The sequence below is a fragment of the Mandrillus leucophaeus genome, unplaced genomic scaffold (genome assembly GCF_000951045.1).
Source record: "Mandrillus leucophaeus isolate KB7577 unplaced genomic scaffold, Mleu.le_1.0 Scaffold248, whole genome shotgun sequence".
NCBI classification, from domain to species: domain Eukaryota; kingdom Metazoa; phylum Chordata; class Mammalia; order Primates; family Cercopithecidae; genus Mandrillus; species Mandrillus leucophaeus.
Genome location: NW_012102565.1, coordinates 2,405,804 through 2,476,190, shown reverse-complemented (window position 1 = coordinate 2,476,190; position 70,387 = coordinate 2,405,804). Strand labels below are relative to the sequence as shown.

Sequence of the window (70,387 nt, the reverse complement as noted above, 5' to 3'; positions counted from 1 at the left end):
AAGGAAGGAAGGAAGGAAGGAAGGAAGGAAGGAAGGAAGGAAGGAAGGAAGGAAGGAAGGAAGGTTGGTTCGTTCTGGAAGATCACCAGGGAGGGAACCGGCACCTGGGGACCCCTCATTTCTGCACCCCTTCCGAGCATAAGCCACACACCCAGACAGAAGCTGAGGATCGGCCATGAAGAAGGCAGAGACCCACCCTCAAAGATGTAGAGGGGGAAAAATAGTAAACAAATACTTTAACAAATGCACTGCAGCTTGTGATTAATGCATGAAAGAAAGAAAAGAGCATCAGGAAGGGGACTATGGAATGATGCTTCAGATGGGATGGCCCACATAGTGACCAAAACTGGTGAGAGGAAGAGTTAGAGACAGATAAGAAAAGCCAGAGAGCTATATATGAGGTCCAAGCCTTGGCTAAAGGCCCCTCGGACTCCCTGGAGCCACCTGCACAACCGTGTGCTTCTTTGGGAGTCATCATCGACTCTAAGGGGCCTTTGACCACCCAAAGGATGAGGACCATTCTGGGCTCAGTTATATCTTCATGGCACTACTCCTTCCTCCTATGACCCCTTCTCCATCCCTGGGGACCCACCATAAATGTCCTCGCCTCTGCACAGCCTGACTTCAGTGGCCCCCTGTGCATTCCTGATGCTTAATGTCACTTTGGGTTATACTCATGCTGAAGAGCTAAAATAAATGCTTATCTACATGTGTGTGTGTGTGTGTGTGTGTCTGTGTGTGTGTGTCACCTGGTTTAGTGAACAGGGGACAAGCACATAGATGTCCCTCGGTCCAGCACCACACAGGCACCAATAGGTGCCCCATGCCCATTTGATAAAGAACTATGAATCCAATTTCACAGGGCACTGGAATCAGAGCTCGAGAGCAGGGAGGGGAGGGGGAGCTAGTGTTTCATAAATGTTTACTGTACTGGGCATACCTCATGCCAAGCCACACAAGCCAAGTTGCCAGTAGGTCTCATCACCACCAGCTGGAGGTGAAGCCCCTTCTTCACCCAAATCAAAGCCTTTACCCTTCCTGCCATACCATACAGGCATTTTATATAGGCTAGAACCAAAAATGTCTGTATGTGCAGGGGCAACTGGGAGCATATTTTGGGAGGCAGGGATGAACAGTGGTTTGGGGTAAGTGTGGAAAGCTTTCAGTGCTAGACATGGAATTTGTATTAAATCAACTGAGCAAAAAAAAAGGTGTTAAATCAGGGACCAGGAGACCACCTGCTTCACTGCAAATTCTCTGTGCTGCGAAGAAAAGGAAACCACTATCAGTGATTCAGAAAAGGTGAGAGACACATAATCATAGCAGTCCCATTGTGTCACTCCAGGGGGTGCCTATGAATAGGGCCATACACGGCCTCTGCCAGTAATTTGATGGCACTTCATAATCCATCTGTCTTTTCGTTGTGGGAACTGTAAGAACAAGTGTTGACTATTGAACTCAACAACTCAACTCTGACAATTGTGTTAGCCCGTGAAGGGGAGGTCATGAAAGCTGGGAAGTATCAACAGCAGAGCAGCTCTGGAGCAGACTGTTTGTTTTTGTGCCTTAGGTTTCTATGTCCTAGCATGCTGCATAAAGTCCCTGGCCTCAGTTTCTTCACCATAAGATGGGGATGATGGATGTCTGGTACAAGAAAGCACTGCATGAACAGGAGCTATTGTCATCCTGAGCTGCACGGTGGCTCGTTACTGCCAAGGGCAGAGGCTGGAGAGCCTCTGGGGTGGTACAGTCACACGGGCACTTCCATCATCTGCTCTTCCCAATCCTCCCTTCATGCAATGTGCTGCTTACTCACCAGCAGCTGAAAATTGGGCAATCGATGCTCTGAAAAACAATACAAGAGTCAAGGGCAAAGTCAAACTTTCAAAGGGAAGAAATGCTGCAATCCAGGGACACCTCAGAAAGGAAGTTGTTTTTCACATGGGGGAAAAAAAACAAGGTGATGTTTTGCTTATGTTCCATGATCAACACAGGGGATGATGTAAATCTGTGCAAAGGCCCAACGTGCTGCCCTTATCTCCCAAGCTGATGAAGGGCACCGCTTGGCAAACTCATGGGAAAGTTTGAAAAAATAGCTCACGCCCACACTCCCCACTAATCAAAGTGGAAAAGTCACCTAGCTCTTGTCACGTCAACAAAACCCAGTTTCTAAACACAGGAGTAGGACAAATGTGTCCAGGCAAGAGCCTAAGGGGCCCTGTCAGAAGACCAGGGTCTGAATCTCAGTGTTGGTAGTGGAAGCCGAGGCCATCCTGAAGCATTTGCATTCAGGGTGCTGTGGGTTGGGTGAAAAAGGGCAGGTGCTCTTCATCTTCATTCTGTTGTGCTTCCCCCACATCAAGGCTGCTCAGGCCACAGACCCCTCCTAACCACTTACCTCTGTGTAAAGTGGGGTGGTTTAGACCAGGGTCACTCACTAATTGGCATTTCTACCTAGATGAGTAGAAAGGCCCATCCCCAGGCCCTACACCAACCCCAGACTCCGGCCTCTGGGGGCACATGCCATACTCTGTTACTTGGCAAGCCCCCTAGGAGAATCTGTTGTATGCTCAACTCTGAGGCCATGAGTTCACAAAGCACTTCTGGGCCCGCACTTACACAAGAAAAGTCCATAAGAAGTGAGAGATTAGGGTAATGGATACATTTGAGGGAAGAAGTGAAGAGGCAGAGCTATCATTGCTGTAGCTGGGTGGTGAGGGCCTGGCTGGTGGAGGGAAATGAGGAGGAGCCACCAGGACACCAGAGTTCCCTGTTGCTCACTCCCAGGAGACACATGCGTCTCATTCCCCCAAGAATCTTTGCCACCCATATACAAACTAAGATGATTTGGTAGATGACACTTACCTGGACCATGCATGGGCTTCAGGAAAGTCACGACTCTACTACGTTAGGCACGGTGTTGTTTGATTAACCCTGAATTCACTAGATTGTGGGAAGTGTCCATCATTTTGATGAGGTGAAAATCCCATACCAGGTTGGCCCCGTGAACTCACCCCATGAACCCCATGGGGATTCTCTCAGCAAGAAACCTCAGTGTGCTTGTGAGGCCATCAGTCCAACGCAAACACCAGGGCTGCCACTCACACAATCCACAATAGGTCACCCCACAGGGGCAGCATGCCTGGCTAATTTTTGTACTTTTAGTAGAGATGGGGTTTCACCTTGTTGGCCAGGCTGGTCTCAAACTCCTGACCTCAAGTGATCTGCCTGCCTCGGCCTCCCAAAATGTTGGGATTACAGGTATGAGCCACTGCGCCCAGTAGATACAGTAATTTTAAACCAATACTGTGTTAGGTTATTTTGTACTTAGTTGATTATTATGAAGTTTATAGTTAATATGGTTTGGCTCTGTGTCTCCACCCAAATCTCATGTAAAGTTGTAATTCCCACTGTTGGAGGACAGGCCTGGTGGGATGTAATTGGATCATGAGGGCAGTTTCTAATTGTTTAACACCATCCCCCTAATGCTGCTTGTTTGAAAGTGTGTAGTTCCTCCTCCCCACCACTCTGCCAGGTGAAGATGGTGCTTGCTCCCCCTTTGCCTTCTGCCATGACTGTAAGTTTCCTGAGGTCTCCCCAGAAGCAGCAGCCTGTTCAACCCACAGAACCATGAAGAGATTAAACCTCTTTTCTTTAAAAATTACCCAGTTTCACGTATTTCTTTATAGCAGCATAAGAATGAACTAATACAGAAAATTGGTGCCAGGAGTGAGGCATTGCTATAAAGATATCTGAAAATGTGGAAAAGCAATCCAAAAATTACGTTGGAACTGGGAAAGGGGCAGAGATTGAAACAGTTTGGAGGGCTCAGAAGAAAACAGAAGATGAGGGAAAGTTTAGAACTTCCTAAAGACTTTTTGGATGGTCATGACCAAAATGCTAATACTGATATGGACAATTAAGTCCAGGCTGAGGAGTTCTCAGATGGAGATGAGGAACTTATTGGGAATTGGAGTAAAGGTCAATCTTGCTATGTTTTAGCAGAGACTAGCAACATTTTGCCCCAGCTCCAGGGATCTGTTAAACTTTGAACTTGAGAGAGATGATTTAAGGTATCTGCTGGAAGAAATTTCTAAGCAGCAAAGCATTCAAGACATAACCTGGCTGCTTCTAACAGCATCAGCTCATATGCATGTGCAAAGAAATTATCTGAAGCTGGAAATTATTTTTAAGAGGGAAGCAGAGTGAAAAAGTTTGGAAAATTTGCAGCCTAGCCATGTGGTTGAAAAGAAAAACCCATTGTCTAGGGAGGAATTCAAAGCTGCAGAAATTTGCATAAGTAAAGATGAATCAAATGTTAATAGCCAAGACAATGGGGAAAATGCCTCCAGGGCATTTCAGAGACCTAAGAGGGCAGCCACTCCCAACACAGGCCCAGAGGCCTAGGTGGGGCAAATGGCTTTGTGGGCCAGGCCCAGGGCCCTGCTGCTCTGTACAGCCTTGGGACATGGTGCCCAGTATTATAGCTGCTCTAGCTCCAGCCATGGTGAAAAGTGGCCAAGGTACAGCTCAGGCCATTGCTTCAGAGGGTGTAAGCCCCAAGCTTTAGGGGCTTCCATGTGGTGATGGGCCTATGTGTGCACAGAGGGCAAGAGTTGAGTCTTGGGAGCCTCTGCCTAGATTTCAGAGGATGTATGGAAATGTCTGGATGTCCAGGCAGAAGTCTGCTACTGGGGAAGAGCCCTCATGGAGAATCTTTATTAGGGCAGTGTGGAAGTGAAATGTGGGACTGAAGACCCCACACAGAGGGCCCACTGGAGCACTGCCCAGTGGAGCTGTGTGAAGAGGGCCATCACTCTCCAGACTCAAGAATGGTAGATCCACTGACAGTTTGCACTGTGCACCTGGAAAAACTGCAGGCACTCAATGCCAGCCTCTGAAAGAAGATGATGGGGTTCAGCCCTGCAGTCCCACAGGGGAAGAGATGCCCAAGGCCTTGGGAGCACACCCCTTGCATCAGTGTCACCTGGATGTGAAGTCAAAGGAGATTATTTTGGAGCTTTAAGATTTAATGATTGCCCTACTGGGTTTCAGACTTGCATGGGCCCTAAAGTCCCAATTTCTCCCTTTTGAAATGGGAGCATTTATCCAATGCCTGTACCCCCATTGTATCTTGGAAGTAATTAACTTATTTTAGTTTTACAGGCTCAAGGTGAAAGGGACTTGTCTTGTCTCAGATGAGATTTTGGACTTGGACTTTTGAGTTAATGTTGTAATGAGTTAAGACTTTGGGGGACTATTGAGAAGGAATGATTGTATTTTGCAATGTGAGAAGGGCATGAGATTTCATAGGGAGCAGGAGCAGAATGATACAGTTTGGCTCTGTGTCCCTACCCAAATCTCATGTTAAATTGCAATTCCCAATGTTGAAGGAGGGTCCCAATGGGAGGTGACTGGATCATGGGAGTGGTTTCTAATGGTTTAGCACCATCCCCCTAATGCTGCTTGTTTGAAAGTGTATAGCACCTCCCCTTCCTCTCTCTCTCTCTCTCTCTCCCTCTCTCTCTCCTGCTCCACCATGTGAAGACAGTGCTTGCTTCCTCTTTGCCTTCTGCCATGATTGTAAGTTTCCTGAGATGACCCCAGAAGCAGAATCCTGTACAGCTTTCAGAAATATGAGCTGATGAAACCTCTTTTCTTTATAAATTACCCAGTTTCAGGTATTTCTTTATAGCAGTGTGAGAACAGACTAATACAATAGTTTTTCCCCACCCTGTGGTGCTTTACAAAGAGTACTGACCACTTATTTACATCCTGGGGTCAAAAGCAACCTAGAGCACGCTGATTGTGTAGAAAACAACATGTTATCTGTTGTGGTGGAGCTTCCACAAAAACATATTCAATGGAAATGGGCGCAGAGAAGGGAAATGCTGGTGGAAAATCATAACTGTAACAATGTGGGTAGAAGATGTAGTGACAGAAGGTGCTAAAAGTTGTTGAGTTTACCACATGCCATGCACTGTCTTGAGGATTTTCTACACCTTATCACAAGACCCAGCAAGGGGCTCTCATTGTCCAGGGTTGTGTGTCCCCTCCAAGGCCCATGTCAGCAAGATGACAAGAGCTGGGCTCTGAACCTAGTCCTGCCACCACTGCCACAAGCCACTGTATGTAACCCTAATGGGGTTTCAACATGGCTGACTAACAGCCATACCCAAACTGGCAGCTTGGACTTGGATCGCATATGAATTCAGAACTCGCATGTCTTGTGCAGTGAGGGGTTTGGGATTCTGTGCTGCAGAGCTTTCCTGGGATCCAATGAAGAGAATGTGTTGGGCTCTAGGCTCGGACCTGGGAGCTTGCAGGCACATGCATGGCTTCTCCCCTGGTGGCTATCCAATCATGGCCATGACAGGAGCTGACAGCTGCCACCCAGTGCCAGGTTAACACCACTCTGTGGAAACACACTTTGGTTTCTCAATTATATTATTCCCATACGCAAACAAAATATCCTTACACCATGCCAAAACCAGGATACCTATGTGCCAGGAGATCACAGAGACCTGAGATTCAGGAGGTCAGGGCGACCCTTAAATCAGGAGGTCAGGGCAACCCTAGAGTCAGGAGGCAACTCTGGGGACCTGGAGGTCAGAAAACCCTGGGGTTGGCCTGATGGGCAGAAGGGGCCCTGGGGGTGGCCTGGCTAGTTTTGTGCTGCATTTTGGGAGATGAGATGGGGTCCGGGCAAGGTCCTTAGCAGCAGTGTGATCTCAGGCAAGTTGCCTGATAGCTCTGTGCCCCAGTTTTCCCATTGGCAAATGGAACAGCACCTGCCGCAGCAAATTTTTCTGTATCAGTCCTTGTGATAGAAAATAATTACACTATGGGAGGTCAGGGTTCCTCACCGGGGAAGAGGGTTGTCATGGTAGTTATCTGAGATCCTGTTTTCTTCCTTGGACTCAGCCCTGTGCTCAGGAGGGCCCTCTGGGAAAGTCATTGTGATTTTTTTGTCCTCTACAAGATTCAACATGGCCTCACCCTGATGGCTCTCTGATGCTATCTGCCCCTCTCTCCTGCCCTCTGACCCCTTCTAACCAGGACACACTCTGCTGTCCTCTGACTCCCCAGCATACTCTCCCAATTGTAAGGTCTGATCCTTAATTCCATCAGCAAAGTCTCTTTTCCCATGCGACAGAACAGATTCACAGGTTCAGGGGAATGGGGCATGGTCATCTCTGCAGGCCACTGTTCTGGGGCCAAGTGATACTTCTGACAAATACTTTCCAGGTGCATCTGTTTCATCCTTGCCTGGGACTGGTAAGGTCTTACGACAGGGAAGTTAGACTCCTACACTTTCAAAAGTAATTCAGGACTCCAGTCTAAGAACAAACCACTCTGTCCTCAGTCACTCCCAGGTGGCACAGTGCAGGGAACAGAGACCTGAGCAGGAGCCGGGACCAAGCAGCCCCTGCTGCTTCACTCCAGTACTCTGGACAAGCCTCTCCCTCCTGCTGCCCTCAGGTTCCCCATCTGGAAAATGAATTGACTGTGCTAAGGGAGCTTTCCTTTCAAAAACTCTTATTCATTAGGTGTTGTTTTTAGAAAAATGTGAAGCAATTAAGTGATGTTAAAGTTTATCCATCATCCTGCCATCTGGATATCACCAATGCTACCATTTCTGTGTGTCTCTTTTTGTATATGTGTGTACATATGTGCCTGTGTCGATTTTGTTCTTTTTTTTTTTTTTCTTTTTTCTTTTTGACTGAAGCCTCCTCCTCCCAGGTTCAAGCAATTCTCGTATCTCAGCCTCCTGAGTAGCTGGGACTACAAGTGCACACCACCATGCCTGGCTAATTTTTGTATTTTTAGTAGAGATGGGGTTTCACCATTTTAGCCAGGCTAGTCTCGAACTCCTGACCTTAGGTGATCCACTCGTCTTGGCCTCATTCTAATTTATTTCATCAGTGTGCTTTTCCTGGCTACGCACACTGCATCTACTTGAGCTCTTAAAGGTAACACTCCATGGCTACCAGTAACAGGAAATAGGGTACGACTCAGTTTGATTATCTCCTCACATACTCATACAAGTGGAATTGCTGGTTCAAGGCCATCCATACTTTTAAGTGTATCATACGTTAACACTAACTTGCACTCCAGAAAGGCTGTACCCCAAGAGCCCCACCCCCAGGGTAGAAGACTTTCAAGCCATCCTCAGCACTTGAACCTGGGGCCAGTCACCCGGCTGTGTTGCTCTGTGCCAACCAGGACAAGCTGGGATGGGTCTCGTCGGGGTCTGCTCTCTGACAAACCCTCTCTAGCGCTCTCTGAAGCCTCAGGAAGAACCCATGATTCAGGGATCTCAACATCTGTTGCCACTTACTGTTCTGAAAGCAAATAGTAAGAGGGTGAGGGTGAGCATCCACTGCAGGCCTCAGCTCTGCATGCTGCACACAGGCCTGGGTGCTGAGAGCCCCTTAGCTCTGCAGCCGTGCCTCCTCATTCAGGTTCCTATGTGCAGATGTTTCAGAGCTGGGAAAGCCCTCACATAGTATTTCATTTTACAGAGAAAGGAGAGAGCCAGAGACAGCATTCGTTCACCAAAATCACACGGCAACTTAGTGGCAAAATTTAGAAAAACAATCCAGAGTAGCAAGGGTTAGAAAGCACTTATTTTGGAGTCAGACGGTCCTGGGTTCTTGTCTTGGTTCTGCTAAATACCACTAGGTGAGCTCCAGCAATTTGCCCCACAACTATGGGCTTATTAAAACAGGCTTACTGGCCGTACATGGTGGCTCACACCTGTAACCCTGGCACTTCAGGAGGCCAGGGCGGGTGGATCACGCAGAGTTCGAGACCAGCTTGGGCAACATGGCAAAGCCTGTGTCCACAAAAAAGTACCAAAATTAGCCAGGCATGGTGGCACACACCTGTAGTCCCAGCTACTTGGGAGGCAGAAGCAGAAGGATCCTTTGACCCCGGGAGGCGGAGGTTGCAGTGAGCCGAGATCACATTGTATTCCAGCCTGGGTTACAGAGCAAGGCAAGACTCTGTCTGAAGAAAAAAAAAAAAAAAAAGGTAAGTAAATGAATAATAAAATAAAATAGGCCTACTAAACATTTTGCTTTGGGGTTGTTAAAAAACTGAGATTATGTCTAAGAACAAACTACCACAGATCATTCTAGTCATTACTAAGCTTCTGAATTGCTCTTTTTAGTTTTATCCTCCAAAAAACGTAAGGCATGGTTAGAGATTACTATTAGTATAGGTCAGCTTTAGTATAGATTGGCAAAGATTAATTTACCATTACTCTGTGGCACATGTTGCCTTTCATTCGTGCAGTGGTTCCTAAGTGGACCTGCAACAGAGCAGCACCTGAGAGTCGTTAGGTGATACCAATCACGGGTCCCTGCGCAGGCCTGCCCAATCTGGAACTGGGGCTGGCCCATCGCTCCGTGCTCTATCTAACACGCCCTCCCCTCCCGAAGGTTCTGAGCAGCTCAAGTTTCAGAAGCACTGAATGAAGGACTGGTAAGCAGTCTTCTGCAGAGAAACATAAATGGCTGTGGGTCCTCTCAGCTTTTCTTGATATGGAAATGTGTTTCTTTTTTTTCAGTTGCCTTGTGGATTGAGTTGGGGTGGTGATCGCCATTCCTTTAGGTTGTTGTGATGCTGCACATCAAACAGTATTTGGCACAGGTGGCTTATTGCTGGGGGCTGGGCGGGGGGGCCACAAGTGCCCAGCCAGCCTTCACTTCCCGCAGGCTCAGGTGCACACAACAGAAACCAACAAGGGGAAGGCCTAGAGGGCAAGGAAAACCTGCCCCACACCTGCGCAAAGGCGTGGCCATCAGGCTAACTCGGGCTCAAGTGGGCTGCTGCACACCTGCCTGGGCCTAAGTGGGGACACAGCAGGTATTTCTCGGCGCTGAGGGCCACAGGGTGAGCGCTACAACTGCCCACTTGGAAGCTAGCCCCAGAGGCAAAGCAGGATGGAGCCTGGGGTGCAGGTAGGTGGGGAGGCGTGCAGCCTGGGAATGAGATCTAGTTGAATACAGTAAGAGGTGGTAGGTGAGTAGGAAGGGAAGGCACACAAGGCTGCCTGAGCAAGAGGTTGGGTGAGGACTGGCTTTAGGCCTGGCCCTGTCCTGAGCTGGCACAAAGCTGTGGCCTGGTCCTGGCTGCCTGTGGGTTGGGCAGACCAGGCACTAACACCCTGGGGGCCTCGGGAGCCTTGCCCAGAGTCTTCTCTTGATGCCCATGTCATGGCCTGCAGGAGAGATCTTCTGCCAGAGCCTCTGGGCCTCCACATCTCCCCAGCCTGGGCTCTGAGGCCCCAGGTGTGTCCCAGGCCCTCCAGGTTCCCCAGAGCCCATGCACAATCTCAGTGACATCAGGTGGGGTCAGGCATTGTCCTGAGACACTGGGCATTGGTCCTCCTCCATCTCCTGCGTTGGCCTGTCTCATGAGGCCTTTGGAACCTCAGCATTAAGAACCACCTTAGCCACAGCCCTTAGGGAAAGCCAGGCCACCAAGGGGACCAGCAGCCCCAGGGCACAGTGACAGGACACCTCATGCTCTAGATGCAAAAGGAAATGCCGTCCTGCAGAAGTAGATCACAATCCGACCTGAAGTTAAAACCTGTCCTTAGCACCCTGCGTTGCAAACAGCTCTGGAGCCTACAGCTCCACCTGCTGGATGGAGAAGTAACTCCTCTCCCAACCCAGCCGCCCTAGGCACCCCATTCTTAGTCTCCCTGTGTCTGGGCTTCTTCGTCAGAGAAGTAGGGATTCTTTTTCTATTTTTTATTTATAAATAGAAAATGCACGTGTATGGTTTCAAAAGTGATCAAAGTATAAGATCATAAAGTTTCAAAAGCATAAAATGCACATTGACCGCTGCTGTCCTCCAGCCCTTTCCCCACCATAAGGAAATGTTGTTTCTAGCTGCTTCCAATATCCTTCTATAGAGTAACTCTCTAGAAGGGGACTTGGTGTCCAAATAGAATACTAACTTACAAATTCGAGTGCTACCAAATGGCCCTCCATAGAAGATGTTCCAGTTTCCCAATTGCCTTCCATAGAAGATGTTCCAGTTTCCTCTCTGTGTTGTCTAAAGTTTTCATACTTCTAAATTTTTGAAGTCCAATAGATAAAAACAAATGGGAATTTGGTTTCATTTTGATCTGCATTTTTATTACTGAGAATGAGGTTCAGAATGTGTATACTGAAGGACCAGTTTCTATGAGCTGTTAAGAAACTTTGTGGATTTATCCATCAGGTTGTTGGATGTTTTTCTAAATAGGAAGATTCACTGCTTGTTTATCTTTTATAGAAATTGTGGTTCGTCTTTTATCTTTGCATTGGTGTATCTTTTTTCTTTCCTTTTTTTTGCAGAAGTTTTTATAAGTTTATATGTAGTCCAGTTCTTTTCTTTTATGGCCTCTATGTTGTGAGTCATAGCAAAGCCTTACATAAGTTTATAGATAATGCACTGCTAGTTCCTTCCAATACTGTTATGGCTTTCTTGTCTACATGTAAGTCTTTAATCCACTAAGAACCCGAATTTGTTTCAGATTTTTTAATTTTTTTGGTTTTTTTTTTCCTGGTAATTTGTGAATTTTTAAAATCTTAGATTCCTTGTCATTTATTTTAGTGTAAGCCATGAGTTAGAGGGACTTGGCTTTGCTGTTATTGTTTTTTTCCTAAGTGGCCAACCAGCCAGAAAGAGCATGTGATGAAAGAGAACAAAAACACATTCTTATCATTTGAGATGTACCTTTTGCCAAATGACATCACATGCATGTCTGGGTCATCTGTTCTGGGCATGTATTTATAAAACAATACTAAATGGTTTTCTCTGTAAGCTTTCAATATATTACAATATTTTATCAGAAAACATCAAATTATCAACATTTAATTACTGATTTTTAGATCACTTATATAAATAAGTTAGTTAAAAGTAGTTTCTGTTACTAAAAATGTACTTGTATTACCTTGCAGTTTCTGTTTGATAAAAGTCCCAGTCTGTCTTCTCACCCCCATTTCTTAACTTTACTCTGAGATCTCGATCTCTTTTTTGAAGTTGAAGAATTTAAAGTCTTTCCAAATGCTGATTATCCTCCAAGTAACAAGATAATCTTCTATGGAATTTTGATTTTTTTTTTTTTCTTCCCTGTGATCTAGCATGGGCTTAAAAAGGTGAATTAGTCTCAGTTACTACTTTCTGTTTTTCTGTATTTTTTTCCTAGGATTTCACTCTATGAATGTTGATGCTGTATTGTCTGTTGTAATCATAAAAGCTATGCATTTTGTTTTTATTACACTATGCTTCCAGTTTTGGTCTTGTTTAGTGTATTTTGCCATAAATTCAACCTTTCCCAATATAAATATTGATGTCCACATTTTTTCATTTGTACTTCTATGGCATTATCTTTGCCCATAATTCTACTTTGAAGCTTTCTGCAGTACTTTGTCTCAGATATGTCTCACTGTATGCAATGTGTAGTTGGATTTTGCGTTCTAATCCAATCTCAGTGTTTTAATAGGTGAATTTATTGTTTGCTTTTATTAACATGGCAAATGTATTTGGCTTTTAGTTCTTTTAGCTTACCAAAGGAGTCATATCGATGGTAAATAAATACGTGAAAAGATGTTCAACTTCATTACTCATTACAGAAATGCAAATCAAAACCACTATGCAAGATGCTGCTCGTGCAAATGAGATGCCACTACTAGCCTGTCAGAAAACATTTTTAAAAATTAAAACTTGGCAGTGCCAAATGTGGGTAAGAACGTGGAGTAACTGCCGGCTGCAGTGGCTCACGCCTATAATCCTAGCACTTTGGGAGGCTGAGGCTGGTGGATCACCTGAGGTCAGGTGTTCAAGACAAGCCTGGCCAACATGGCAAAACTCTATTTCTAAAAACACAAAAATTAGCTGGGTGTGGTGGTGCATGCCTGTAATCTCAGCTATTCGGGAAGCTGGGGCAGGAGAATCGCTTGAACCCAAGAGGAGGAGGTTGCAGTGAGCCAAGATTATGACCACTGCACTCCAACCTGGGTGAGAGAGTGAGACTCTGTCTCAAAATAATAATAATAATAATAAAATGTGGAGCAACTAAACTGTAAAGCAGCAGTTTTTCAACTTGCCTGTACCATTCTTCCAACCCACCAGCAATGTAAGGGGTGCTGGTTGGTGGGATGGAAGCATGATGCAGGCACGCTGGAAAGCAGCTTGGCAGTTTCTGATGCTGACTCATGCTCTGGAGTAAATCCTATCCTTCAGGTTATTCGGAGTTCACACAAATCCATTTTTAAGGGTTTTGCTGAAGGAAACAATGTACAAAATAAACATACCCCCAAGAGCGACACAGTAGAAGCTCTGTAAATGGTCATGATCAACTCATCATCCCAAAAGGAGGAGGCACTCCCTCCCTCCTTTCCAGCCAAGCCTGAGGGGTTTGGGATGTGAAACCAGACCTCCACAGAACAGTTGTTCCTGGGGAAGCCTTGGTTTCACCAACTCCAGTTCACACCTCATTGTTGCTGCTTCTGTTTCAGGCCAATAAACCTTCTGGGTTTGAGTATTTCCTCTGGTGACTTGACTACAATCATACTTACCTCATAAGAATGCTATAAGAAATCAATGAGAACAGATTTTAAATGTTCCAGCACACTGTACTGAATAGATAGTTCCAAGAAGAACCTTCCCTAGACCACATTTTTTTTCTAACCTCTTCTGCCCTGGCCTCATTCTAAGGCCTTGGTGGGAAGTTAAACACATAGCTCTTTCTATACTGTCTCATTATGCCACAACCAAATATTCTATTGTGCATGTTTTGTTCACAAGAGTCAGTGGGAAATCATCAAGGATGTGGAAAACTATGTAACAACGTGTATTATGATTCCATTTATGCAGATGCCTAAGTTTTCTCCTTTATATGTGGAATGCATGTATCATATTTGCTTACACGGAAATATGCTGGAAGGAGAGGTAACACGTTGCTAAAGGAAGCTACCTAGAGGGAGAAGGACTGGAGAAAGGTTAAGACTGGACTTTCAACTGGACTTTCTAGTATAAGTTGTTTGTTTCTATATTGTTTGACTTTAACAAGATGATTCACGTAGAAAATGAGAGCTGTGTTTAAGTGCTGCAGCCCCTTCCCCTGAAAGCTGAGGGGAGGGTGGTTGAGGAAGGGTCCCCCCAAGAGTGGATGCAAAAACCATGTCAGAGTGCTGGCTTTGAAGTATACAGAACTCATCTCCTGGGACGACGTCAGACTCTTTCCATTCTTTGTCCAGCCATCTGTGCTCTGAAGAGTGAGGGGAGCCCCGAGGCCTCACATTGGGGGTGAGGCGGGGGAAGTCACAGGCCAGGGACTCTGGCTTCTTCTTAAATGCAATTTTCACTATCTCTTCTATGTCAGCCAGTCCCTAAGATGGCCATCGGTGACCATCACAATTTGGTAGTCATACCTTTGTGGGGTTCTCCCACATTGAAGAAAACTGACTAGTGCAAGCAATAGGTTTTGCAGAAATGAAGGAGTGTGACTTCTGAAGTTAGATTATACAAACACATTGCAGCCTCCATGCTGTGTTCTTTTGGCCCAGTCTCCCTGGAGGAGACTAGTTCTGTATCTGGAGGACACTCAACTAGCCCCTGGAGAGGCCAGGCAGAAATAAACTGAGGCCTCCCACCAATAGCTAGCACCAAATTGCAGGGCATGTGGGTAGTGAGCCACCTTGGCATAGACCCTCTGTCCCCAGTCAAGCCTTCAGATGCATGAAGCCAATACCTCAATGACAGCCTCATGGGAGACCCCAAGCCAGAATTGCCCAGAGAGGCTGCTCCCAAATTCCTGACCCATAGAAATTACAATTACAGATGTCTGGTGTTTCTTTTTGTTTGTTTTTGGTTTTTTTGTTTCTGTTTTTTTGTTTTTTTTTTTGAGATGGAGTCTCTGTCGCCCAGGCTGGAGTGCAGTGGCGCAATCTCGGCTCACTGCAAGCTCTGCCTTCCAGGTTCACAGCAGTCTCCTGCCTCAGCCTCCTGAGTAGCTGGGACTAGAGGCGCCCACCACCACGCCCGGCTACATTTTTGCATTTTTTTTTAGTAGAGACTGGTTTCACCGTGTTAGTGAGGATGGTCTCGATCTCCTGACCTCATGATCTGCCTGCTTCAGCCTCCCAAAGTGCTGGAATTACAGGTGTGAGCCACGGCACCCAGATGTCTGTTTTAAGTCACTAAGTTTTGGTGTATTTGTTACCCAGTAAATAACTAATAGACTTTCCCACCACTTTGGATGAATATTCCTAATCCATCTCAGGTTTAAAGCAAGTGCTCATCTATCTCTTTGTTCTAAGAGGAACTTAGCTCTCTATTACTTCACCATCATTAAAATGCTTTCTAGCTGTGCCTCCCCCAAAATTAACTACCACATAATCCTCTCTATGCACAAATGCGTACAATAATTTAGCAAAGTGGTGATGTCCTTGAACTTATGACACAGGTGTCAGCCTGGGAAGAAGCCACAAGCCAGTCCTGAGCAGGCAGACTCCTAGGTGCAGTCCTCAGGCTTTCACCTTAGACTGGAGTGGACCTGTTTTCAGGAATGCTGATGTGCTTTTCTGAGTCTCTCCCAGGTACATTCTGCATTCTTGTGATTGCTGGCTCTGTCCAGGCAATGGACATGCACTTGCTAATCATACACTATTGGCAGGCATGCACCAGGAAATGTCAAAATCATTCCATTTTTAACATTCTCTTCTTTTAGAAAAGTTCCAGTTTTTTCTACACCCTGAATGACAGTGGCTTCCTTAATAGATTTAGGATGTCATAGCCTGCAGCAGACATTGTAACTGGGCACTGTTACTCCTACTACCAAAAAATAAATGCAGGAAATTGTTCCATTCAAGTGGGATTAAACATAAAATGAAAAACCTGGTATTGCTTTGGCAGTTACCTCAATTGGTAGTAAATCAGCCAGATGTGCAGAGATGCCAGTTAGGAGCGTGCATGTGTGTCTGAGACACCGAGAGATCATTACAAAGCAATTGGACAACTCAATCTGCTGTCAGGTCACTTTGACATGGACAGACTTCAAGGGGCACTGCAGAGGCACATACCTTATGGTGAACACAAATGTGCTTGCCGGGTATAGTTCATCAGTATCTGAGAAAAGGGTGTGAGTGCAGGAGCATGATCCACTTAAGGCATTCTTTTGGAAGAAAACATTGACTATGATGGAATTGCTACAGTCCCTCCTGGGGCTCGGGGTTGGGATGTTACCTCCAGGGCATATACCACCTACTGCGAGCCACCTGCCCAATGAGCTTCACCTGTTCATAAAAATACTACAATATCTGTCAGCAGTTTTACCTTTTTATGTTGTGAGTTGACAAGTCAGGATGATTTCATTGACAACGACTTACAGATTTTTCCTGTTGGAAAAAAATTTTTACCAGAATGTTATCTATGCTTCAATCCTGTTCTTGAAAAATACATCTCTGACGCTTACTGTTTTGACAATAATAACATCCATGAAAAGGCAAGCACAGAGGGGTGTGGTCTAGCCCTGTGCAGGGTTCCATCTCAGGGCCTGCAGTTCTGCCCCTGTGTTCTGCACACTCCCTTATCTGGGTGACAACTCGGGTCTGCCTCATGGGGCTGTCATACTCAAGTGAGAATGTGCCTGGGGTCAGAGTTTAATGCCTGTCTCAAGGCTCCCCACGACCTTCTAGGACTCAAAACTCTGTTTTTACTTTGCAGGATCCAGGATTGAGCTCCTCCGAGGATGACAGCCTCTTTCTAGCGACCAGCAGCCCCACCTTGAGAAAGCCCCTGAAACACAGCACCCCTGAGGAGGGAGCTCTGGGTGGGACCACAAGACCATTGGGAGGTGCCTCCTATCTCAGTGGGTCCCCAGTGCCTGCACACTTCTCTCAGGACCTTGCATCCCACCCGGCAGGGGTCAGCCCTCCAGCCACTGTCAGGAAAAGGAGGCTTTCTACTATCCGGGCCTCCAAGGAGTCCAGCTTGGATCTCTCAGCTCCTGGGGAAGAGACGCCCACATCAGCCTCGTTAGCCCAGCAGCAGAAGCAGCAAAAGCAGCAGAAGCAGCAGAAGCAGAAGCAGAAGCAGAACCAGAAGCAGCTGCAGCAGCAGCAGCAGCAGCAGCAAGAGTCCCTCCGGGCAAAGAGCTGGCATCAAAACCCTGGATTGCCTGGGATCCTGAATACAACTGGGAGGAAGAGACGAGACCCGAAGAAGCGGGCAGCTGCGGTATGCATTATCCCTGTCCCTGTCCCCATCCCTTACCCCCAGGAGTTCTGGGTCCCTGTGAAAGATTAGGAGAGGGGGCACTGCTTGGGCCATGGAGCGCTCAACACCCTCCTTCTCCCAATTAATGCTCCCATGATGTGGCACCAGGGGCCAACACACTCATACTCTGCACATGAGGTCACCTGGGACAGGACCAAGGTCGTCCAGCCTTTCTGACACCTGCTGCTGCCCTGTCCCAAGATAGCTTTTGGCTCTGAGGGCCCCCGCGACTGATGCTGCCTGTGGTGAACGTGAGCTTCCTGGCCTCGTGGTCTGGCATCCACATCCAGGCTGCCACTGGCTGACTGCTTTGTCATTGCTCTTTAGCTCACAGGAGTCTGGGTGGTGACTCTTTCAGCTTTGGGGGCTTTGCAGACATATCGGGGTGACAGGGAAGGCCTGATATGTCATTTTGTTACAGAGTAGCAGAAAACAGCCTATTCTAGTGAAACTCTGCCCTCTGAGCGTCTTCCTATGCTTTGAAGAGGGAGCTGTTAACATTCCTGGAGCACTTCTGCATTTCTAAGGCCCTGGCTAGGGTGGCTCTGGTGTCTTCCCGGGGGCCACTGTGACAGGGATGTCCCACCTTCACCATAGCCAGGTTTGTAGGCCCTTGCCACAGCTGGAGAACTAGCAGGGCACACACTGTCCGAGACCCACTTTTGTCTCTCAGAGGCCATCCTCTTCCTTTGCTGATTGGAGATGCTGTGAAGCTCAAATGACCCAATGAGAAGATGATTGCAAGGGCTCTGATCCCCAGGGTAGCAGGCAGTTGGGAGGTGCGCTGGCCCTCTCCTGGCAGAATTCTGCCTCCTCGCCCAGTTGCTGGTTTAGCCTCTGACCTTGTTCTAGTAGCTTCCTGAGAAGGGGCACTTTTCCAGCCAGCAGGCTGGGAGCCCTTTCTCAGAACCGGAAGGCCCTGTGTGCCCCTGTCCCCGACTCCCACCTGCCCAAGCCTCTCCAGGTCCCTTTTGTGGTTCTTGGTGGTGCTGAGTTTCATTTTGGAGTGAGTAGTCTTGCCTCAGGTGCTGGACACTCCCTGGGCCCGTCTGATTCTGTGAGACCTTCCCATACTTTTCCTTCCTAACCTCGGGCTCCGTATTCTTTCTCTGTCTGTGATCCTCTGCAGTTGGATGTTGGACATCCTGATTAATTCTCCGAGTTTCTTTTCTATTTGCTATTTAGCCCTTTCTTCTACTTTTTAGGAGAGTTGCTCAGTTCTATCTTCCAAAGGTACTGCGTGGTGATGTTATTTTCTGGGGTATCTTCCTCGCCGCACTCCCCCATGTTCTTTACCCTGGCTTGCTTGCTGTCTTCTCTCATCTTCTGAGGGTGCTGATTTTGCAGTGGATTTTTCCAGCCTCTCTTCCATGCCCTGCTGTCCTGTGGCTGTGCCTGGCTGCTGCCTCCCATTTGAAGAGGCCATCACGGGGCTGAGTGGGAGTTGATGGAAAGTCCCGACTTCTGAGTGGGAACTGTCCACCAAGGGCCACCCGGGGGTTAACTGCTTCTTCACTGCACCGTATCTGCCACCTCTTGCTAGTCAGCATCCTCATGCTGCCAGGGGAGGTGGGACTGGCTGGGGTATTCTGGGAGCTGAAGGTAAGAAGGGGTCTGAAGGTCTTACCATGGGTAGAGCTTGTGGGGAACAACAACCCACGTGGAACCCATGTTGTGGATGCTCCCGATGGAGCATCCCAGCTGCCCCCAGCTGAGCCTGGATCCCCACGAGGCCCCTCTGTGTGATCAGAGGCTATTGCTTCTTCCTCAGTCGCTGTGACAAACTGAGTTTCTGGGAGTCCAGACAGGCAGTGCCTGCACCACACAGCCCTCTGAGAGCCTCAGCTCTCAGCAGCCTCCCTGGAGGTCACCCTCTGTGGACGGACATGAGCGCTGGGCACTAGGAAGGCAGCCCCCACCTCGGGAGGGGGGGGCACTGGGAATTCACTGGTCCTCCTACCAGATGATCACCTGATCTTGCAGACCCCAGCCTGGCCCTCTCTGCCGGCCAGCAGTAGTGTTTGGAGCCTTGGCCACTCCATCTCTGCTCCAGGACGCCCCCTGGTGGCTTCTACTGGCTCAGGCTCAGGCCTTCAGCTCTTACAGCTGGCCCTCTGGAGGCTCCTCTCATTCCTTATTCTCAGTCCCGTGGGTTTGCTTCTGTCTTACACTTTGGGGGCATTAGAAAGATGCTGACCACTGACCCATGGTGGGCCTGCCATTGTTGACCAGTGGACCCCAGTCACACTCCATGTGATCTGGCTCAGTCATCCGAAATCCCCAAGTTCCAGCCTCTACTCCATCCTGGCATTGTGTTTAGTGTCAGGAGTTTACCCATCCTCGTCTTCCCTGTGCTGAATTGGGGAGGCCTCCTTTGTTCCCTGTGCAGCTGCCCTGAGCACCCTCCTAGAAGAGGGGGCTCCAGAGAGCACAGTTACAAAATCCCATCTAGACTGACCTATGCACCTGCTCCCATGCAGGCTTGTCTACTCCATGCTCGCAGCCTGTCTGCCCCATCCCTGGCACTTTTTGTCCCTGTCCCCTCCTTTGTCAGACACCTCATCGGCACCTTACCCCATTCATCTATACACTCGTCTGTCTTCACACCAAGCGTGGGCCCTCTGGGTGGCACAGTGCCCCATATGAAGTATGTTTGAAGCACATAAGCAGAATTATATAGGGTTGGCTGGGCCAGCTGCAGACCTTGAGCAGGCATTTATTTTCTAAAGCACATTTTGCAGCAGAAGAGCTTGTCTCCAGTAAAGATGGATGCTGCTATGGGGTGATGCCTTTCCTTTAAACAGATGGAGCGAGTGCGACAGTGGGAGATCTACGTGCTTCAGAACATCGAGGAAGCCACCCAGCACGAGCTCACCATCGAAGACGACTGAGTGCTTGGTGCCAGGACAGGAAGGCAGGGTGCTCCAGAGCTGCCTGCCTCGGGCTGACTTAATCATCCACATGGTGCCCTCCTTGGGCTGGCCCCCAATGTTGTTGCCCTTCTCCGTAGGGTGAGAAGAAGGGGTTTGAGAAGATCCTGTTACTTAGATTATAAATGTGTTTCTGGGAGGCACGGACATTGAGGTGGGTCAGCAGAGGCGGCAGGTTAAAGAAGACAGAGCTCTGCACGGTGTATAACTTGAGCCCTGGGTTTTCTACTGCCCAGTTCTAGCCTTGGGGACAACTCTCTGCTTGTCTGAGCCTCAGCTTCCTTACCTGAAACATGAGGAAACCCCATCCCAGACTGATGAAAAGAGTGTGGAACTGATGTCTAGGCGACGGCAGCCGTAGCCACTCAGCCCTCTCAGGAAAGAGTTGGGCCAATGCCCTGTGAGCATATTTGGGATAGCAGGATTGAAGGCCTGAGGCAGGAACTGGAAAGAAAATCTCTGCACTGGATGGTGGGTTTCCAGCCCTATGGTCACGGTGGTCTCATTGGAGCACCAATGGTGAGGGACATATGTTTCCTTCCCTTATGTGGAGAGGGACCAGGTTTTGAGAGGAGGGGAGTGCCCATAGTCCCACCCATAGAGGGTACCTACCTCTTTCCTCAATAGGCTGTAGGAGAAACCAGACTATGGGATCCCAGGATGTTTGCAGATAAAGACAAGCTCAGGGGAACTCAGAGGCTAGTCCACCCACACTGCATGGATGGGAAGGCTTCAGGAGTCACCACACCTGGTATCAGGGGCAGGGTAGGTATTCTAGTGAGCCTGAAATGCCACTCTAGGAAAGCCCCGAAACCGTAATTCTCACCTGGAAGGCATTCTGGAAATCTGAGGATGCTGGCTGTGCTTGTTTTGGTGGGTGGGGCTAGAGGAACTTAACCTCTAGCAGTTGCATGGGCCAACCCCCTACACTCTCCCTCTCCAATGCTTGCTCCCTGCTAAACATCAGGGTCCCACCCAAGTGATCAGTAATATGAAGGTAATACATATTGTAAGGAAGAAGAAAGAGATGTCCAGGCAGCTTCAGTTTAACACAAAGCCAGTATCAAATCTCCCAAGTACAGACATCTTAGCAAGACCTGTTTGTGTGGACATGTTATGGTTACTAAATACAGAGCTAGTGTTTATTCATATAAATGTTTGCATCCTCCACTCTAAAATGTTTGCTTTTTTCTTCCTAAAAAGAATGTATACATTTCCAGCCTAGTCCAACACTGCCTCCCTTCAAATGTGTGGCAGGTGGGCTGGCATCTAGAGTCAAAGTGAGAAGGGCAACCCTTAGATGAAATCTCAGACTGGCTTAAAAGATGGGACATAATAGATTCTAAGGGCATGTGAGGTCTAGGATGTTCAGTTTTAAGAGACAGGTAAAAAGTTTAGATCTGCAATGTGGGTAGAAAATATTCCTGATCAATAATTGGGTTCTCCCTGGAAACACCCACATTTCTTTGGAGGTTTCCAACAGAGAATGAGATTCTTCACAGGAGGGATTAGATATAGCAGCTGCAGTTAGATAGTAACTTCACATTTCATTGGACGTTCTATATGAGTGATAAAAATTTATTTACTGTGTAATGTGTTTAAACATTTCTAAGTTTTATGAACTAGTTTACTTTTTTTTAATAACTATTATAGACTATTGGGTTATAAAATTATTCATTTAAAAAATGTTTATTTTATAAATTAAAGAGTACAAAGAAGCAGAAAAAAACTGCCTATAATTGCACACCATAGAGATACATGCATCAGAGTAATTCTTTACAGTCTTTACTATTAAAAATAAACTGTTTTCATGAGAACTATTCCCGTGGTCTGTGTTTGATGCAAAGTGATTCAGGCATGTAGTCATGTGAATTCTATCTCGTTTTTCAAAGAATGAAATTCAAATTCAAAATGAGACCCTGGAGGAAGAAAAATAATGTGACTCTGGGGAAGTGTGTCCTTGAAAGATGGGGAATTACCAGCACTCAGAAGAATGTTTTCACATATAAGACGATTTCCTACACATCCTGCATCTTCTACGTATTAGCAAAATGTACTTACTATGTTTTTACATATTTGGAGTATATGCAGTTATCCATAGGCACTCTAAAGTGTTCAAAATGCAATCTCTTGGATATTTCACAAATAAGATGGTGCACAGTGCATGTTCCATCCATGGGAAGATACCTACAGGAAGCAGTTAAAGCCAGAACAAGTCTTGCTGCCCCAGCGCCTAGACATGCCTATGGAACTGAGTCTCTGGCTGCTACAAAGCTTTCCAAATTCTTGGGGACAGGAGGCGATGAGAAATTTGGAAAGGGAGACAGGGCATTCTCAGACTGAGGGACGTGGGGAAATGAGTGCTGCCTGCTTATGTTAGACATAGGGCAAGATTTCTAATTTAACGATCATCTTTGAGGAAAATAATAAACAGGTAAACAATAGCCCTGGCAATGACATCAACAATGCTCACTTAGAGGTAAGCATAATGTAACTTGCAGCACTTATTTGGGATAAAATAGATCCTAACTCTCACTGTGTATGTGAACCCGTATATTTTGCAGAAAATGAGATTTTGAAACTTGTCAGGCCTCTGAGCCCAAGCTAAGCCATCATTATGCCCTGTGACCTGTACGTATACATCCAGATGGCCTGAAGCAACTAAAGATCCACAAAAGCAGTGAACATAGCCTTAACTGATGACATTCCACCATTGTGATTTGTTTCTGCCCCACCCTAACTGATCAATGTACGTTGTTATCTCCTCCACCCTTAAGAAGCTTCTTTGTAATTCTCCCCACCCTTGAGAATGTACTTTGTGAGATACCCCCGCCCCCGCCCCTAAAACATTGCTCCTAACTCCACCACCTATCCCAAAACCTGTAAGAACTAATGATAATCCCACCACCCTTTGCTGACTCTCTTTTCAGCCTCAGCCCGCCTGCACCCAGGTGAAATAAACAGCCTTGTTGCTCACACAAAGCTTGTTTGGTGGTCTCTTCACACGGATGCGCGTGACAAAACCTATGAGGAAAGGAAGTGCATTCTTGTACAGTTTCTATTCAACTTAAAATGCCCACAAACTCCTCTTATCTTTATTGATATCAAGCCCTTTTTCCCTAAAATAAATATCATATTTACACACAATGCCTGAACCCTTCTGCCTCCCTGTAGCCAAGTGTGGTTCAAAGACCTGATTTCTGGGCACTGCCAGCACCGCATTATATGACACACCTATGTTATGTGTTTAAATCATCTATCAGTTTTCTATCATATACTACTTTCTATTCGTGTTTCTGTTGCATTTTAATTTTTTATGGCAACATAACAAATGACCACAAATAGCGCTCACAATATCCATTCATTATCTCACAGTCCTGATGGCTCCGCTGGGTCTCTGCCTGGGCTCTCTCCAGGTGAGACGGTGGCTTCTTACCTGGAGAATCTGGGCAGGAATCCATCTCCAGCTTCCTTCAGGTTGGCAGGATCCAGTGGCTTGTGGTTGTAGGACTGAGGTCTGCTCCCTGTTCCCCTGCTGACTGTCAGCTGGGGGCTGCTCAGCTCCCAGATCCTGAAGGCCGCTGCATTCCTCATCACCTGACCGCCTCAATTTTCAAGTCACCAGGGGCTGAACAAAACGTTTTCAGGGTTGGCATCCCTCTGACTGGCTGTTCCTGCTGCCAGCAAACGTTCTCTGCTTTAAGGGCTCCTGAGAGGTCCAGGGTGCCAGATCACAGAGCCCCTTGCACTGTTGGAAGTGGTAGTGTCTCATCCCACTCACAGCTTCTGGAGACTGGGGGCATGGAATATAGAGGAGTGTCTTTAAAATTCTGTCCAGCACAGTTCCCAATTTTTCCTCATTTTAAATACCAGTGATAACCTTTGCATTAGAAAACCTCGTACTTGTGTCTACCAATTTTGTTAGATAGGATCCAGAAGTGGACTGTGTTAAAGGATGTGAAAGCTTTATGGTCCCTGTTATGTTTCAATATGGTCCCAGGAGCAGTGTCCAAGTGTGACCTCACTGTCATTTCGCCAGCGTTATTGTCAGAGGCATTTAAACCAGAGCAACTCCATCTTAAATAGGAGCTGGGTAAAATGAGACCTGCTGGGCTACACTCCCAGACAGTTAAGACATTGTAAGTCGCAGGATAGGACAGTTGCAGGATAAGTCAACACAGAATACAGGCCATTAAGACCTTGTTTATAAAACAGGTTGCAGTAAAGAAGCCAGCCAAATCCCACCAAAATCAAGATGGCCACAAGAGTGACCTCTGGTCGTCCTCACTGCTACCCTCCCACCAGGGCCATGACAGTTTACAAATGCCAGGGTAATGTCAGGAAGTCACCCTATTTGGTCTAGAAAGGGGAGGCATGAATAATTCACCCCTTAGTTAGCATATAATCAAGAAATAACCATAAAAATAGGCAACCAGCAGCCCTTGAGGCTGCTCCATCCATGGAGTAGTCATTCTTTTATTCCTTTACTTTCCTAATACACTTGCTTTCACTTTACTATATGGATTTGCCCTGAATTCTTGCGCAAGATCTAAGAACCCTCTCTTGGGGTCTGGATGGATGGGGACCCCTTTCCTGTAACATGATACATTTAAAAACATTTGGCACATTGAAAGATGACTGTGGTCCATCATTGTTTTCAATTTGCATGTAACAGTTTCATTGAACATATATATGTCCATATGTTTTTTGCTTAGTTGTGTTTCTTTCTCTGATAATTCTGAAACTGCTTCTGAAAATTCTGTCAGAAAATTATGACAGTGAAAGAGATGTGAGCTAACCCACACCCCATCTTGCCTTTCCCTTAATTATTCCCGGGCTATTGGGCCAAGCTAACTCTGAGAGACGTGTTTTTTTTCTTCTTTCTTTCTTTCTTTTTTTTGAGAAGGAGTCTTGCTCTGTCACCCAGGCTGGAGTGCTGTGACGCGATCTTGGCTCACGGCAACCTCTCTCTCCCGGATTCAAGCGATTCTCCTGCCTCAGCCTCCCAGGTACTGGGATTACAGGCTTGCACCACCATGCCCGGCTAATTTTTTGTATTTTTAGTAGAGACAGGATTTCACCATGTTGGCCAGGCTGGTCTCCATCTCCTGACCTCAGGTGATCCACCCACCTCAGCCTCCCAAAGTGCTGGGATTACAGGCATGAGCCACCATGCTTGGCCGAGAGACAGTTAAGCTGTACTTTAAATGATAATAGGCCTCCCCCTAAACTCAGCTGCTTTTGTAAAGCTAATGGGAGGCCATCAGGCTGGGGGTGAGGAGAAGAGCCCAGGTCCTGCTAAGGTGTAGACATAAACGGGTGTCAGCTATTATTCTGGAGGTTATAAGATATGCACCTTCCCCAGTTACCCCTGCAAATCACACCACTACTGTAGATTGACTCTTAGGGTATCTTTTCAGGTTTTTTTTGCATGTCTGACACCCATGGCTCCACTTGGACCCACCAACCCTGCTCCTATGGCTCCACCCAGAAGCCATTCAGCCTAGAGGACAGCTCTGACCCCCTGTGATTTCATCTGTGTCCCAATCAGCAGCAAGTACCTGTTACCTCACCATCCCTACCTCTTTCCCCAGACTGCCTTTGAAAAACCTCTAACCTGTGAGCATGAGATGATTCCAGTGCAAACTCTGTCTCCCATGTGGCATGACTAGCGTTGGGTCTTTTAAACTCATTCTCTACTACAATGCCACCGTCTTTATGCAGCAGGCAGGAAGAACCCCTCAGGTGGTTACGATTCCGGATGTGCTTTTTGAATATTTTTCTACTGGACTATTGCAGTCTTCATAATGATTTTTTTACTTCTCTTTATTAGGAATTGACTTCATTTGAAATTGAAGAGACAATCAGAGGAAAACTATAGACCACATACGATGGTTAATGTTGTATGTGCTTGGCTGGGCCATGGGTCCCAGCATTTGATGAAACACAGCGGTAGATGTCCCTGTGAGTAGATGTTGCTTTGAAGGTATCTTTTAGATGCAATGAACATTTGTAATCAGTAGACTTTGAGTAGGGCAGATAGACCATCACAATGTGGGTGGGCCTCCTCCAACCAGTCGAAGGCCTTTGAAAAAAGACTGAGATCCCAAACGAAGACGGAATTCTGCCTCTAGACAGCCTTCCAACTCAAGAGGCAACATTACCCCTCCCTGGGTCTCTGGCCTGCTGGCCTTTCCTATAGACTTCAGACTTGCCAGCCCCACAATCATGTGAGCCAATTCCTTAAATTCTCTGTCCTGTTTTTGCCCCCTCTCTCTTTCTGATAGCACACACATGCCCTCTTGGTTCTGTTTCTTTGAAGAACCCCAAGAAAACACACAAAGGAAAAACAAGCAGATAGAAGATTCTTCAGTGACAACAATGGAAGCCATCTTCACCATTCAACTAAACTTGAATGGGATGGTATTATCAAACTTAAAAAAAAAATTTTCAACTGATCGTGTAATCAGTTTTATCCTTTAAGACAGGAGATGAAATAAAGTCTTTACAGATGAATGTAAAATGAACTTATCATTGCATCCTGAGCTACAGTAACTTCTGAGAGACCAAATAAGCAATACTATCTCAGCAAGATATTCTAAGATACAAGAAGGACTAGTAAAATGGAGAGTCTATATTACATTTTAAATATTATCTAAAATGTAATTGTGAGATTCAAAAAGGCACAGGACAAAAACATTGGATAGGAATAGCAAGTAATGGGCTGGGCATGGTGGCTCACAGCTGTAATCCTAGCACTTTGGGAGACTGAGGCGGGTGGATCACCTGAGCTCAGGAGTTCGAGACCAGCCTGGCCAACGTGGTGAAACCCCATCTCTACTGAACATACAAAAATTAGCCTGGCGTGGTGACATGCACCTGTAATGTCACCACGGGAGTGGAGGTTGTAGTGAGCTGAGATCGTGCCCCTGCACTCCAGCCTGGGCAACAGAGCCAGATACTGTCTAAACAACAACAACAAAAAGAATAGTATGTAATGGGGGTTAACAGTTCATGTGTGGTTTAGTCTAAGTGAGGTCACATAGTATTTAATACTTTAAATAATAAAACTTCCCCCAGAAGGTATGTGAAACACGCAGGAATGTCTTCAAAACATCCACATAACCATTTATTTTTCAACTGAAATGGCCACAGAGTTTAGTCAAGCAATTTTTTTCCTTTATTTTTGTTAAATAAGATTCCAGAAAGTATAGTGCAAACACTCAGTAGAAAAGTTGCAATTAAGAAATGTACATTCACATTTAACATTTCAGTCCATTCACTTTTTTAAAATAAAAATAGGACAAATTATTCAATTACTTGTCTCAATTTAACAATCTTGAAAAAGACTGGAAGGTACTCTACAGTGTTCAGTTGACATAAAAATAGACCCGTATTGATCATACAAATCTATCATGAGAAGTTACCCAGTGAGAGTGAGTTATTGTAATTCTGAATGTAGTCATCGTGTTTCTCACTTCTACAGAAGCATCCTCAGTGAGTTGTATTGTGCGAGAAAATGACACCCTTGCCCCCATCACTCTCCATTCCATAGAGGGACACAACCCTATCCGGCCAAACCCAGAAGGACGCAGGCGCTGACACAACTTCTCTCAGACAGTCGAGAAAATCCGGAAGTGGGCTTTGGGCTTACCTTAAATAGGAATGGAATCTACCACTACGAGATGGTCAGAATAAGGACATTATTGTTTGAGCGGGGGGTGTGCAATCAGTATAAATGAAGATGGCGGAGGAAGAGGAGTGATGACTGAAGGGAGGTGGTGCATAATAAGTGCACGAGCTACACAAAGCTCAGGCACCATGGGCCTCGCCATGGCTCCCGGGGATGCTCTGCAGCCAGTGGGCAGATGACCTGAGGTCGGGCCTGGGCCTGTCCCTTTGTGCATGAGGTGTGATTTCAAATTCAAACTAAGTTCCACACCATTAGGAGTTTTCACGGCATGCAGTTCCCGAGTGCAAATGGCTTGCATATGTGTAGTTTTTACAGGTGGAAGGCAAGACCATACATCTCTCCCACACTGGGCGTGTGCCTCCTAGTGGACAGTTGTATGCAAGAGGCGGCGATGGGCTCCCTCAGGATCCCCCAATGTGGGAATGGTCCCCTGAGACTTGTGCTTCATGTGCCTGGGGCCCAGAGTTGGGTGGGGGGTTGCTGGTGGGAGGTGAGAAACAAGTTCTGGCTGCCAGCTTCCCACTGCGCTCACCTGGGAGGTGGATGCCCACAGGCAGGTTTTTCTGGGCTACTGTTGCACAGTCCTGCATGAGATATTTATTCAGCCCACAAGATTTGATAGATCTCTCGGGAGTTCCTCTAGGCTATTATCTCTGTTTAAACATTAATTCTCAATAAGTGTCTGAAAGCTCTTTTGAAAGCAACCTATCTGAAGGTCTGAACCGCCCGGTACCAGCAGGAACCAATGCCCAGGAGAGGGTCAGAGCACATGTGCTCTGGTGGTTGTCAAATCTCTCACCATCCATCATAAGCCCTCTCTTGCCTTCTGAACACTCCTGCTGAAATCGACCCTTTGAACATCCTCTAATCCCTGGGAAGACACCCGGACCCACCTATACCTACTGTCATCAGTAGCATATGACAATAACATTAAATGGCCTACAGCAGAGGAAGACGAAAGTAGAAGTAGCAAATCCAACCAAGGGCCTTCCCATAGCTCACAGAACTGAGCAGGGAAGAAATGGTGTGTAGTTTCAGGGTGTCTGGAGGTACCACCATTTCTTCCCATTTGATGTCAGAGAGGCCTTACAGAAAAAGATGGCAACAGCTCTCCTTGTTTAAGGAGATCCTGTGTATGTGAAATTAGATACAATGACAGGTTTCGCTCAAATATAGTTTTAGAATATAGTCTGATATGACAAAGTAGGGATTTTTATTTCCTTGCTGGAGATCAGTTGTTAAAGAAGGAGGAATTCCTTTTACCCAAAAGGAATTGCATTGCTTTAATTTAGCAATGTGAGGCAAGGCCTGCCAGTGCCAGTGAGGACTTGGGCACCTGCTCTGAGGGCGGGCAGCTGGAGCAACTCACCCATCACAGGGACAGCCTTGGCTGCATTCAGAACCCACCTGCTGAGGTGGCCCCTTGCATGTGGATGAGCTAGAGTTCTCCATCAAAACCAACACAAATTTTGCAGATGTTGCTGTTAGCAAAGAGGCACTAAACATAATGAAAAACACAATGGCTTGGAACTGGATAGAGCAGGAATGGAACCCTGATCCTGCTTCTCAGGGCTGTGTGACTTTACTCAAGTCCCTAACCTCTCTGGGCCTCAGATTCTTCACTGTCAACATAAGGAGTATAATAGTACCTCCCTTCATGGGCTGTTTGAAGTAGAGAATGAGGTGAAGCACACAGAAGGTGCAGTTACTGTAAAGCCCGACTTAGATACTAATGATGAGTGTTTCCTTTATTTGTGGTCACAGCAAAAGGCCCACGGAGACTGTGGTAACCAGGCGGGAGAGTCATGAGCGCCCTTCCCCTGTGGTTATTGGTGTATTAATAGAACATATTGAATCTAGTGACGGGTAGAAGGAAATTCACTAATTTCACAAAGAATGAAGGAGTTGTACCTAAAATGAGTGACCCGTCAGGTACAAAAGACACAGCGTTAGGCCAGGTGGCTGCCACTGTGGTCAATTTTCTGATTTCTTTTCTTTTCTTTCTTTCTTTTCTTTTCTCTCTTTTTCTTTCTTCTTTCTCTCTCCTTCCCTCCCTCCCTCCCTCCTTCCTTCCTTCTTTCTTTTTTTTTTTGAGACAGAGTCTTGCTCTGTCACCCAGGTTGGAGTGCAATGGCGCAATCTCGGCTCACTGCAACTTCCGCCTCCCGGGTTCGAGCGATTCTCCCACCGTAGCCTCCTGTGTAGCTGGGACTACAGGCTCCTGCCAACATGCCCGGTTAATCTTTTTTTTTTTTTTTTTTTTTTAGTAGAGACAGGGTTTCACCATTTTGATCAGGCTGGTCTTGAACTCCTGACCTCAATGATCCACCTGCCTCGGCCTCCCAAAGTGCTGGGATTACAGGCATGAGTCACTGCGCCCAGCCTGATTTTCTGAGTTCAAAGATGTTTTTCCCAGTCCATTGTGAAGCACAACCCAAGAAGGCCACCTGTCTACTGTTGCTCTTCCACTGCAACAACTGAGAGAGACGGAAGCTGACAGACACTCACTCAGCTGGGAAGGCCTGGCCTCCAGATTGCCTCCCAGTAACTGGAGGGGAGCTGGAGGGCCGAATTCCTGCAGCCGTCACCACCCTGAGGCTCTCTCTACAGCCTCTGTGCACGCCGATAACCTAAAAGAAAAAAATAACCAACAAAACCAAAGAAAATGGAACCTAGTTAGTGCCTCAATGCCCCTGGACTTCAGTGCTGATGTAGGAGATGATAAAGTTGACTTGATGTCTGAGATGCTGCTGCCCCTGCCCAGACCTTCTCCTCTAATAGCAAGGATTTTCTGAGGGAAATCACATCAGGGCACTCGGGGACGGTTTCCCCAAATGCCCTGCGCGGCAGTTTTGTCTGACTGTATTCAAATTTAATTTTGTTCCTCATATGAATCCCATGAACAAATGATTAATTTTCATTTGGCTTATGCTACGCAACACACAGATGTGCATGACACACACGACAGAAACACGCGTTCACACACGTAATGCAGGCACACACATTAAGCACGGCCTCTAGTGGAGTATCTATTTTTTAAGGTAGTGAACAGAATAAATTTTCAGGGAAATTTAAAAATACAAATATATGCATCATTTCATAATGGCATGTTGTTTAGGGAAGTCTAGCCCCAAAATGTGTGGCACCTGAAATTGAATCTGGTGTTTATGGAATGGACCACGGAGGTGACAGATATCCTCACATCCTAGTACAGGATCTGCTTTCACTAAGTGTATGAACACACAGAAGGATAAGGCAGGAAGCCCCTAGAACACGTTCCAGTGTGTGCCCCAGGGCACCCCTGGGTGAGCAGAGGGCTCCAAGCTCCCCACCGTGTGTCTGTCTGGGGCTGCGTTCATGGGCACTTGGCCCTGTGTGGGAAGAATGTCTACGTGCAGGAAGCAGCCGCCCTGGCTGGGGCTCTGCCCCCTGCTGCTGTCCCCCAGCCCGCCCTGTCTGCCTCCAGGGACCCCTCTGCCTTCACAGCCCTGGGAGCCCTGCATCCAGCGGCCCACGCCCGTGCTCTCTCCCAAGGGCGGGGCCTGCCCTTCAACTCCTTGCTGTCAGTTCACACAGAATCAGACACTGCAGCTTACAGACGAATCCTGTGTGGCATTCATTCCCCAATGGCAGGGCCTGACCACACTCAGATCACCCAAATCCATCTGTAGAAAACCACAACTATGATAAGAGCCTGCCTTCTGCTGAGCCCACTGAGCCTTCTTCAAAGTCTACCCGGGGCTCCATCCTCGCCTGCCCTCCATGCCACGGGAGCAGTCCTCAGGCCCTGCCCCTGCTCCTGAGGCCCCCACCCAAGGGGGGTCCTTGGCTCCAGCTCTTCCCCACAGGTTCAGTCCAGCTGGAACGCTGGTCTCAACCCACCCAGCTCAGCTTGACTTGGTGGGTGCAGTGAGGGCCAGGACTGAGAAAGGTTGAAGCAACTCTATTTCCCCTACTGCCCATTTTCGCCAACTATGGGCACCTGCCTGCAGCATCTCCTGCCTGGTACCAAAGAGCATGGAATGATTTGTGCACCAATGGTTATTTGGGGTATGTGACCCCTCTCTTGGTCACCCCCAAGCTCAATTTGAAGGCCTGAACCACCCAGTTTGACCTTCTCACACCCAGGTAAGCCTAGCATGGGGACCCCAGGCCTGAACAGGTGTCCTGTTTAGAGGACTCTTCTACCAGGATGGTACCAGTGTTGTGGAAGGTGAATGGGGACAGCCTTCAGAGTGCCACCATTTCCTTAAAATGGCCTATCACAGGTAAGCCTTGATATGTTATCCTTTAGACTCTGCACCAACCAACTGCAGCGTACCACCGTTGGTCAGTGTGAGGCCAGTACTGAGACTCATCAATCGGAACAGATCTTGGATGGAGTGGGTGCCTTTGCCTCCTTCCTTCCTCATCCAAGCAAGGGTGTGGTGACAATGACCTGACCGGGGTTTAACGCCGGCTCTGTCTGCTCACCAGCCCTGGGGTGCTGAGCTCGGACCAGTCCGGGCAGCCCAACCCACAGGAACTGAGGTTTCAGAGCTGGGTCTTTGGGAAGGGGTGGGGGCTTTGGGAGTGGCAGCTCCCCGCCTCCCACCACCCCAAGCCAGAGGATGGGGCAAACTTGCACGCGTGGCTTATCTCTAAATTACCAATCTGCTTCAGACCAGACTCATCTCTACAGTATAAAGTTATTGCTTCTATGACAGGTGTTCCAGAAGCCCTGGTGGCTTTAAAGTCTGAGAAACACGGGCTGCCAACTTGGGTTGCTGGGTCTGTGGGGGCGTCCTCCTGCAGGATACAGACACCCCGCAGGCGTGGACCACCCGGGCCGGCATGGTCCCTGCAAGTGACTGGAAGCATTCCGGGGTTGTGTTCTACTCTACGGCATCAGGCATGAAAGGCATGCAAGGGTTGCGAGGGGAGCACACAGGGTCATTTCCAAAGGGCCGCGGCATGGCCAAGCAGGGGCTGAGGTGGGTGTGGGGCTTGTCTTCATTTTTGGTACGAGTAAACAGGCAGCACCTGTAACTGGTGCACTATTTACAAAGCCTCTTCAATAAATAATTTAGAGAGAATCCTACCCGAATGGCTCTAACATTTGTACATGAATATTGTACATGATTAAAAATAAATAAGGCAATATAATACAGTTTTCTCACAAATAAAAAGGAAGTTGTTTTTCACCAAACCCCAAGGAACATTATGGCTAAACACAGTTCCTGAACTCCCAGGAGGTGGCTGGGGTTTGGAGTTGCTGATGATGGAGATGTTTGCCCCTGAAGTGGAGACCTTGCCAAGCCTGCCATGGGGTCCTTTCCAGAACAGTCGTGAGCCCGGAGACGGGAGCATGGTCCCCGCGATGGCCTCCTCTTGCTGCCCTAAGTGGCCACATCTTGGGCAGCTTCCAGGATGTACATGTGTGACCTCGCAGCTCTGTGGACCCCAGGCACGGCACAGTGTGGCTGGCTCTCTTCTCAGTCTCACAGGCCAAACCAAGGTGTCGCTGGACTGGGCTCCACTCACGCCTGGAGGCTCTGGGGCGAATCTGCTTCAGGCTCACTTGGGTTGTTGCCAAACTCAGCTCCTTCTGGTTGTGTGAGCGACACCCGGCTTCCTCGCTGACTGGGGCTGGGGTTGTCGAGTAGCCTCTGGTGTTGGCTCCTGGCCCCTTGTCTTTAAGCCAGCAATAATGGCACCATCTCTGTGACACTTCGAATCTTTCCTGGCTCTCCTGCCTCCCTCAGCCATTCCAAGGGGCCACTGAGCCCACCCAGATAATCCAAGTTCCCCTCCCATCCTTAGATCCCTGACTGTAATTCCACCTGCAAAGTCCCCTTTGCTGTGTGACAGCACCCGGCCCCAGGGCTTAGAACTGGGGCATGGACACCCTTAGGGTTCACACCTCTTGTCTACCCACCACCTGGATGGCCAAAGGTGGGCAGCGGCACTGGGGGCAACAGGATTGGCTGGCCAGGGGCTCTGCGCCCTTCTCAACAGCTTGTGGGTCAAGGACAGCAGCACGATGAGCCGGGGGAGCCAGGGTGGCCACACTCACCACCACCGCACTACACCCTCACGGGCTCCCTGTGGCTCCTGTCTGAACTGACTGCTTCAAATCCGGCTGAGATAGACAGAGGAGGATGAGAAAATCCTAGTGGAAAGGGGACCATAAGGACAAACTATTTGTCCTGAAGAGGGGAAAGCACTGGAGCAGGGACAAGGCAGGGCCTGGAGGAGGGGTTGACAGCAGTGCCCCAGCCAGGTTCTCAGCCCACAGCCGGCTCAGAAGGACCCTGGGTCCTCAGGATGAGCTCAGGAGCCCTCAGGAGCCCTCGATGACAGCCTGGAGATTCCACATAAACATAAGGTCCTGTGGACGCCCTAATAGCAGCTAGAGGCCCTGTAAGCACCTCCTTCTGCCCCAGGACCTCACAGGAGCTCAGCCCCCAGCGGCACAAGATGATGCCAGAACACCAGGAACGTGAGTGGGCAGCGACATGAGGACCACCTAAGGAAGGTAAAAGGCGCCCGAGCTCTGCCTTCAAAATCTCCAGTGGGGCCATGGGCTCAGCCTACCTGTGGGGTCATGTGGCCTGGCCTGGGAGCTCCCTGTCATAGCCAGGGGAAGGTGCTGGAAAGGCATTGGTCAAAATCACTCTGCAAGAAGGTGTCTGAAGACCATCCTGCCTCTTGCACCATCACAGAGGCCACAGCCCTGACCAGAGAGAAAGAAGGGTGGACAGTACTCCCTACAACCCTGTCTAGACACCTAGTCCACACCCTAAGGACAGGCAGACGGAGGCCCCTACATGCAGCCTCTACCCACCTCCCCTGCCTAAAATCATCCACCCTGCCCACTTCTGTCTGGACTCCTGTCTCAGTTGGAAGTGCCAGGCATCACTGCACTGGCCACCCTGCAAAGCCCCCAGGGTCTAGCCTCCCCCAGCTATGGCCCAGGCACCTGCCACCCCCACATGGCCACACAGCTGAGGCAGGGTCAGGCCCTCCCTGTGCAGGGGGCTGCCTCTGATGGTAGCAGCCAAGGATATCACCCACCTGTGCGAACAGGGATTAGCCTGCAGCAGGTCCCACACACGGGTCTACACTCCAGGGAAGGAAGTCTGGGCTTCTCTCTGCTCCTATTCTGAAAAGTCGGGGCCCTCAGGAAAGGGTTACAGCTGTTGAGGAGCAGTGAGGAGGGGGACCCCCAACCCTGCTGGCTTTGAGCAGAGGCAGGGGTTCAAGCCTCATGTGCAGTCCACGGAAACCTCTCTGACCACACCTCAGAGCAGTGGGTCTTTAGATGTTTCCCTACTATGGTGCCTATCCAGAAGCTTTCCTCCCACTTCTAGCCACCTTCCTCCCTGTGACTGAGATCCAAGGTTTCTACACGCCACTGGATAGTCCCTTCCCACTGGCCCTCCTGGACCCCTGTCCCCCTCATCCTCATTTTCATCTTCACTGTGACTATTTAGACATGCATGTGGGAGGCTGTCAGACGTCAACACTATCACCTGCAGTCAATTTCCCTGCAAATTACAACAGGGACACCTGCACTCACACACATCAGCCAATTCTGAAACTTCGTCCTGGAGGGTTGGTTCTGCTGGAGAAACAGCATCTTCCATCATCGGTGTGAGGGCCGCTCATATTCAACAGAAGTGGAGCCTCACACTGATGTTGCTAAATGTAAAGGATCCAAGATGCCACAGGGAAGGGAAGAAATGACACCCTTCGTCTTCTCTGAACAAACACAGTGCCGGTGCAGGATGGGGAATGGCCAGGTGTTTTAGGAGCTGGAAGCCATTGGTGGAGGGGTGGAGAGTGCACAGGTGCAGCAAGAAGCCGATGCTGGCCATGGTTGTGGAGAGGGGGTCACAGGGCCCCCTGAGAACTCCAGAAGACCTGCCTCTGGCTCTTAGCAAAAATCCACGCTTGAAAGCCAGCAGCCACCACTATCCATGCAGTGAGAGGCAGTTTCTCAATTCTCCCCAAACCGTCCAGTTCAAGTGTGGACAGCTCTGTACTGTGCCCGTGGTGTGAACAACCCCAGGCCTTGTGACCTTCCCAGAGAGGCCTGACTTTCCACCCTGGCTCTTGAAGCCTCTGCCCAGGGCTGGAGCCACCTGTATGTCAGGTCCCACCTAGGCAGGCTGGACAGGACCGTCTCACAGCACACTCTTGCAGAGCTCCTCGGTCGCTCTGCCAGCCACACCTCAGCAGCTCTTGCTGTAACCCTGGTGGATGCTCTGAAGGTCCTGACGTTGACGCCGACCTGGCCAAACCTGAACAGGCCTTCTGGAAAGAAACAGTGCTCCCTACGCCACGGAGGGAGGGATGGAGTGACACCTCTCCAGGGAGGCCTGGAAGTGTGTGCAGTCGGGTGTCCCCCCCTCACCAAGTAACTGCTGTGCTGCATCTGCTGGGTGGTTGGTCCTCGGGCCACAGGCCACGCCTGGACAATGCTCCTCCTCCACCCTGGCCGCTGGCTCCCTGCTCTGCTGGTCTGGCTGGTCCTGGTTGGAGCCACCGTGGCCTGTGTCGCCCCCGGAGCATTCCCACCCCAAGTGCACCCCAGAGGCCCGCGTGGGCTCCACTAAGCCTCCTTCCCAGCTGCTGCAGAGGACAGATACTGGCCTGGGGAGTGTGGAGGGAGCCCAGCCCTGACTGAGACGCCAGGCATGGGGCACACCGGGGGACGTCTGCCCTGAAGGCCAGCTCTCCCATATGGACCCATTTTCCGATCCAAGCCCAGGGACCTGATTTGGGAGCCGTTTCCATCAGTCCTGCCTTCTAGAAAGTATGTCAACATCTCGCCTTTGCCCTTGACACTGACTTTGCCTCGGCACACAAAGTGGTAGGGGCATCTTCTCAGCAGCCGGTGGACTTCCTCAGTCACCTGTTGATGGAGAGAAGGGAGCATTACCCCAGGGCAATGAGGGGGACTCCTCTGGGAAGAGACCAAAACATTCCATCCTGCATCTGTTGCTGTCCACCCTGACTGCCCAACCCTGGCACGGGGATGTGGCTTTCTCAGCTCAGCCTGGCAGCCAGGGCCCCTACTCTTGCTGAAATCGCTTGGGTCACTATGTAAAAAAGACACTGCCCTGCAAAGACAACCCAGGGGACTCAGAGGAGTCTGAGGGACCAGCCCCAGGGGAGTCTCACAGCCTGTTCCCTGGACAATAGGAGGAGGCAATGTTCAATGAGCCGGACAGGGTGGCCCAGGGAGCGCCCAGACAGGCAGGTAGGTGGACAGGGCTTGCAGGGACCTGGCACCAGGGTCTGGATGTAAGCTTCCATGGTGGCTCCGTGTACTCCATGCCAGAGGCTGCGTGGTACACAGCTCCAGATGCTAGAACAGAGAAGAGCAGGGTTGACTCTCTGGGTTCAGGGCTCTTGGCACCTCAGCAGCCAGGGACATTTACAAGTAGGGCATACAGAATATAGGGGGCAAAAGGTACACCCCTCAGCTGGAAGGGGCAGCAAAGAGTAGAGTCCAGAGCAAAGCCTGACTTCCAACTCACTGCTGGGGGCAGTAGCGCGGTGTCGGTGGGGGTGCAAACGATACAGTTCACAGGACCCCAGCGCAGCTGCCTCTGCAACCCTGAGTCAGGGGAGGGAGGGACCAGCATATGGAGGGCAGCGGGCAAACCGTCCAGAGAAAACAGGGACATTTCTTGACAGGTTCAAAGAATTTCTGCTTCGCAAAGTTAGGAAAAAGATAAAGGATGAGAAAATAGTTTCTACTAGATACAATCAGTCCTGTGAATAGAGGACACGATTGGTATCTCTGCGTTATGTTGGAGGGGTGATCTTGGAATTTCCTCTCCCCGCTGTCTCCTTGGCTGCTCCTCACTCTCCTACACACAGTCCCTTCAAGCCCTGGCATCTTTTGTTAAAAGAACTCAATCCATGCCAAGCCCACCTTCTAACGCCCAGAGTGGGGCAAGGTGGCCCCCGTCAGTGTGGCAGGGGAGGCAGGACAGAGGCCCTGTGAGTGCAAGGGTGACATCCTGGGCAGCCAGGAGACACCTGGCGGGGGATTGGACAGAGGTCACGAGTGAACAGTCTGTGCGTGAGGCAGGGGCAAGATAGGACAGTGGCAGGCTCAGATCTGATTTTAGAAACTTAAAAATGCAATGTTGGTTCAGGGCAGGGGCCAGGCTGGGGTGGGCAGGATGGGGCTACCATGAAGTTCTCCCCTGGCAAGTCCGGTTTTGGGGGAATCCTGCAGAAGAGTGCAGGATACAGTCATGGTAAAAAACAAAAACAAAACAAAACAACAACAACAAAAAACCCGTGTGTGTGTGTGTGTGTGTGTGTGTGTGTGTGTATGTGTATGTATATATACAGCATAAAGTTCTGGAGGTGGACGGTGGTGATGGCTGCACAACCATGTAAATATACTTAATGCCACTCAACCGTACACCTAGCAAAAAGATGACAAATTCTATGTATACCTTACTGTGATAAAAGAAATTTTGAAAAAGAGAATGCAGAAGTGCAGCGCTGCTCCATGGAAGCCCCGTCTATGTTCTGAGCAGGAGAGGAGAGCTCCATGAATATTTTGGCCTACCTGTCCCTTAAACTGCCCCTGTGAATAGCTGCTGTCACACGCCTGGGGGCCAAGCCCTCCCTCCATGGCCCCTGGAGGCCTGCAGTTCCCAGGGAGGGTGGCTGCAGGGCTGTGTGGCCCTTCACAGGCTCCATCTTACTTGTAAGGGCTTCATTCTGGTGGTCCTCAAGACCGAATCAAGTTTCAAATTTGTTCTAAGGGAAATCCCAGAAGCCGAATGACACTCCTCCACACTGAGGAAAAGCAGAGGCTGCTGCCTTCTAAACCTTTCCATGGCTTTTAGAGGGTGTCAGCCCACCTGAGCTGCCCACAGGTTCCTCAGATGAGGTGGACACGCAGAGCACCCTCCCTTCAAACACACAAGGAAGCCCTTCCTTCCCATGGCAGCCGGTGGAGGCTGGAGTCCTGGGATGTGCAGCGTGAATGACAGCCGCCAGTCTGCTGGGATCAGAAGTGGGACCCAGTGACTCAGTGCTCCCACCGCTGCACCTGGTCACTCAGGAGCCAGCCCCCGAGACTAAATGACAAACCAGACAGCAAAATCAAGATGCCCAGGCCAGGATGCCCTCCAGAGCAGACAGACCGAAATATGCAGCTCTTTCTGCCCTGCCACGTACAGGCTGCAGACTGGGGATTCAATCCTGGCCCTCTGTGCCTCAGTTTCCTCACCTGAAGAATGGGCACCCATGCCTTGTGGGTTTCTGGGTGAACTGACCTGGATTCTGCCCTGGACCCCTGTGCTGTCCATCCGACTGGCCACGTTGACTGTGTTTCCCCAGATGTCGTACTGGGGCCTGCGAGCGCCAATCACTCCAGCCACCACGGGGCCAACATTGATGCCTAGAAAACAGCCAGCGCATGACCTGTCAGTGGGAAAAGTGTAACTCACCCCACCAGGGCCACCAAATGCACCTGATGCCGCTCCTGGTGGAGAAAAGGTTGCTCCTTTCAGGGCTTTGTTTCCTGGGGTCACCGAGCACCAGGCTCCTTCCTGAAGCATCACATACAGCACAACAGAGAGGCAGCTGCCCTGCTGCACAGGCTCCCCTGGGCAGGGTCCCCTCACGACACTGTCCACTGCACTGGGGAACAGCACTGGCTGTTCAAAACGAGTCCTGATCCTGAAGAAAAGTCCCCTTTCCTGGAATAGCAGCCTCTGTGCTGAGCCCTGCCAGGGGAGCCACTCAGAAGTGTGACCTTTCAGTATCTGGGATTACAAGGTGTATCCCCAACTGCATCCCCTCTTGCAGAAAAATAGCGGCTCCGGACCTGTTCTCGGAATGTGACCTTATGGCTATTTTAGAGTATGGGTCCCAGGACTATGCAAGATGGTGCAGAATGCTCTGAAGGGAGGAGAGGGAGTACCTTCTCTTTTTGTAGCTCAGTGTCCAACTGGCCTCTGGACAGCTGCAGACCAGCTGGACAGCATTGCAACAACCCAGGCACACCCGAACTTGAGTCACTCCTTGTGCAACTTTCTGCAAAGCACTCACCCTCTCTGAGCCTGGTCTTCCTCCCCTGTAAGTAGGGCACATACCAGCCTGTGACGCCCGGCCCGTCCTCGGCAGGACAGAGAGGGACCAAGCTTGCTGTCAGCTCTCCTGTTACGCCTGCAACTGGGGCTTTCTGGCCTCGATCGAAGCCACTTCCTATCTTCCCCTTCTGTATTTGTGGACTAATTATTCTGAGCTTGTCCTAGAAAATTCCTCTGACGTTCTGGGCAGTGGGGAGCTGGCATGCCATGGAGGAGCATGAGAGCCGGGGGCACAGTGGTGTGAGCTGGGGAAGGTGGGCATGGGAAACTCAGAGAAGAACCCCAAAGGGCCGTTTCCCAGATGGCTGGAGCTGGTGGGAGTTGGCGAGCACCCTCTGCTAACCCCAGATGCCCCACCCACATAAAGAACACCAGGCTAGCACCAGCCTGATGGGCAGAAGGGCCCCGAGAGATCCTTGTCCAGCCCCACTGCATGACTAGACACTGAGGTGCAGGGCCGGGCTTGCCAGCCGGTCCTGTCATTGGAAAGTGAGGAGCAGAGTTTCCCCGATTCACCAGCAGATCGATTTCCAGGTACATCAGTAGCTCTGCTGACCAGAGCCCAGGGCCCAGCTGGCTCACTCTGCCCCTGCTCTCTGGCCAGACACCATGCCTGAAGCCGAGCTTGCTTTTCAGGACATCAGAATTCCATGTGCTCTAAGTGGATCACCCACCACCCTTCACACTCACACGTGGCTCCAAGGTTTGTTTTTAAGGCTACTGGATGTTTGAATTCTAAAACAACCATGAACCTCTAGTTTAACTGTATCCTGGACTAGTAGAATTTTTCTCGTAAACTGTCTACATCTCAAGAAAAAGTAAATTTATGATTTTAAAAAAACCCAACAAATCATAGTTTTATAAAAGCTAGAAAGGAACTGGGGCATCCAGTGGTTTTTCTTCCTCACGACACAGGTGAGGGAAGGAGCCCGGAGAAGACACAGGGCGGCCGGAGTCCACGCAGTGGGGCTCCCATCAAGGCCTCTTTCTGGACAGCCCATGTGGCCTCAACTATTTAGCTGTGGCTGGTGAACAGGGAAAGGGGCATTTTACTTCAGCTAAGTGTGGACTTGGAGGAGCATCTGAACGTCTCCAGGATAATCAAGATTTCTAATGTGTTTCCTGAGCCAGACGATGAATCTTCAAAGTCCTAAGTTACTTTCTGAAGCATCTCCACTTCCACCAGCAGCTTCCAGGGGCAACTCCGTACACAGGTCCCCATGCCCTCCTGGGCAGCACCACCCTCCTTCCTGTAAGACCAGGGCACCTCATCAGCTGATCCCGCCCCTAGGTGGGTATAGGAAGGTGTTCCACATGGATGGACAGGATAGGTTTAAAGTCACGTACCAACTCGGAGGACAAAGTCATTGTAAGACTGGTAGTTGATTTCATCCAGAACGTCAAACATCTCAATGGCAAAGTCTGCCAGCGTGCTCAGGTGGGAGGAGATGGACTTCTTAGCCTAGATATAAACAGACAGGGTCATTACATCTGAGGGGCACTAGGCAAGAGGGAGCCAAGGACCAACCTGCAATGGCCAACAGCCGCACTCTCAGGGGCAGGCATTCTTGGTGCCTGGCTATGGGCACATTTATCATTCCATTCTACAGGGAGGAGACTAAGGGAGAGGCAAGGTATTGGCCAAGCCCCAGCTTCTGAGGGGCAGAGACAGGGCCCACCCAAGGCTGCCTGCAGGAATGGGGTGGGGCAGCCCTTTTGAGTGGGAGACCAGGTGCTCACTCTCCTGCTTGGACAGCGTTGCTAATGCCCATTGCAAATGAGCAAAACAAGGACAGAGACGCATGCCAGGGAGTAGGCAGCTTCCTTCCTTGAGATTGAGGCTATATCCTCCTGTACATGTGTGACAAGGTCCTTTCTCTTGTGAAACAGTAACAGTTGTAAAGTCTCTAACTTTTATTTTTAAAGGGAATTGTATTAGTCTTCACAATCAGGAAACTAATGCTTTTTAAAAATTGACAGATTTTATTTTTAGGGCAATTTTAGGTTTATAGGTAAGTTGAGCAGATTATACAGAATTGTCATATATCCCTTCTCCCCAGTTTCCCCTGTTGTTAACATCTTACGTAAGTGTGACACATTTGTTACAACTGATGAAGCAATATTGATATATTATTAACCAAAGTACATAATTTAATTAGGGTTCACTCTTGGTATTGTCCATTCTATGCATTCTAAATGCATGACATGTATCCGCTATGACAGTATTACATACAACAGTTTGACTGCCCTGAAAATTCTCCCTGCTGTCTGTTCATCCTGCGTCTCCCCTGACCCCAGCAACCACTAATCCTTTTACTGTCTCTACCGTTTTGCCTTTTCCAGAATTTCATATAGCTGGAATCATACCATATGTAACCTTTTCAGACTGATTTATTTTAAGTAGCCAAGTGTATTTAAGGTTTCTCCATGTCTTTTCATAACTTAATAGGTCATTTCTTCTCACTTAATAATATTCTACCTTATGGATATACCAGAATTTCTTTATCCATTCACCTACTGAAGGATACCTGGTTTGCTTCCAGTTTTTATTATGAATAAAACTGTTATGAGTACTCATGGACATAAATTCTCATTTCATTTGGATATATACCAAAAGTGCAATTGCTGGATCATATGGTAACATTATGTCTAACTTTGCGAGAAACCATCCAACTCTCTCCCGCAGTGGCTGCCCTATATTGCATTCCCGCCAGCAATGAAGGAGAGTTTCCGTTGCTTCACATCCCCACCGGCATTTGTCTTGTCAGTGTTTTGGATTTCAGCCCTTCTAACAGGTATCTAGTGGTATTTTGTTGTTGTTTTCCTTTGCAAATCCCTAAAAACATGCTGCTGAGCATCCTTTCATATGCCTGTCATCTGCATCTCTTTTGGTGAGGTGCCTGTTTGAATTGTTTGCTGACTTTTTAACTGTTGGTTTTTTTCTCTCTCTCTTGTTGAATTGTAATGGCTCTTTGTGTACTATAGATACAAGTCCTTTATCAGATAGGCGGTTTGCAAAGATTTTCTCCTAATCTGTGACTTGACTTTTCATTCTCTTAACAATATTTTTCATAGAGTAGGAGTTTTTAATTTTCATGAAGTCCAACTTACCAATTTTTTCTTTCATGAATCATGCTTTTGGTGTTGTATTTAAAAAGTCATTGCCAAACTGAAGGTCATCTAGATTTTTCTCCTATGTTATCTTCTAAAAGTTTTGTAGTTTTGCATTTTACATTTAGGCTTATTATCGATTTTGAGTTAATTTTTGTGAGGAGTGTAAAGTCTGCATCTATCTATATATATATAGGTATATATATATTTTGCATGTGGATGTCCAGTTGTTTCAGCACTGTTTGTTGAAGAGACTGTCTTTTCTCCACAGTACTGCCTCCGCTCCTTTGTCAAAAACCAGCTGACTATATTTCTATGGGTCTATTTCTGGGCTCCCTAGTCTGTTGCACTCATCTATTTGCCTGTTCTTTTGCCAGTACCACACTGTCTTGATTACTATAGCTTTTTAAGTCTTGAAGTTGGGTAGTGCCAGTCCTCCAGCTTTGTTCTTCCACTTCAATATTGTGTTGATTATTCTGCATCTTTTTACTTTCCATATAAACTTGGGATCATTTTGTCAACGTCACAAAATATCATGGTGGAGTTCTGATTGGACTTGTGTTAAATCTACAAATCCAATTGCGAAGAACTGCCATCTTAACAATACTATCTTTTCCTATGCAGGAACAGTGACTCCCCAGTTACTTAGATCTTTCATTTCTTCCACCAGAATTTTACAGTTTTGCTCATATAGATCTTGTACATAGTTTGTTAGAGTTATATCTAGTATTTCATTTTTTGGCTACTGATATAAATGGCATTTTGTTTGTAACTACACATTCCAATTGTTCATTGCTGGCATATAGAGAAACAATGAACTTTTATATATTAACTTTATATCCTGGAACCTTACTATAATTGCTTCTTAGTTCTAAGGGAGGAGACCACCCCTCATATTGTCTTATGCCCAATTTCTGCCTCCAAAGAAGGAAGTAAAAACTAAAAGGCAGAAATAAAATCCACAAGCAGATAGCCGGGCGCCACACCCTTGGCCTAGTAGTTAACGATCAACCCCTGACCTAATCAGTTATGTTATTTATAGATTACAGACATTGTATAGAAAAGCACTATCCAAATCCCTGGCCTGTTCTGTTCCATTCTAATTACCAGTGCATGCAGCCCCCAGTCACGTACCCCCTGCTTGCTCAACCGATCACAACCCTCTCATGCGGACCCCCTTAGAGTTGTGAGTCCTTAAAAGGGATAGGAATTGCTCACTCAGGGAGCTTGGTTGTTGGAAACATGAGTCTTGCCAAAGCTCCAGCTGAATAAAGCCCCTTCCTTCTTTAACTCCGTGTCTGAGGGGTTTTATCTGTGGCTTGTCCTGCTACAGTTCCAGGGGCTTTTTTCTGTTACTCTTGTTATTAATTCTTTTGGATTTTCTACATATACAGTCATGTCATCTGCAAGCAGATTCCTTCCCAGTCCGTATGCCTTCAATTTTCTTTCTTGTCTTACTGCCTTCCAGTAAAACGCTGAATAGAAATGGTGAGAAAGGATATTCTTGCTACGTTCTCATCTTAGAAAGCATTTAGTTTCCCTCCATTAGGTATGTTAAGCTGTGGATATTTTGCAAATTTTTAAAAATCACTGAGGAAGTTGTCTTCTATTGCCAGTTTACTGAGAGTTTTTTTTTTTTTTTTTTTAAACCAGGAATGGGTGTTAGACTTAAATAATTGTTCTGCATCAATTTATATGATTATATAATTTTTCTTCTTTATCCTGTTGATTTGATGAATTTCATGAATTCATTTTGGAATACTAAAACAGCCTTGTATATCTGGAAAAAATCCAATGTGGTTTTAGTATATAATTCTTTTCATTCATTACTGAATTCAATGTGCTAATATTTGTTGGGGGGTTATACATTTATATTCATGAGAAATACTGGTCTGTAATTTTCTTTTTCTATAATGTCTTCATCTGGGTCTGGTATTCAGGTAATGCTGGCCTACAGAACGAGTTAGAAAATGTTCCTTCTGCTTCTGTCTTCTGGAAGAGATTGTAGAGACCTGGTGTAATTTCTTCCTTAAATGTTTGGTAGAATTCACCAGCGTATGCATCTGGGTCTGGTGCTTTCTGTTTCAGAAGATTATTAATTATCGATTCAACTTCTTTAATAAGTCTAGATCTATTCAGAATAATTATTTGTACTTATTCACAGTTCTACTGTGGAAAAGGAGAGTGCAGGGCTGACGGGAGAAGAAGAGAGGGGGCACCTAGGGAGGAAGGTGGGGGCTGGTGGGGGAGGGACTGGGCTGCTGAGGAGGTGGGCCAGTGGGGAGGGTAATGGAGCAGAGAGGCAGGGTGAGGGCTCTTGGGGGAGGTGTCTAGCAGGGCAGTGCTGGGGCTGGAGGAAGCTCCGGTGAGCAGCCTTCTGTGCTGACTTTCCCTAGGAGATTGTGTCTGGAGAGAACCAGCCATGGAGAGAACCAGCCACAGACAAAAACAGCACTCAAGCTGCTCCCATAATACAACAGAGAGGGAAAACAAACCCCACTGTGGAACCTACCCAGGGTCCCAAAGCAGTTTAGGGCAGGGCTGGGACCCAGTCCCCAAGCAGGCAGCCCCAAGCTATACTCACCTTGGTCCCCGAGGTAGGCGCTAGCCCCACAGCGGCCATGTAGGTGCTCCCAATGGTCTTGATCTTCTCTATATCCTTGTAAAAGTCTTTTTCCATGAGCTTTGTTTAAAACATAAAACTGTTAAACATGACATAACATTTGAGAAAAGTTACTGCAGCCATCAGCCACCAGGAGGAACAGCAGAGCCAGTGAACACATTCAGGAAAGCAATGTGTCTTCTTTGCTTTGGGCAGATAAGTTCTAGGACTACGCTGGCAAGAAGAGGTGAGTAAGGATGGTACAGGACACATTCCTGTCCCCAACAGGTGAGCTCGCAGCCACCAGGAGAATCGGGTCCAATGACAAGGGGTGGTGGGGCTGCCACAGTGCCTGGCTGGCTGTGGTGGGGGCCTGGAGACACCCACCTGCCTGCTCATCTGTAGACAAGGGTGCCCGCCTGCCTGCCCATCTGTAGACAAGGGTGCCCGCCTGCCTGCCCATCTGTAGATGAGGCTGCCCAGCCCTGGCCACTGTAATGTCCCAGCCCTGACATTCACAACATGGAGGACAAGCACCCAGCCCCACCCGGTCGCCCTGGTCCCCCATCCTAGGGTCAAGACCCCCCTTCTCTCCTGTGAGAGTTGGTCTGGATCCCAAAGGAGACAGAATGCCTGTTCTTCCTGGGATTTGCTTTCTCTCATTCCAGCTACAAAGAATGTGACATATTGTGAGACACGCAGGATTTAATTAGGTGAAGGGGTATCCTGGTCACCCGTCAGTAGGATGCACCAGCACACCCAGGTGGGGTCAGGATGGCGATGCAGGGCCTCACCTCGTCAAAGTCGGCAATGATCTCGTTGAGAAGCCGCAGACACTCCACCCCCATATTGTTGCCGTCCAGCTCGATATAGAAGTCATTAAAGTTGGGGATGGAGGCAAACATGACGCCCACCTGGGAGTAGGACTGGTAGTAGAGGTCCTGGAAGTTCAAAGGATGGGTCAGGAAGGGTGAGCCAGGCAAGCGTCGAGGGCGTGGCGGGAGTAGTGCCGGGCTAGTGCTGGCCAGGCGCAGGCTGGGTGCTCACCATGTTCCGAGGGTTGGACATGAGGAAGTGCTGGGCGACGTGGGCTGGCAGGAGGTTGAAGAGGATGCGCCTGTTGTCCAGCTTCACCTTCTCCATGTCCTCTCGCTCCTCCTCTGCCTGGGGCATCATGAGCCTCGGTTAGTCCCATCCACTCATGCTGCCTTCACTTGTTCCCACTGCACGCTTCTTTCTAAACATCCAAACTGGACTCCAGGTGTGCTGATGGTCTACACACATGCTCCTGTCCCTCCTCCCCACTGGATGCAAGACTAGATCCATGTTATTGGGTGGGGAAGATCTGTTGATGTCTGCCTAAGTCACCACCTCATCTGCTAGAATGTCCAAAGGACAAACTACGGCTTCACCTCATTTCCGGGGTCTGCCCTGCCCTCCGCTACTTCCTAGGGACCAGATGCTACAGCAACTCTTTCTCAGGTATGTGCCCATCCACAGGCTCCACCAGCCCCCAGGTAGCTCCCAATGTGCCCCTCAGGGCACTTGTCCTAGAATGCCTCATGCCCAGGTAGGGCAGATACCTTCCTAAGGCTCCTGTTCCCTCTGGAATCTCGCTGGTCTTCACTAGAGCCCACATCCCTCTGGGCACTGAGACAAGTAGAACCCTGCAGGGACCCGGGGCAGGGGCAGATCCAGGGCCAATGAGCTCATCTGAGCGCTGACTTCCAGCCCCCTGGGGCAAGGAGTAAAGACCCCAAGGGTCCCACCATGGGGACACAGCAGAGCAGATGGCAGGAGCGGGTGAGTCCCAGCCCACTTACTGCTAGCTGTAGGACCCTGCAGAGACTGATTAAGCCGACAACAAAGGCCCCATTCATGGACCACTGTGAGGGCTCAAGAAGTGCTCTTGGCAGGGCACAACGCAGCCCTAGGAGGCAGAAGCCACTGGGGTCCCTGTTTTCCCTCACACAAAACCCAACTGCTGTAAGGAGTGAAGCTTGGGGAATATTCTAAGTATGTGTTAGCACTTATGGAGGCATCAAACTCTTGAATGTAGTAAAAACTGTGCAATGACTGCCCTTGTGGAGCGGCCCATGGCCTGGCCACTGCAAGCCATGGTTTGGAGGCCAGCTCCCCTGGTTCATGTGCCCCTAGGTGACTGGTGACCCGGCCAGCAGATGCAGCTTCACTGTGCCATGGTTTCCTTGTTGTAAAATGGGTGTAACACACCCACTTTTAGAGGAAATACTTGTAGGGTTGTATTTAACAAGGGATGAGGGGACAGCACGCCCCACAGTAAGCCTAAAAAGCACAGCTGCTTTTTGCAGTACTGATATTATCAGAGTTAAGTTGGCCAAGAACATGCCACTAGACTGCACACAATGATTCCACCAGCTTCCAAGGATAGAGGTGAGGAGGCCCCGAGCCTTGAGGGCCAGGTACGAGGATGGGGGTGTGTGTGAAGCCAGGCAGGCCATGCAGGGCAGGCCTGGTGCAAGTGTGTTCTGGGAAGACAATGCCAGTGAATCAGGGTGACCCATGGAGACAGACGGCGCCAGCTGTTTCTTCCTGTCCCTCAAGGAGCGTAGACCAGATAAGGAAGAAGCAGATGAAGAAAAAAGAAACCCAGGGACCATAACCTTCCCGGTCAGACCAGAGCTGCAGTCTGGCTGCCCAGATGGGCTGGAGCCGGGCTCTGCCCACGCAGCGGCTATCTGGGCATGGTGCTGACTTATGCTGGGTCATGCTCAAAGGTCAGAAATCTTCAATTTCCAGCCTCAGATGGTCTCCGGCGCTGCTTTCAACTCAAGTTCCCATCAATAATGACATTCTGGACAAACACCTCTCTATAGGACCCTCATTATTAATTACGTGTTAACACATCAGGCTCCAATATACACAAAAGAAAGGTTTGTAAAGGGTGACATAAACAGAAAGTAAAGAATATTTTCTTAAATAATAGCTTTGTTTTATTTATTAGTGGCACAAAAATTTCTGCTCTCTCCAAAATACCATTGTTAACGGTAATAGTACTTTAGTGAAAACAATGTAACTGAATATGCTTTGATTAAAAACCATAACCTAAGTTTATGGCACTGTGAATTAAAAATTTGCGTCTACATTCTGCTTATTTCCACATTTGGATTAATGGGCTGTCAGAGCTGCTGTCCTTCCGAAATTGTCATATATCTCTTAATCCATCCACAAATGCAAAGGTCTTTGTTGAAATTTGACTGGGAAACATCCATCTTTCCCTGTGCCACTCATTTTCATGAACCAAGCACAAATTGTATTGTTATATATTTTAACAAATGTGATGAAAATCCACGGAAATTCTCAGTCTATAATATTTTCCCACCAGGAAACTCTATTTTTAAGAAAGAGTAGTGGGCACCACACATTATTCCTGTCAACAAAATCACGTGTCCATCCAACCTCCATATTCAGAATGTTCTCTTTATGGCAGTTTCTTTCAAAAGGCATTTCCCTTCTCAAGTGTCCTTCTGTTTCAGAAATCACTGACCAGGATGTCTCTAGTGATAGTTACATGATGCCTCAGAGAGTTCACAGCCTACACTGCTTGTCATTTGGAAAAGAGAACAAAATAACAAACAGCATAACTTGGCAACTCCCCGTGTGCCGACATGTGCTATGAGTGACTCCCACAGTCATCCTGACAGAGTCTTCTATCTAACTAACAAGACCAGTAACCCCAGAACCTGGAATCAATAACGTGTTTCCTATAAGGGAACAGCCAAGGGAGGGTGGTCCTGTCCTCATTCCGTCTCGGAAGTGATGTCCCTGCCTCCCTCCTGCAAGTGACACAGGGCATCTGGCCAGTGTCAGGTCAGCACTGCCAGTTCATTCTTCAACATCAGGAAAGAACATTTCTTAATTCTCAGATACAATCAGTATAAGTAGTGATTTTGATGCCCTCTCCCCAAACCTCACTGAACCATCCAGTGTCCTGAGGTGCACACACCCCTCTTTGCGGGCATCCCAGGGTCCACAAATATCTCCTTTTGGGAAAGTGCAAAGGGAAAGGAACTTCTCCAAGCATAGCAGCAGCTAAGACAATAGTCTTCAGCCCCCAGGTTAGAGGAACTTAGTCTCTAACTTTGGGGCTGAAATGCTTTATGTTCAGCTTCTTTGACACTTAGTTTTCCCTTAAGCAAGAGGTACTCTGTGACCCATGCCACCGGGACACAGGAAGATCAGAGCAAGCAAGTAAGAGGTGATGCACGTCTCTGCATGGTGTCACTGCTCCAAGGATGGATGAATCCTGAGATTCAGGGTGGCCCGCGCTGGGCAGGCTGGGCAAGGTGCATGTGTCCAGAGTGGTCCCATAACTGTCGTCAAGCGGGCAGAAACACCAGAGGGGTAGAGCTGCATGCCCTGACCCAGTGAGTCTCCCTGGAATGGATGCCAGTGGTTTCTCTCCTCCCTGCAGGGCTCTGGGGTAGAAGTCTCTAATGCTCACCACTGACTTTCAGGGACAAAGAGGATTGTGCAGACCCAGCCCCTGAAGACCAGGGAGACCAAGGGGGGCTTCCGGCTGGACCCTCCGTGGCCAGCCTTGACTTCACAGCCCCCCTTCTGTACTGCGGGACTGAGGAAGCTCCAGTGTCCACGGGCCTGACTCTTGGAGGACAACGATGACATGATCCTCTCGCTGAACTGCACCAGACATGTAGTGAGAAGAGGACTCGCCCTCTCTGATGAACACTACTGACACCCTCAGGAGGCCTGCAACTGCAGCGCAACCTAGCCCAACTCAGAGTGCCAGGAGTAGGCAGCAATTCTACAGGGCTGAACTCTGGAATATTTCCCATTTTTCCACTCTCCTTCCCTCCCATGTAGTTAGGTCCCTGATGTGCCCCTATCAACTACCAGCCTCCCACCCTCCCATCCCCCAGCAGAGGTGCATGACCACCACATGTTCTCCACCTTGTCCGCGGCTCTCCCTCTGGCTGCTGGGGAGGCTGCTTTGATATTTCCCTCAAATATCAGTATTCCAAGAAGCATTTTTAGAGGTAATCTTACCTCTAAAGTAATTAATGAATCCAGTCTACCTCATCTCCTTGAGCAGTTATCTGCATTTCCTTGAACACCTCACAGAGATGGCGGACTCACTACCGTACATGTCAGCTTCATCCAGCCTCAAACTCTCAAGCCGCTGGACAACATATGTTGAATGAAAATCTCCCTCCCTGGATCTTTTGTCCAGAGGCCCTGGTTCTGTCCTCAGTGTGCTCCAGAGACCAGCTGTACCAGGATGGGAGGACTGAAAAGGCCTCACCTTACGTCCTACTTTCAGTTTCTTTGGTCACTCCTCTTACTGGTGACTGGTTTGAAGGTCCCTCTCTGCCTGGATGTCCAGGCAAGCTGGGCTGTGGCTAAGGCCTCTCCTAGGCAGGGCACTGGGCAAGGCTTTAGCCAAATGTAGGGCTCCCAGCAAACTCCCCAGGCCTCTCACCATGAGCTGGTATTCAACTGGCTGTCCCTGCTCTGTGCTCAAAAGACTGTACTTTAAACACAGAATGACCATTGTTTTATTTTGTGCAGCTTTTTTCTATCAATTCAGCGGCTGCAGTGAGCACAGAACCTGAGACTACCAGGGTCCCTCTAGTGCCAGCTCCTAGCTCTGCGTTCTTCTCAAACCGTAGGACCATGGTCATGCACGAAAATGACCAGCTTGATAGGAGGGTGAGGCATGGAGAGAGGTCTCAGCTCCCACTGAGCTTTGTGCGGCCACCTCTGGGACCACATGTCATGAACACATGCCTGCTTCTCACTAATTATTTTTCCAGCCAGCGCACAGACTTTACAAGCACTGTTTACAGCATGGGGCAGGCTGAGTGTGGTGCAGGTGTTCTTAAGCTGAACACCAGGGCCTCCAAGCCAGCGTCCTTGTTCACCCAGCACCCAGTTCAGCACTTCAGACCCACCAAGTCCTGCCAATGCCATCCCCTAACCCCAGGCCTCTTATGCAGGCCCCTGCTGCCTGCTGCTCCAATCAGCTCCACTTCCCTTTTAGCATAGAACAGATGAAAAGCTCTTTTTAGATCAAAAATGCATTTCATTAAGGCTTCATGATGAGAAATGTGATTTACATTATTCTACTACATTAAAGAGAAATCTTAATTTTAAATTTGAACAATTAAATGAATTAAAAATGTTATCCCTGACTCTAATTAGAAAATGAGAGAATAAACCTTCAAATGCTGTAGTTACAATGTGTGGATGCAGGTATGCACATGTTCCACCCTGCCCTGGGAAGTCCATGAGTGGTGTGTGTGTGTGTGTGTATGTGTGTCTGTAAAGTATGTGTGTTTGTGTGTGCATGCACACATGCATGTGTGGTTTCTATAAAATACTTAGCATCTTGTTGCATTTCTCTTTCCAAGAAATAAAAAGGCAGACCACAGCCCTCATGATGTGTTTGTCCCATTCATGGCCCCGTGGTGTAAATGAGGCTGTGGTGATGTCATAGCTGGGGGAATCGGAGTTCACGAGCTGCATGGCAAATCAGCTCTAATATACCAGGACTATCCAACATCCACCCCCTACAGAAATGCTGAAGCCGGCGGTGGTGAATGTAGAGGCTGGCTCTGTTTCTGACAATGAAGTCTTTACTCCTAATGAGCTTCTGAGCTGAAAGTCTTGCTGTGCTGAAATGCTTGGTAGTTCTTCATTTCTTAGGATGAGTCAACATAGTAGTTGAAGGCAGGGTTGTGTCCAGTGTTTCAGACAGGAAGCAAGATGGGGATGCCACTTTAAAAGGTAAGGAGGGCCAGGCACAGTGGCTCCCGCCTGTAATCCCAGCATTTTGGGAGGCTGAGGCGGGTGGATCACCTGAGGTCAGGAGTTCGAGACCAGCCTGATCAACATGGAGAAACCCCATCTCTACTAAAAATACAAAATTAGCCAGGCGTGGTGGCACACACCTGTAATCCCAGCTATTTAGGAGGCTGAGGCAGGAGAATCACTTGAACCCGGGAGGGAGAGGTTGCGGTGAGCCAAGATTGCGCCATTGCACTCCAGCCTGGGCGACAAGAGCAAAATTCCGTCTCAAAAAAAAAAAGGTAAAGAGAGCTCGCGCCAACAGTGAAGCTATGAGGCTGCAGTGGGCACAGCTGGTCCTGCTCCTGGGAGATCTGCTCTCAGTGATCCCCGAGGTCCACCCTCACTGTACACGGAGGGAACCAAGGCTGGGAAGACAGCATCCGGCCTCCATAAGCAGAAGACACACTGTCTGTCTACGAAGTGAAGGCCCTGTGAGAGTCCTCTTTCCTAGCTTTGAATTTTCACTTACGCCAACATAAAATGTGGGGATAGGATCTGCCGGAAACTGATCAAGCTCAGTTTCAGTGACTGAAGTTTCCAGGGTAAAATGTCAGACATTGAAACCAGAGAATTACCGAAATTATCCTTTACAGAAAAGTCAGCATTTCTTGGGACAGTGAAAGGCCTGGTCCAATGCTACCTCCTCCAGGAAGTCCTCCTTCAGCCCCTTAATTAGAATAAATTACTCCTTTCTGAGGAGCAAAAAACACCTGCCCAGGGTCTTCATGGCATTCTGTCTTCCACTCTCCTTATCGAGTCTCCTCTCCTCTCCTCCCTTGACTAGCAGCAGCAGCCTGTGGGCATGTCTGTGTTAACTCACCTGCAAGATGCAGCAGAGCCTAGGGAGAAGCACAGGCCTCAGAGCTGAGGAGGCCATTGTGAATTTACCCACTCAGAATGTGAGGGAGGCCATCCTACAGGGGAGCACTCTGAAGCTGAAAGGTCCTGGGGAGGGCTGACAGCCTGGCCCTGAGCACATGTTGCCAGCACAAGCTCCCTTGTTTCCACAACCACTAGCCAGGCAAGAGTGGCCCTGGTCACTCCACATGGACACTAACTGTGCTAAACATGTGTGTCTTTGTGATTACAAATGTAACACAAACTGTTACAGAAAATCTGGATTTTTCATTGCACACACATACAGAAAAAAATGCAAAGCAGCCACACCCCGTGATGAAGAGATGTCCTAGGGGATGTCTCGTGGGTCTGCTGTTTCAGACAGCCTCTGGTGCCTTAAAGCAGAAGGATCTATTTCCTCATCAGAAAGTCTGGAGTTACCCACATTTCTCTATCTTTTCGAACCAGGGAGGAATTGAGGTGCTATTTTCCACACTCTTGAGAACACTGAGGTGCCTGCATTAGCAGAACTGAGTTCTATAGGCTGGTCATAGATAAGCAAAACTGTGCTGCGATCCAGTTAGGGCCTGCACGTGAACTTCACATGCTCAAGCCCAACACGGCATTGAGACACACCACAGACATCTTCTTTCTTGTTGCATGGTGACTGCCACACTGCTACTACACTGCTCTCCACAAACAGTCCACACTGTGGGCAGAAAGCAACTTCTGGGGTCTTTGGAGCTTTTGCTCTATGTTGAAGTTATGCTGGGTCCTTCTAACCCAGATCTAACCTTTCAGAGAAACCCTCCACCCACAAATGCATATGAAATCTTGACTGCTGTGGAGGGAGAAGCACAGGCCTCAGAGCTGAGGACTTCTAATTCTTGGCTGCGTTCACAGGATTCTGCCTAAAGACAGCTCTCACCAGAAAGCCATTCCACTCTGGATGGTACTTCACTTGGCAGGAGAAGGCTTCTGAGACATGCTCTGCATGGCATCCATGAGAGTGCCCATTTGGGGTTTGGCAGATTTCGGTTCTGACCTTTGGCCATTTACTTTGGCCCTCACCTGTTACATGGGGATAATGACCAGTTTTGGGGTCAAAGACACTTAAATGGCCACATGAAGTTCCACTTCTAGAAAAGATGGAGTAACAGGGATTCAATTTGCCCTCTAGGAGCAACAAGCAGACCACACAAACTATACAAAACAGCAGCTTTCCAAATACTGGACAGGAGGCAATGAAAGATAGTGATCCTTGAGTGATGGGAATAAGTGATGAGGCCTACAATGGCCCAGTATACTGCTGGGAGAGTTTCCAGGCTGCAGATAGAGGCAATGCATGTGGAGCCTGGGGGTCTCCCAGGTTTGACAAGGCTAGGGGGCTTGGAAGCCCAAGCCAGCTTGAGTTCAAAGGGAAAATACCAGAGAGAACAGAGTGTTCGGGTCTCTTCAAGTCTCTAGTTGAGTACTGATTAGCATAGGCTAGAGAAAGAATCATCTAGGGATTAGCACAGGTTAGGGAAAGGACTGTAGGGAACAACCCCCAAAGTTCATACTATGCTGAGAATCGTTCCTACCTCCATTGGCAAGAACAAAAAACCTTCTAATTCACCAGGCATCAGGTAAAGTACTGAAAAGGGTTTGGCCTCAATTGAGATCCAGATTTGGTAAGTCTTTGTGAGCTTAGTATTTCTTTTATTTTGAAATATTCAATTGACAAACAAAAACCGTATATATCCAAGGGTTTTGGACAAAATTAGTCTAAGAATTAATGCTCGTCTGGTTGCCTCAGGAGTGGACACAATTAGTCTGAGAATTAATGCTCCTCTGGTTCTTCCTAACAAAGGCGAAAAGCAAGACCCAAAGGATCTGTATCCTTCCCTGTAAGTTATCAATTTTATTGAGATAAAACTGATTATAATACTTCCCTGTTATTTTATTCCTTAAACATTTATAGAAACTGGTCTCTATTATTTAATTTCTTCTGATTACTTTTGGTTTAATTTCCTCTTTTCTGGCTTCTTAAGGTGATTTGAGAGAGTCCTTTCTTCTTTTATAATATAGGTGCTTTGTTTTATACATTTTCCTCCATGTACTGCTCTGGCTGAACCCCACAAATGTTGATCTCATGTAGTTTCATTTGGCTCATATTACTTTCTAATTTTCCTTTTGATTTCTTCTTTGAACCAAAAGTTATTAAGAAGTATATTCTTCAGTTGAGGGTTTCTCAGAGATCTTTCTGTTATGGACTTCTAATTTAACTATATTGTAGTTAAGGAACATACTTTGTATGATTTGAATCCTTTTGAATTTCTTGAGATTTGCTGTATTGTTCATATTCATGTGTTCTTGAATAGAATGCATATTCTGTTGCTGTTGGACGGTATGTTTTATAAATGTCAATTAAGTCAAGTTGGTTGACAGTGTTCTTAAGTGTTGTAATCCTCACTGATTTTCTGTCTAGCAATTCTATCGCTTTTTGAAAGGGATGTTGGAAACTCCAACTATAATTATAGATAGAAGAATTTCTTGCAGTTCTATCAATTTTTACTTTAGGTATTTTGATGATCTGTTTTAGGTACATAAATGTTTAGGACTATGTCCTCTTGATAAATTGACCCCTTTATTACCCTTTAACATTACTGAAAGACCCTTTTTTTCCTTTGACCAACATTTAATTTCTTGCTCTTGAGATCCAGATTTGGTTAAGTCTTTGTGTGCTTAGTATTTCTTTTATTTTGAAATATTTAATTGACAAACAAAAACCGTATATATCCAAGGTGTGCAATATGATGGTTTCCTATATGTATACATTGCGTAACAACTACTACAATCAAATTACTTAACACATCTATCACCACCCACAGTTACCGTTTGTGTGTGTCCAGGGTTGGGGGAGTGAGGACGCTTAAAATCTACTATCTTACCAAATTTCAAGTACACAATACAGTATTATGAACCGATTTTTAAAAATAACAATAAAAACAAGCATCTCAGGAGACAGACACACTTACCCCACCTAGCACTCTACCCTTCCCTTGGCTAATTCCTACTCATCCTTTAAGCCTCAGGGGTGAGGTATTATATTTAAATGATATCACATCCACCTGCCTGGATCAGGGTCCTGTCTACATTTTACATGGCACGCCCTTCACTGTATTGAAATTTTCTGTGGCTTGTGTTTGATTCCTTTAACAGCCCATGAGCACCTGAGGGCGGGGGTTACACCTCAACCATGTGAGCATCCCCAGCACAGGATTAGGTCTACTTTGGTGCCCAATAAGCACCTGTTGGATGAGGCAGGTGGTAACACTATGTGCATAGGTCCAGAGTGGATTCCTGCCAGAGGCTGAGTGTGCACTCTCAGATGGACAAAGGGTGTGCTTCCAGTGGGCATGGGGCCTGATGGATGTGGGGTCCTGAGGTTACACACCAAGGTTTGGCTCCTTAGGGGTTTCCACAGAAGTGTGCTGCAGGATGTAGCTGGGATACATCTGGAACCATTTGTCCCTCCATAAAAGCTGTTTGTGAGGATGTACTCACCCAAAGGCCAGATGTGAAACCTATGGGCAGTAACAGAGAACAAGATGACGACTAACAAGCGTACAACATTTTGGGGTCCAAGAAGCATGATGACCATGGCTTTATATGACATAAACTCCTCCACAACCCCGAGACAAGTGTTACGTCACATGTGTGAAGACAAGTGACCAGGGTAAGAGGTGGAACCAGGTCTCTAACTTGGCTTCTGCCACCAGGAATTCCATGTCTGTGCCATGACCACATCTTAGGAAACCTTCCCTCTAAATGTTAATAATGGCAACTGCAAAATGGGAATTACCATCGAATTAAGCATTTATTGGTAGAGAAATAAGTTGTTTTAACTGCATTCTATACTAAATAGCATAAACATTGAAATTATAATTGCCATGATGATTATTTACTGAATGCAAAGAAAGAAATGACACTGGAACAAAAGCATACAAAAGTTACAGGCAAAGAGGCTGAAGGTGCCTCCCAAGGGAAAAGCCTGTTTGTGCAGGTTTGAACAACCAATCCAGTCTCTGTAAATAATTAACCTACCTAGTGTTTGGCCTGGCAATTTTGCAATAGTTTGAGGCACTCTAATGTTTGTACTACATACCTAAATGTCCAAGGGCAAACAGGCAAAGTCTAGAAAGTTCTGTGTTTTGCTAGGGTTATGGGAAAGCAGGTGGCATTTGTTGTTACCTATCTGCAGACAAACATGGCAGTGGACTCCATTTGGGCAACCCTTTCTTGTGACACGCATGCACAAAGATCCGCAGACTTGCCCGGGCTACCCCAAGGCCCAGGAATCCATTCTAGCCCTAAAATTACCGGTATGCTCACTGGGCATTGCTAGGGGGTGTCACTGGATGGAGAACAACATGGCAGGGTCAAATATTGCATTTAGTAACATTTAAAAGAACACCAAAGCCAAGAAAAAGCCATGTCAACCCAGATGAGAGAAAATGTCTCTCCCAGAAGTATCCCTCAACTGGAAGAGTCAGAGCCAAGGCCCAACTCTGCTGTCTGAGAGAGGAGCCAATCAGGCACCCTAGTAAATAACCTAGAAACCCTAGATCTTATGGGCCCGGGCTGTTCTAATCGTTCTAGCTCATCCCAAGTCCATTCTTCTCAAGCTCTGAGTAGGTTTTTGCGACTAAAAGATCTGAACCCGAGAGGCCAGCTGACGGCTGGGTCAACATATCCTCTCAGACCAGCCAGCTGGATCACCCTGGATAGCCAGCCGGAGCCAAACTAAGACCAAATTCAGCAACACAGCCCATCATAAAGAGGCTCTTTTCCCATTACCTGGTGTGGCTTTAGCAAACTGCAGCTGGCCAGATCTCCCTTCTAGGGCAAGTATGTGCTGTATCTGCAGTCCATTCCCCACCGGTTCTGTCCCAGGGAGGCCAGTCCAAGGACTCTACCAACAGGGTCCTGGGCCTCCTACTTCCGGCCAGGTTTGGCCAATGGGGAGCAGGAGCAAGGGCCAGTAGCGAGGGAGAAGAGCATTCCCGGTTCTTCTTGGCATGGTTGCTGCGGACTGGCTGTGTCTCTCGGCTGAAGGTGGTGAATCCTGTCAGGCAGCCCTCCCTTTTCCCTGATTCTAGGGCCCATTCCCACTGTGGCTGCCCCAGGTGCCACATCAGCCTGGGGCACTCCTGTGCCTGCCCCTGTCTTTCAAATAGTCCAAGCATCATAAGGGCTCCTGAACTCACCCCCTTAGAGTGTGCCCTCTGCTGTCAGCCCAGGCTGTGATACATGCACAGCCCCCTGGAGACCCACTCTGCACCCTCACTTGATGGCCAACTGTGGCCAGACTCCATACGACCACTTCTGAGGTGCCCTCCTGCCAACCCCTGACCATGCAAGTTGCTTTCCTCAGGGCCCCTGTGGGTCACAGGACTCCCACCTACCTCCTGGGCTCTGTGTCACACTCCACTGTCAGACCACCTTTGGAGACAGGGATCAGGGCCTATCGCCCTCCCTTTGCAGCTCTACTGCCCACAGGGGGCCTGGAGGGAGCAATGGCCCCTGTGATTGGGCTCTGACTCCTCTTACAGATTTTGCTGAAGAACTCCCTCTTCCTGCCATGTTCCTTGTCCCTTTCCCCTCATCCCCATCCCTCATCCTCCCGTAGCTGAATCTGAGCATCGCACAAGGCCCAGAGAAACACTGGCTCTTGTCCAGTATGCCTGGCTTTGCTTCCTCACAAACCCACTGTGGCCGCAGTCAGGCCTTCTGGTGTGAGGACTCACTTCCCGCCACAGCCTGCATTCCTCTGGTGATAACTCAGATTCAGATGTTGATACGGTTTGGGTACCTGTCCCCGCCAAATATCATGCTGAAATGTAATCCTAGTGTTGGAGGTGGGGTCTGGTGGGAGGTGTGTGGGTCATGGAGGCGGATCCCTCATGGCTTGGTGCTATCCTCACGATAGAGTTTTCACCATAGTCAAGAGTTCTCACACGATCCGGTTGTTTTAAAGTGTGTGGCACCTTCCCCCACAACTCCTTGCTCCTGCTCTCACCATGTGACATGTATGTTCACACTTTGCCTTCTGCTATGAGTAAAAGCTCCCTGAAGCCTTCCCAGAAGGCAAGCAGATGCTGGTGCCTGTTGGTACGGCCTGTAGAACTGTGAGCCAATTAAACCTCTTTTCTTTATAAATTACCCAGTCTCAGATATTCCTTTATAGCAGTGCAAGAACAGCTTAATGCAGATGTATTTATGCCCCCACCAGGGTCCCCTCCCACTCCACAGCAGGAATTAGGGCCTGTTGTATCCAGACAGCCCTGCTGACAGCGAGCCAACCACACAGCAGCACTTCCCCAGGAGGGGTCAAAGGGCGAGGATTCTCAGCAACCCCTGCCCACTCCAGAACCTGGAATTCAGGTATGCAGTGAAGACAGCGCCAGATCATGAGTCCCTTGGGAATCTGGGTCTTCTCCACCTGCAAGGCTAGCTCAGAGCTCCATCTAGTAGGATACAGGAATGTCTTCTGCCCAGAACAGGCACTAACTTAATACACAGGCTGAAGAATAAATGAAATGGGAAAATCCACAGACGGGGTAGACTGGTAGTTGCCTAGGGTTTGGGGGTTGAGGAGAAATGGGGAGTGTTAACTGATGAGGATGGGTTTCTTTTGACAGAGATAAAAATATTATAATATTGATTATAGTAATGGTTGCAGAACTGTGAGTATACTGAAAACCACTGTTCACTAAACAAGTGAATTGTGTTATGTGAAATATATGTCAACAAAGCTATTATACAGTGAAGGAAAAAATAAGTCATGTTTTTCACCAAGCATTTGTGAACACATGTATACAGATACACATACAGACTGTGTGTGTGTGTGTGTGTGAGATGTATGTATATGTTCTTTCTTTTGCTTCCTCAAATCAACAACCTAATTTCCATCACTTTAAATATGCATCCTGCCCTGTCATGCTGACATAAACCCACTGAGATGCTTCTGTCTTTTCCAGATGAATAAAACTAGAGGAAACAACTGTGTTCATTTTTTTTCATGAGTGATAACTTGCCTCCGGATGCTCCTCATGCCTACCCTTCACCCTACTCTAACCCTCCCTCCCAGAAAGAGATCCCCCAAAAAATGGCTCACCACAGAGTAACAGGCTGCCAGACAAAGGGCTGCTCAGCCTCACCAAGCACCTACTTTGCACAAGGCCTGTGGCCAACGACATCAGGAAGAGAATTTCAGTTATTTCTTGCACACCTGGATTAGGGTTCTCACCCCATTTTACTGCTGAAGCAGAAAGACAGCTTGACCTATCACTGGTTAAAGTCACACAGACCCTACATGGAGTTGCCGGAATTCAGGACGAGGACTACCTGATGCCAGGCCCAACCTTTGTCACCCCTGCTACTGCTGACCAGGGTTTTGGTCACTTAACTGCATGGCTTGATGCCCAGTCAGCCTCAGGAACAAAGACAAGAAATTGACAGGCTTCCCGACTCCAGCAGCAAGCCTGGTCCTGCTCCCACAGTGAGCCCTCAGCTGGTCCTGGCCACGCTTCCTCCTGGCCACCCTCTGGGCTGTGCCTGTCTCGTGTCCGCACCCCAACTCTGGGCAGTGCCTGCCTTCAGTACTGGCTGCAGAGTAGGCCTAGGGTGAAAATGCTCCTGTCCTGCCTGGCCCCAGACACAGCCCTCTCCACGGGTTCAGAGCCTACCCAAAGGTCACACAGATGGCAGCTAGATCCCAGCTCAGCCACCTTCTGGCTGCCCGACTCTGGCATGTTACTTTAGTGGCCCCTGCTTTCTTGTCTGTAATTCCAGCTCCTAGGCAGTGCTGTTCTGAAGACTGAATGAGATGAAATAGCTCCAACAGTGAAGAGCTATTCTAAAGGTGTCAAAATAAGACTATCTTTTGCTAAAGCTAATATTCATCAGCCTTCATTCCCGATTTTCAGGGGAGGAAACCTAGGAGGAGCAATTTTCCCAGGGTGAAACAGTTTGCAAATCCCACAAATGGGATTTGAACCCAGGTAACCTGGTCCTGAATGCTTGTCCGGAGGCCTGTGGAGTATGGAGTTGGTGTGAAGATGCTCACACCAGCCCCCACACGCTGCCTTGGCCCCTGGCCATGGGGTGGACACAGGTACGCCCCTGCTGTGGCTCTGCGGCAGGAACTCAAGGTGAATATCTGGCAGTCACTGCCAGGATCATGTCCAAACAGAAAGCTACCTACTGACTTCAGGAAAGCGTTACTCCTCTCCAGCCTGGTACCCAGATGTTCGGGACCTGAGGCCAGTTCACATGTTTGCTACTCCATGGAGTCTCCCAAAGAGGGGTGCTTATGCCTCTTGCGTCAGAATTTCCCACAGGGTACATGTCAAAATATAGACGTCCAGCCCCCCACCTGCTGACCTACTAAATTTGGAGTACGTGGTGAGAGTTTTGGCATTTTCTTGTGTTTCCCAATGACCCCAATGAGACCTGCTGCCACCACCCAGCCCTGCAGAGGCTGAGCCCTTCTGCACCACCACTGCACACACTGTTCAGGGAAGCGGGACTCACTGCCTCGAGAAACAGCCGCACTCTGACCATCAGGCAGGTCTCCATCACATGCACCCCACAACCTTCTGAACTGTCTTCCCACAGGGCGTGGCTCTCACTCCCTGCACCCCCCAGCACAGCTTTCCTCCATCCCCGGACAGTGCCTGGCCTTGCACGCTGCTGAGGAGGGCCCTTCGAAGGCCATACGGTGTGTGGGTGTCTGCAGCAGCCCCCGCCAGATGCTTGCTGGAGGCTGCTTCCTCCTCCAAATCCCCCACCGCCAGAAAGCAGAAAGGGCTGGTCTTGCCTGTGCGGCCCAGAGGTAGTCCAGCCTCAGCCTGATGTCCACCTGCCTGGCATGCAGGGCCAGCGCACAGGAGAAGAGCAGGATGGCCACAATTGGCTCATAGCTGCGCCCGGAGACGGCACCACCCCTGGGGGAAGATGAGGAAGAAAAGCTAAGTGAGTGCCGAGCTTCCAGGGCAAGACTCTGCCACCAAACCCAAGAACCGTTCAGAGTGACCCTCAGGTGGTGACACCCAAAAACAGCTTGCTGGCATTTACCCTGGCCAAGAGTCACTTGCTAGAACTTGGGTTGAAGAGAAACTGTCACCAAACTAAAAAAATTGTATATAATTCATCTTGACTAGTTCTGAAATCAGAAGCTTATAATGCATATCTATACACACAGATTCAGTAGCACTTCTGCTTAGGCCTTTTTCTCTAGGAGCCACACACTTACCCAGTCCTGGTATATCCGCTGAGCTCCAGTACGAGGATGTAGGACGTGGTGAGCCCGGACAGCAGGATCATTTTTGGCAAGGAAGACACCCGAAAAAATATGGCTAGCGGGAGGGTGCCCACCAGGCAGCAGAGCAGGGCATGGTGCGTAGACTCGCAGGGCAGGGTGGGCAGGGCTGTGCGCTGGCCCCCGGATGAAAGGACCACCAGGGAACTGTTGGGCTTGGAGCTCCAGGCCCACGGCAGGCAGCCCACCTGGGAAGGGAGGGGTCACAGGGGCTTAGGGGAGGGCGGGTGAGGACCTGCAGCCTCTAAGCATGGTCAGGTGTCCCTCTTCAAGCAGGTCTCCCAAGGTTTTGCTCTGAGACCCACCCCCAGTGCCACCACACCAAGCTGCAGACCTCATGGCAACTCGCAGCACTTAAAGGCTCCCCATTGGTTGCCAGAGCAGGCAAGAGGCTCCAGGGAGGACCAGGTGGGATCAGCCCTGCCTGCTCCCCAGCCCAGCGCCTCCAACCTGCTACTCCTGCCCCCAGTTCCAACCTGTTACTCCTGCCCCAGCTCCATCCTGTTCCTCCTGCCACCAGCTCTGTCCTGTTCCTCCTGCCCTCAGCTCTATCCTGTTCCTCCTGCCCCCAGCTCTGTCCTGTTAATCATGCCCCCAGCTCTATCCTATTCTTCCTGCCCCCAGCTCTGTACTGTTCCTCCTGCCTCCAGCTCCATCCTGTTACTCCTGCCTTCTTCTATCCTGTTACTCCTGCCCCACTTCTATCCTGTTACTCCCACTACAAACTCCATCCTGTTACTCCTGCCCATTTCAATCCTTTCACTCCAACCCCCAGTTCCATCCTGTTCCTCCTGGCCCAGCTTCATCCTGTTACTGCTGCCCAGCTCCATCCTGTTCCTCCTGCCCCATCTCTGTCCCGTTTTTCCACCCCGCTTCTGTCCTCTGCACTGCATGAAGAAGTCAGGCTCCTTTCACCAGGGAGAGTTTCCATTTTCCCCTGCTAAGTAAAGTCTCTTGTTCCCTCGCTTCTCGGGGCCCCACGCCTGTTCCAGAGGTCTCTGCTGAACTCCCTGTCTCTGCAGCCCTGGGTCCTGGCCTCTGGGCTGGTCCTCCATGCCATGCCCTCTCCCACGCCAGTGCATGCTGCAAGCTGGAGATGCTCACCACACATCCTTGGGCTACTGAGTAGATTAAGACCACTATGAAAATACACAGGACAGTGCGAATCTGAATCGTCAGGCACCCTGGAAAACACTGAATAAGAAATGTTAATTAGAAAATACCCTCTGATTACCAAGGCGAGTCACGTGCACAGTTAATACTTCCTACAGTGGAATGTGCAGATGACCTGCAAGCTGCTAGGTCCACACCCGTTATTTACCCTCCTCACAGGTCTCTTGGCTGTTTTCATTTGTTTATTCTCCCAGGTGAAAAGCTTGCCAAAGTTAAAACAAGTCTTTAAATTACAAAGTCTTTAAATTACAAAGAATAATACTTCCCTTCCTTCCACCCGCATTGTAACTTTGATTGGCACTGAAGTTAACTGGATAGATTAACTTGGTATTTTCATTATATTGAAGTCTTCCATTTCAGAAATGGTACAAATTTCCATTCATTTGTGTCTTCTTTGATATGCTCTAAATAAATTTTATTATTTTGCTCACATAGGCTTTATAGAGTTCTTAAGTTATTAGAAATTTTATTTTAAATCTATTTATTATAAAGACATTTTGAAATCATCAAAAAGCGATTTCATGGATAAAAGTAAGAAGTCCTTTTTACACTTAACACTTCTGAAAGTATAAATATAACTAAAATTAATACCCACAGGCGCCTTACAGAAAACAACTCACCCTGCTAGAGTCCCCGACTAGCTGGGGTGCCCTTGGCGGGCTACACAGTTATTCCTTTAACCCCTACATGAGGTCAGATCATTACTATCTCTGCTCTACAGTTGAGAAAAAGGTGGCACAACTGCCACCCAGTCCAGTATCACTTCTTCTACGGAAAAGGACAGGGCAGTGTGTCCCAACTCACCCAGCTGGTGGGTTATGGATCTGGGATCCAGTTCTAGGTTTTCTAAGTCCCAAGAGACCACTGGGTATTTCACCAACCCAGTGGTCTCTGCTGATCTCAGAAGAACTGCTGCTCTGCAGCGGTGTGAGGCTCAAACACTTTACTGACCATGGCTCACCGCACTTCCCTCCCAGTCCCATCTTGGCCTCTGGGCAAGACGCGGGGGCAAGTCCTTGATCCTCACTGCAGCCTCCCATCATCTGCTTCCCCCACCTCCTCCTGGCGTGAGTTTGATGTTCTAAGGGAGGCCACCAGAGCCACTGGCAGGACCCCATGCAGGAGCCATACCACAGGCCTGGGAACAAGATCCTGCCATCTTTTGCAGGTAACTATTCTCCTTTTGAGAAATGCTCTTGGCTTGCTGCTGGGCCTAAGTAGAGCCTGAACCCTTACCTGTGGGCCACCAAGTTACTGTATGACCTGAGCTGCCCATCATGAACTGGGTGTTACCTGACCCACCAAGCCATAAAGTTAGGTGTGAACAGCAGCCCTCCATCATCCAATGAAAGTGCTAATATATATGATCAGCTCCGAGCAGACCCTTAAGGCACAAGTAAGTGACATGACAAAGTGGCCCCAATGACCATAGTCCACAGTCCTGCTACCCTGCCTTCTCTCTCCCAGCCTGCACCTATGGCCTCATGGGGAGCTCCCTCTGATTAGGTGACAGAGTAAGAGTAGCTCAGGCCTTGTGGTCGCTGCAACACTTCAGCCCATGTGACACAGCCCTGAGGGACAATGGTGAAGGGAAATCCTCCCAGTGGGCAGAACTTTGGGCAGTTGTCCTGGGTGGGCACTTTGCTTCCAAGGAGAAATGGCGAGATGTACAGTCATACACTGATTCATGAGCTGTGGACAACAGTTTGGTTGGATGGTCTGGGAGTTGGGAAAGACATGGTTGGAAAATTAGTGACAAGGGGGTCTGGGGAAAAAGTATGTAGATAAACCGCTCCGAGTGGGTGAAAAATGTTAAGATACTTTGTCCCATGTAAACGTTCACAAAAGGGTGACCTCAGCAGGGGAGAATTCAAATCCAGTGGATAGGACGACCCCTACTGTGGACACCAGTCACTCTATTTCCTCAGCCACTCCTGTCATCCCAATGGGCTCATGGACAAAGTGGCCATGGTGGCACTTCGGGAGATGATGTCACCTGAGGATGAGAGGGAGAAAAAGCAGGCACCATTTCCTGACAGTCTGCACTCACAGGGGCTAGAATGAAGCCCTTGGGCTGTCTCTGGTGGTGCTACACTCCCCTCTGTGCGGCGAGGCTCCCTTCCCCCCAACTTAAGGATCTCTGCCAAGGTTCTCTCTTTTCTTCAAAGCCATCTAGTTTAACTCGAGTATCATAACTGGAGGAAATCTTCCTTCCACCACCTCCCACCTTCCACACCTTGGCTTGGGGACCTATGATGGGATGTGGCCTCTACCCTAGCCAGCCTGGGTGCACGCAACACGCTCCTGAGCCTGTCCCATCCGCCTCCCTTAGAGCTCTAGGAAGACGAGAAGGAGGATAAGGAAAACGGGGCTTAAATGCAGGTCCGGAAAACAGGGCTTAAATGCAGGTCCGTGAGCACCAGGCCAGGGTGAGAGGAGTGCGAGCAGCTTATCCGAGGCACACCCAGCCACCTTGTGGACCACATCGTGCCCACGTCCCCAGGGTCCTGCCAAGGGCCTCTGAATGTGCCTGACGCCTTGACCTCAGCCTGCCCCACCTGCAGCACCCGGGGTCCAGCCAGTGTGCACCTCCCAGGCTTCCTCCTCTCCTCTGCCCGCTCCTGATATTCTCCAGCCCAGCCATCCAAACCTCAGCCTGCAACCCGGACAGAAAAAGTCCACATCCTGCCCCAGATATTCCCTTTCAACTCTCAGCAGGACCCTTGGGTCAACTCTGCCGCCCTCCACAGATGACAAAGACGGACTCTGCATGCCCTCCCCACTGTTAAGATGGACAGGATTAGGCACCTCCCCACCCTGATTCCCAGGATGAACTCCACCCACTGCCCCACCCCCACTCAGCCTTCTCTGTCTCATCTGACTTCAGAACACACCAACTGAGCGTGTGCTTGCCAGGCCCTGCTCCACAGACTGTACAAATGAGCTCACTGACTCCTCATGTCAAGCCAGTGAGGTGGGGGCCATCATCACCGCCATTTCACAGAGGGCAACCCTGGGCCCAGAGAACTGGAGCCCAAGCCTGGAGTTGGCACATCCCCGACGGATGGGGATGGGGAAGCCAGACAGGGGTGAAGATCCCAAGGGGCCATGGAGCTGCCACACTGCCCTGGGCACCCTGGCTCTGGACACTGTCAATGTCAGGGAGGGAAACATTTCTACTCAGCCTTCTTGGGGATGTGTTCTGGAACTAACTCTGTCTGCATGACCCGCCACATCCACTCAGGCCACAATGGCCTTCTGCTAGGTGGCCCTGACCTACCCCCTGCTGGCCTTCTGCAAACCTCCCTCACCTCCATCCCCACAGCCATTCGCACAGACCTCTTCCCCGGCCTAGGGTCAGCAGGGATGCTCAGAGCCCAGTGCAGACCCTGTGAACAGGAGCCTAAACACTTGTGATTCAATCAAACCCTGACCCAGTACACACTGGCTGTGAGCTGAATCCCCTCTCCTGTCCTAGCTGACAAGTCTGGGTGCTCAGTCTCCGCTCTGCTTCCTCCACATCAGCTGTAAGCACCACTGATGGCGCTCCCAGGAAAGCTGGACCCCCACTGCTTTTCGAGCCTGGCACTTCCAAACCGCATACTTAGGAAGAAAACGCTCTATGCTCGCTCACAGAAGAGGGTGAGAAGGGAGAGTGAATATTCAGAAGGGAAGGAGCTAGTGGCATCCAGGGCAGAGTCCACCAAGAGAACAGAACACTGGAACACAGAAGAAGCTTCATGGGATAACTGCAGGCTAGCCTCTTTTAATGTCGGCACCTGGAAGTATTCTGGCCAAAGTTCCCAGCCATGAGGGCAGCTCCCTTATTAACAAAAGGGAGATGATGTCTCAGTGCCCCACTTCCACAGATCATGTGTTTTTTAGAACCAAGGCTTTCTAAATTTGAATATTATTTTTATGGACAGATTGGGTGCAGATTTTGCTTCCTGTTTTCATGAGCACATCCCTTAGCCTGCCTGAGCCTGCTTTCCTCACATGGGGGAAAGGGGCTGACCCGTCTCACCACCTGGCTTGTGAGGTTCTCGTGGAGTCACAGAAAGCAGTGTACGTCCACTCACAAGAACCAGTATTCCTGGGCTGGGACCTCTGACCAGAGCTTTCCAGGCCGGTGCATTCCTTGGCTTCTGCTTTGTGGTCGCTCTTCTTGCCCAGTGGCTTTTCACATTTTCTGCATATCTTACACTATTTGTACACCATCGGGTAGGCACACTGGTTCCCACCATTGAGGACAAAGGAATAGGCTTTAAAAACTGTCATCCATCTGTCCTGCATTCACTTGAAATTACATGAAAAACAGCAATCTTACTTGAAGTGGTAAATTTTAAAATTTGCCAAACCAAATGTCACTTAATCTATAAAAGTCGAGGAAACAGGAATGAAGTTTTAATAGTTAGCATTTTTTAAATTTAAAAACTCAAGATAGTACCTATGAATAATGACAAAGTTAAATAAATGAAACTATATTTAATCTTTTCAAAAAGTTGCTGTTTTCAATAATTATGCAAAAATGACACTGGGTCTCCCAGAAGTGACACCCCGGGGTCGGCTGAGGGAAACGAGCCGTTTAGAAATGAAGGTGGGAAATGTGACGAAGGAATGAAGGCTTAGGAACTACAGAGTCCTCCCAAGTGAGCCACAGATAGTACAAGGCCGCAAAGCTCAGGTCTTTCCTGCAAAAGCCCACAGGACAAAGCAGATGAGGCATCAGGGCCCAGATAGCACAATGTTCCCTGGAAAACGTCACCCCTCTCCAAAGTCTGTGACATAAACGCAGAATAAACATCCCTCTTCTGTCCTGCTGCTAGACTCTCCATTCCAGAACAGGATCGGTATCTTGTGCTCATTTGTTTAATCAGTACCAATCACCAGTCTATTGTGCCCGCCGGGCATACTCCCAGAGGAGTGCATGTGCCTAGTGCAGAACTGGGTCTTCATGAGCATCTGCTATGTGAGCAGACTCTTTCTTCCTGTCGAGGCAGATAAGGGAACAGAACTGCCTCCCCCAGCCCACCCCATTCCACCCCATCCCACCCAGTGGGCAGGCAGAGGCCACCCACATACCTGAACCAGGTGAAGTGCAGGTAGAGGACACAGGCCACCCACATACCTGAATCAGGTGATATGCAGGTACAGGACACAGGACACCCACATACCTGATCAAGTGATATGTAGGTACAGGACACAGGCCACACACATATCTGAACCAGGTGAAGTGCAGGTACAGGACACAGGACACCCACATACCTGAACCAGGTGATATGCAGGTACAGGACACAGGCCACCCACATACCTGACCAGGTGATATGCAGGTAGAGGACACGGGCCACTCACATACCTGGACCCGGGTGATGTGCAGGTACAGGACACAGGCCACCAGGAAGCAGATGCAGAATACTAGCAGGAGCAGGACGGCCACACTCCTGGGGGACAGAAAACATGAGGGTCACTGATACGTGGGGATCAGGAGAGGTGGACCCAAGAGATGGCTGAGAATTGGCCCCTCCCTCCACATCCCCTGTGCCCTCAGGAGGAAGCAGCATCGTTAACCTGGATGCCTGCCACTCAGGTCTTTGGGGACTGACACAGCTGGTTCTCTTTTTTAGGAGAGGGCCTGCCACTCGGGTCTCTGGGGACTGACATGGCTGGTTCTCTTTTTTAGGAAAGGGCATCTGGGGTTCCTGAGTGAGAAGGGGGCCCCTCCTGAGTTGACCTCCCACTTCTCCTACCCCCACCGCAGAGATCTAGCTTAGGCTGAGAATCACAGAGCTTTTCTGGAAGCCTTTTTCCTCATGATGGAAAGACAGGAGTTTCCCCGACTTTGCAGAGCTATTCTCTAGCTGGGCTTTGTCTGGGAAGGACGTTTTTAGAAAACGCTTAAATCCCAAATAGGCCCATGAGGCAGGCTGCTGAGTTCAGTGTCTGTGGGCTGGGCAGGATGCAGAGCACCCAGGGCTGAGCTCCCTCCTCCTCCGCAGGTGTGGGGTGGCCTCCATGCGCTTTCAAACTCAGAGGAGGTAGTATTCCCGTAGGTAGCTTTTATTAAGAAATGAGTACGCCTGAAAGTAAAGTGGCAAGTACAGACCTAGTGGTGTCTTTCTTGCAAAAACATAAAAAACAAATAAAAGCTGCCAAACTCACATTGACTTATACGATGTTTAAATGTTATTTAAATTATTGTTTTTCTTCCTTTTAAGAGGTCACTTTTCCTGATTTTAAGTTTTTGAAAATAACATAGATCTAGAAGCCAATGAGCTCATTCAGTGCAGTTTCTTCTCAAAAGTTATTGTTATTATTATTATTATTTTTAGAGACAAGGTCTCACTATGTCATCCAGGCTGGAGTGTAGTGGTGAGATCATAGCTCACTGCAGCCTTAGACTCCTGAGTTCAAGGCATCCTCCTGCCTCTGCTT

At 48.6% G+C, this 70,387-nt stretch overlaps 1 protein-coding gene across 1 annotated transcript; it reads right to left on the bottom strand.

Annotated features, from left to right (window-relative positions):
* Positions 1-34,169: 34,169 nt before the first annotated feature.
* Positions 34,170-69,969, bottom strand: LOC105541972. The gene is made up of 20 exons (XM_011983290.1): positions 69,923-69,969; positions 69,312-69,396; positions 67,267-67,344; positions 62,717-62,970; positions 62,182-62,408; positions 61,996-62,096; positions 50,220-50,409; positions 47,553-47,659; positions 47,313-47,396; positions 46,777-46,893; positions 46,524-46,670; positions 45,712-45,810; positions 41,364-41,478; positions 39,152-39,322; positions 37,431-37,510; positions 36,594-36,802; positions 36,302-36,519; positions 36,048-36,201; positions 34,960-35,081; positions 34,170-34,411 (listed from the first exon to the last, which is right to left on the bottom strand). Exons 1-20 carry the CDS (start codon positions 69,967-69,969, stop codon positions 34,170-34,172), a joined length of 2,847 nt encoding a protein of 948 aa, XP_011838680.1.
* Positions 69,970-70,387: the final 418 nt, after the last annotated feature.

Coding starts and splice junctions, on each gene's coding strand:
- LOC105541972 (XM_011983290.1), bottom strand. CDS start 69,969: ATGGAGGCCACCCCACACCTGCGGAGGAGGAGGGAGCTCAGCCCTGG. Junction 62,409..62,716: donor AGCGGATATACCAGGACTGG/GTAAGTGTGTGG, acceptor ATCTTCCCCCAG/GGGTGGTGCCGTCTCCGGGC. Junction 62,097..62,181: donor GCTGCAGACACCCACACACC/GTATGGCCTTCG, acceptor TGGGGGGTGCAG/GGAGTGAGAGCCACGCCCTG.